The sequence below is a fragment of the Plecotus auritus genome (genome assembly GCF_963455305.1).
Source record: "Plecotus auritus genome assembly, chromosome: 6".
Taxonomy (NCBI): Eukaryota; Metazoa; Chordata; class Mammalia; order Chiroptera; family Vespertilionidae; genus Plecotus; species Plecotus auritus.
In genome coordinates this window covers 150,088,608-150,159,327 of record NC_137773.1, presented here as the reverse complement: position 1 = coordinate 150,159,327, position 70,720 = coordinate 150,088,608, and the positions used below count along the sequence as shown (strand labels likewise).

Here is a 70,720-nt window from a genome sequence, read left to right as displayed (position 1 = left end):
GGGCCTGGCTAACTGCTGGGTCCCCTTCCTGAGAGAGGAAGGCTGGCTTTCAGAGATGTGGGCCCCTGGGGTGGGAGGTTCCAGTTAGGTCAGTGGTCTCCAAATATGGGGTGTGCAAGATGGTCTGTTGGAGGTACAGGAAGAAAACACCAAACTTTTATTTATGTATTTATATTTTTAATCTAAAAATGCGAATGTGGCTTCATGAATATTTGATATCCAGATTGGTGCTGACTCTCCCATGTGGGTTGTATGCCCGATAGCCCTGTGTCAGCAAGCGTGCTTGGTGTCCTAAGAGGGGAATGGGGGAGCCTTGCCAACCCAGCACAGTGACGTGCCCTGGTGGACGGGACTTACGCAGTCTATGACATAGTTTAGCTAAAGTAATCCTCACAGCATGGACAGGTAGGTTTTAAGGGTTCCTTCGAAGAAACCAAGGTTTGAAGGTAACACCTAGAGTTCCTGCACTTTTGAACCAGAGAAGATAAATGAATGAACTGTCGCTTCCACTCCTGTATGAACACTTAGCTGCATTCTGACATAAAAACAGATCTGACAAGACATCAGACTCTCAAACTCAGACCTGTCAAAACTACTTAAAAGTGTATCTATTATCACTTAGGATGGGCCTTACTATAATATCAAAAATAGCCGTGCCTTGTTATCAGCAGTAGTAGCGAGTGAGACAGTTCAACTCTGTGGTATATCAGGGGTGCAAGCAAAGACCTGTTTGGAGGCTGAGGTGCTGATCAAAAGAGCTTGGATTTCGCTGGGGTGTGTGGCTGACAACAGTCCAGTGTCCCTGTCCTGATATTTCTTCAAATTGGCTGTGGGCCAAGGGCCTAAGCTTTGGGTTTGTGAAGATTGTAGCTGATGCTGTTTTAGTGCCAGACATCAGCACTTCGCTCCTTTGGGATTTGGTTCAGATTCCCAAACGTGAACCAAGTTTTGAAATTGGGTGGTTTTCTTTGGTTTTGGTCTGCTTCATGAGTGTCTGATTCCTGTCAAAGAAGAGGAAGAGGAGGAGGAGGAGGAGGAGGAGGAGGAGGAGGAGGAGGAGGAGGAAGAAGAGGGAGAGGAGGAGGAGGAGGAGGAGGAGGAGGAGGAGGAGGAGGAGGCAGCCTTCTGTGGTGTAGCCCTCTACCCTGCTCACTGGAGTGTGTCTACTTTGTGGACTCCTGAGGGTCCACCCTGGTTCACTGCACATTTTCCCATCCTGCACATGCAGGGCCGCCCTCTCAGCCCCCTTCCCTATGTGTTTCCTTTCAGGTGCAAAAGATTTAAAAATCTCATGGGATTTGTCCAAAGCTTGACAGAGGCAGAGGTCATTTAAGTGGACTTACTGAGAACAGACGTAAGGTCATCTGTGTCACTTCTTGCCAAAGTGCCTTCCAAAGACCAAGGGCATCAGGAGTCCTTAGAATAACTTTAAACATGCAGATTCCTGGGCCCCATTTGCAACCTCCTGACTCAGAATCTGTGAGTGGGCCGAGGGAAATGCATTTTAAATAAATCCTTCTCCCACTGCCCACCAACTGGTCATTCTGAAGCACACTCAGAATTTTAAGAAACATTACTCTGTATAATGATACTTTAAAAAACTATTTAAAGAGTTTCTTACCTCAATTTATTTTTTTAACATGGGAAAAGTAAGGCCTGGCAGCCTTCTATTGGTTTGAAGCACAAGGGTGGACTGAGGCTCGGTGGTGGTGGTAGGGGGGAGAGGGGGGGAAGGGGGAGAGAGGGGGGCGGCCATTCACCTAAGTGTGTGAGAGTGTTAGCAGCAGATGGGACCTGGCTCTCCCCATCCAGTCCTTCCCCACATAACTGGACACTCAGGGTTGTGAGTGAGATGATGCTCCACACATCAATGAAGAGGACCCTGGCCTGAAGGAACTCCAGGCGAAGGAGGTGAATTTCTGAGGCAAATTCATCCCTGAAACCAGATCCCACCTGGGCCCAGTAGGAATTAGAATCCCACTCATCTTCAGAGAATGACTTTAAAACTCACAACTTAAAGGCTAGCCAATCCAGCCACATGCCCAGCAAAACCCACAGAGATCCTGTAGCACAGTGGTTCTCAACCTTCCTAATGCCGCGACCCTTTAATACAGTTCCTCATGTTGTGGTGACCCTCCAACCATAAAATTATTTTCGTTGCTATTTCATAACTGTAATTTTGCTACTGTTATGAATCGTAATGTAAATATCTGTGTTTTCCGATGGTCTTAGGCGACCCCTGTGAAAGGGTCGTTCGACCCCCAAAGGGGTCGCGACCCACAGGTTGAGAACTGCTGCGTGTAGCAGAAGATCAGCACAATGGAATGTTGGCCTCAGATACGAAAGAGCACAGGCGGGAATCAGAGCTCCGCCTCCTGCCCCACACCCCCTGGTCAATCACAACTCTTTCAGGGCTTCGCTGGAGAACAGCCCCTTCCACAGGACCCATTGTGCCCACACTCTGTCCCAGGCTGGGCAGGCGCCACTCCCCAGTCCTCCCACTGTCTCTGGGCCTGCCCCTATCTTGTTACTGATCACTCTGCCTTCCTTATACCAGCCAGGTTGGGTGTCTGCCTCCTGGACAGTAAGTCTCTTGGAGGTAGGGCCTGGGTTCAGTAAACGTTTGTAAAATGGACAGGCTCATCCCTGGAGCTTCTCTTGTGTCTAACTTAAGTCATTATCCCCTCAAGCGCCCTGGTACCCCTGAGACAGAACCCTGGCAGCCATTTGATGAAGGTCAGAGCGGTGAGAAACATCTGAATGTCCATTTTCTGTGTCATGGGGAGGAGGCAAACCGGGAGTCAGGGCTGCAACCTCAAACTAGGGCCGCATGGCCTCTTGCCACCTTGTCACTCTGGACCTACCTCCAGATGTGCACACCTGCCAGGCAGGAAGGGACTGCTGTGTTTTCTTCCTCCTAGAGGCTGAGAAACCCAGCAAGCAAGGTGAACCAGCTATCAAACCCCACCTCCAAGCCAGCTCTCCCGACTCCTCACCTTTCCCTGCAGCCAAGGACGTACGGTACGTGGCCAATGAGAGTCTGGCTTCTGCTTTCCCACCTTTCCTGGCAACATTCACAGCCCTTCCTGATGGTGAGCAATGCAAGTTCCAGGCATGCCTTGTTTCATTATTGGCTTCCCAGGTGTCCCTGGAACCACAGGGCAAGTCCTTAACTGCTATGGGCTGATAAACATGCAAATCCCTATATGCAAACTGTGTTAGGCTGCAGCCTCTTTCCCACTGAGACTGACACATGGCAACAAGCTCAGAAAATGGGTGGAAGTCCAGGCCTTCCCAGCACTGTCCCACATTCCTGGTGACCAGGTATCTGGGGAGACAAGCTGCCTGTCCCCTTATTCAACAGCAAGTAAACAGTACACACTCCTCTCCTTCAAGTCCCTAGAGGGTGGGAAGTGACTTACACAGGTACAGCCCAGTCCTGTTAGGGGTTGTCAACATAAGAAATGTCCAAACCTGTAGAGAATTTTTATAAGAGTTTAAGCCAGCCCTAACCGGTTTGGCTCAGTGGATAGAGCGTCAGCCTGTGGACTGAAAGGTCCCAGGTTTGATTCTGGTCAAGGGCATGTACCTTGGCTACGGGCACATCCCCAGTGGGGGGTATGCAGGAGGCAGATGATCGATTTTTCTTTCTCACCAATGTTTCTAACTATCCCTCTCCCTTCCTCTCTGTAAAAGAAATCAATAAAATATATTAAAAAGAAAAAAAGAGTTTGAGCCAAAACTGATGACATATGCTGCGGAACAATTTCTCAAATGCTCTGGAGAATGACAGTTTTGCAATGTTTTGTTTTGTTTTTAAACTTTCTTTTTCAATTATAGTTGACATTCAATATTATGTTATATTAGTTCCAGGTGTACAGCATAGCAGTTAGACAATTATACAAATTTACCAACTGATTCCCCCCAATAATTCAAGTACCCACCTGGCACCATGCATAGTCATTACTATATTATTGGCTATATTCCCTGGGCTGCACTTTACAAATCCCCGTGACATATTTCGTGACTATCAATTTGCATTTCTTAATCCCTGCACCTTTGTCACCCAGCTCTCCAACCGCTCTCCCCTCTGACAACCATCAGTCTGGTCTCTGCATTTATGAATGTTTTCTGCTTCCTTTACAGTGTCTTTTATGCATTTGAGATTAAGGGGGGAAGGAATGGAAGATTACTTGAGGGTGGAGAAAGCAAGGTGGGGATTAGAGTACAGGCTAGTTAAAATTATGTGCTCTCTCGAGGGTGCTTATGACTTATTTCAAAGGTTGTTAGCCTAGTTGCACAAACACAATGGACAGTGCTTGCTTAAAGCAATAATACAAACTTTTACTAAAGAATTTCTGTGCCTGGGGTGTGACTACCACCATGACCTGCCCAGTTAGGAATTTTGGGTCAGATCACCCTGTGAGGTTATTTTCCATAGAACCCCTTTGTTTGTCCACAGGGTAGGAGTAACTTTTTTGCTTCAGTGGTGTTTTGATGTTGGTGCAGTTGTGTGTGTGCATGTGATATGAGGAGTTTCTACACCATCATGGGAAACCTCAGCCCTGTGGCTTTCAACTTCCTTTCTTCTCCTTTTTAAAAAATATGTTTTTATTGGTTTTTAGAAAGAGAGGAAGGGAGAGAGAGAGAGAGAGCGAGAGCGAGAGCGAGAGCGAGAGCGAGAGAGAGAGAGAGAGAGAGAGAGAGAGATGAAACTGGGCAGAAACCTGGCCGTGTGTCCCAACCGGTAATTGAGCCTGCAACCTCTTCAGTGCAGGGGAGGACGCTCCACCAACTAAGCCACAGTAGCCCGGCGGCTTTCAACGTTCTTGACGTCTCAACTCCCATCAGTAGCTGTGATCCTTGCTGTGGGGCAATGGTGCTTTTTCCAGTGGGGACCAAGGAACAGCCCTACTTGGCCCATTTTCTCAATTTTCAACCTAGAGTCACAGGGACTAGGGATGGGCCATATTTCCTTCCCCTAAGCCTCAGTGGAGCAGGGGGAGTCACCCTGATGGCACAGGGTGAGGCCTGAGGCTCCTGCATCCAGGTCTGTGGGGAGGAGATGACACTCAGGGGTGGGGGATTCCTGCAGAGGGATCCGCCTGGGAGCAGGCCCAGTGGTGCAGGAGCCTAGAGAAGGTCAGGGTCGGCTCCCCGGGTACCTGAGGGGAAGCCGGTAGAGAAAGTCACTCTGGGGTTGGGATTTTTACTGTTAGGGGTCTGGAGGCAATTGGTTTTTACCTGATTTGATTGGCACCAAACAACAACAAAAAAACAAAGACAACAGTGGAGTGGGGTTGCTGAGATGGAAGCAACAAAAGGAGTTCTAATATAGTGCCCAGAAGTTTCCGGGAAAAGGAACAAGGGGATTTGGGGATCCAAAAGGCGTGCTGGGTGAGGGCGTGGAGAGCCAGGGAGGAGGCGAGGAGGGCGGACCGTGGGAGCGCAGTGGAGGATGGAGGGCGCCGGCCGCCGGGCCTCCCGCGCCGCCAGGGGGCGCCCTCCCGGGCTCGGGACCTGCCTCCTGGAGGGCGGGCCGGGGCGGGGCCGGGGCTGAGCTCCCGCGGGTCGCGAGGAATGCGGCCTTTGGCTCGTCCCCTGTCCACATTCCGGCGGCCCAGGAATGTGAACAGGGTGTTCACTGCGCGCCCTGAACGCACGAGTTCGGTCCCTCCCGTCAGAGAACGCCGGGCAGCGGCCAGGGCTGGTCCCCTCTGCGCCCCCCCCCCCCCCCCCCGCCAGAGCCCGCTGAGCCTCCGGGTGGAGGTCACAACCCTGAGGGCTGGCAGGCCAGCGGGGCCTCAGGACCAGGCCCGGGCAGGGGCACTTTGAGACCAGGTGTGGCTTAGAAAAGGAGGGTAACCAAAAGCAGTCTGCTGAGGCCCCAAGAAGGCCGACCAAGAGCTGGAAGGGGAGATAGCATCCACGCTCTCCACCACCAGCTTCAGGGGACACGGAGATCAGACCCTGAGATGTGCCCACTTTCAGGGCATATTGTGGATGGCAAGGCCTGGAGAGAAAGGAAGAGCAGACAATCCAGTTTGGGATTAGGTGCTTTCTGACCAGCCAGGTAGGACTGAAAACCCAAGAGTAAGCATTTCGTTCATTTGACAAATACTGGCCGAGCTTCTGTGCCAGTCCCTGAGCTAAATTCTGGGAGCACAGAGGTGAACAAGGCATCCCCTGGCCTTGAGGAGTTGACCTTCTAGAGACTGTTGCTGAAACACCCAGAGAAAGCGAGGAAGCCCACACATGGTGTTGGGGCTCAGAGGAACCACTCCGAGTAGGGTGGGGATCTAGGAGGGATTTTCGGGGGAAGCTGCAAAAGGACCTGAAAGGCCAGTTAGGAAGTTAGTCCAAAAGATGGGTGAAGAGTATTCTAGACACTGAGGGAACCTTGTGTGTGAAGACTGAGGGAAGAGCATGGGGTCCAAGTGTCCCCAAGCAAAGCTTAGGCTTGCCCCCCCCCTCCCCCCGCTCCACCCCTGGCCCCCCAGACCTGCCAGGTGGCCAACTGCATCACAGCAGGGATCATGGTGTCCACCTCAGTCGATTCCATGATCTTGGTTGGTTTATGAAGCCCATTCTGCAGGAGGCACAGGAGCGGGCCTGTGAGGAGGGTAAGGAGGATTGGGACCTGACATAATGCTTTGGAGTACCGTGGAGACTGAGAGGTGAGGCGCATAAGCATCCTCAGTAAACACTGACTGGTCTCAACACTTGGCCTGATTCTCAGACTCTTGTTTTTTTTGAATATTTTTTATTGATTTCAGAGAAGAAAGAAGAGAGAGAGAAACATCAATGATGAGAGAGAATCATCGATCGCTACCTCCTGCACACCCCCCACTGGGGATCGAGCCCGCAACCCGGGCATGTGCCCTTGAACCCTGGACCTTTCAGTCCGCAGGTCGATGCTCTATCCACTGAGCCAAACCAGCTAGGGCGATTCTCAGACTCTTTATCTTCCCCCTTAAAATAGCCATTTCTACCTCTGAAAAGGGCAGCTGTCGAGTCCTACAACCCTGAGGGGGTATTTGGCGGGGGGCGGGGCGGGGGGAGGTGGACACAGTCATGGAACTTCCTGTTGTTTTGACCCTCCCTGGTTGAGGAGGGGAGCATGCTGGAGATGAAAGTGGTGTGATTGGCTATCTTAAGGTCCTGAATGAATGAAGCAAGGAGGGTCAGGGCCAGGAAGGCTGGAATTGGGCAATCATCCAGGAAAGGAGTGATGAAAGCTGATAAGAGCTGAGGAAGGGAGAAGAGAAAACAGTGTTGGGAGATAGACACTGAGGCGGCAGATGAGAGCAATTTTTTTAGCTGTTTGGATGCTAGGTGGGACCTGGGCTCCAAATCCACGGTCAGGTCCTTACCTGGTGTGGGTGGTATGGATCTGATCACAGGAGGCCACTGGGTGTCCTACATGTCCCCACCTGTGTGTCCCAAATGATCCCGAGTGAAGGGACAGGAATGTTTACATCCAGAAATTCCTTGTCTGCCCCCCTGCCAGGAATGCACTGGACCTAAATTCTTCTGAGCAGAGGAAAAGTGCAGGCCTTGGATGTCCTCTCCAGCATTGTTCCTTGGCAAACACAGGAAGATGGGTTTCCTTTAGATTTGTGGTGCTGACAACTGAATCCGGACCCCTTCCTCCCACCCCCCGCCCCCTTTGGGGTGGAGGTTGAAGGGGGAGGCAGAAGACCAGGCAGTGGATGGAAAATAAACACCCCCCCCCCCCCCCCCCCCGCTCCTCTGACTTATTTCATGTTCTTAGAATTTCCTCTCTTGGATTCTGGCTTTGTTAGGTTAAAATTCCACACACTGGTTGGGCTGGGAAAATCCCTGTTGCTGTTGCCGTGGAGAGGCAGCTGTACACTGGGGCACAGGCCCGATGCCCTGGCCTGGGAGCCTGCAGCCTAGTGTCCAAGTAGCTCCTGAGTCAGCCTGTGTGCGGAAGGCTCTCGGGGCTGGGTGTGTGTGCCTCTGCATGAGCATGTCCTAGTCCCACCCTGGGGACGTGGCAGTGTTTTGGTTTCAGCTGCCTGGGCCAGGGCCAGGGCCAGGCCAGGGTAACGATGGCTCCGTTAGGAAGTGGTGGAACCTCCCAAGGCACCTTTAGGCGGGCCTGTGCAGTGCGTGCACTGAGAGGACACCCAGGCCACCAGAAAGCTGTCCCCTGCCCGCCTGACTGGGCTGCCTCCTTTCTTGAGCTCTGTGTGGCAGACGGGGGTAGGGTGCTTTCCTGTACAAGGTGGCTCCCACCTCTTGCCCTTCTCTCCTGACACCCACTTCCCCCAAGAACGATCATTGTAGTATTTCTTTACTTCACCGATTCATTCATTAATTCGTTCATTCGTTCGTTCCTGCACTTATTTGATAAATATTTAGCAAGAACGTACCAGGTGTTGGGCACGGTGCTGGAAATCCAGAGACAAATAAACTGGAAAAAATGGAAACAACCTTAGGATCCTAACAGTTAGTCACATAACGTATGAACTACTCACATGACACAGGACTGTGACGAGGGTGAAAGCAAGTGAGGTACCTGCCTAGGATGAAGAATCTAAGGGGTACCAAGAAATTCTGTAATCAAGGTAAGTAATATTTTAGCAAATAAAAATCACTCCATGATGAACAAAACAGCAAAATTTTAAATAAAGACAGGATCAGTAACAGTTCTCTGTGAGGCCTATTGAGACCCGAGGCAAAGGAAAAATCAGTAACGCTGATCCTATGATCAGAACTGAATACGGCTTTGAGAGAATGTCATCATATAAGCATTAAAATATGTCGTGGACATTTGCTTGTTGACAGAAAGAAACTCATGGCATCTATTTGAGTGAGAAATGAGAGAACACAACCATATATAAAGTAAGTTCCTATTGAAAATATATTTGGGTGTTAGAAACTGTAAGAGCATATGCGGAGATGTAAAAGCTCTTTTCTCTCTCTTACTGCCTTTTTCTTGTTTGTGTTTCCCGATTATTTTAACAGTGAACATGTAATGCTTATATAATTTTATTAAAGTTATTAAAACACACACACACACACACACACACACACACACACAAGAGAAGCGTAGCAGAGCACACTGGGCCGCATGAGCTTTCTGACCTATGAGAGCCCAGAGGACTGTCCAGATCAACCCTTCTCACACTGGCCAGGAGGCAGGGCCAGGATGGCCACCCCCGCTTTAGAAATGAGAAGCCAAGGCTCAGCGAGGTGGAGGCACTAGGAGAAGACTATCTATCTGGCCTTGGCCAGGTGGCCCAGCTGGTTGGAGCATTGGCCCGGACACTAAAAGGTTGCAGGTTTGATTCCCAGAAGGGCAAGTACCTAAATTGTGGGTTTGATCCCAGGTTGGGACATGTTTGGGAGGCAACCGATTGATGTTTATCTCTCACATCGATGTTTCTCTCTCTCTCTCTTTCTCTTTCACACTTTCTCTCTGTAAAATCAATAAACAGATCTCTGGGCTAGGAGAAAAAAAAAAAAAAGAGTAGCCATCTGGGGCTTGGTGGAATGGGCCTGTGCCTGCAGGCCATCCTGCTGGGATCCACATCGCCCAGAGAGCATGGAATGCTGTCTTTTGCTTCCAGCTTCTTGCAAGCTGAACCTTCGAGGTCTCTCTTTTTCATGGCCAGCTGTCCTCCCTTGACTTACTTCTTCCATTTGGTGCTTTTCTCACCTGAGAGCAGAACTGTCGGGGAAAAAAAACCTGCAAGAAATATCTGGGCAGATGTGGCTGGCCCCTGTTTGGGCCCTCGGTGAATGACGAGTGGGCTTCTGAGTGACTGAGAAAGTATTTGCAATGTTGTGTTTTTCTCTCTGGCACAGACACACTCCGCAGACTGGCATGAATCATAAGTCATCCCCTAAAGCCCCCATCTGCCTGGAAATGCCTGGCAGTTCTTCCCGGAGTTCAGAAGCCATCAGCCCTGCATGCCAGCAGACTTAGCTATACCCACCCAGCCACAAACCTTAGCCCCTCCATGGGGAAGACTCCAGGAGAGGGACCCAAGGCAGAGGTGCCACCTCTGGACCTGAGGCAACTGTGGGTTGTGCTTCCACGGCCTCAGAGATGAGACCCTCCTAGGTGCCCTCTCTGTGACTTAGTAGGCCTATGTCTTAAGCATGATGCCTGTGGGGGACAAAATAGAGGCCTTTTCTCTCCTAAGAGATGGGTTTCCAGGTTCCAGATCGCCCTCAGCAGTGTGTGGTCTCTGCTTGTCTACTGAATGCCACAAAGCAAGCGTGCCCTTGGTTCTAAGCATCGGTGTGGCAGATTGCATATCCCAAAGGCAGCCGTGAAAGTATTTCCCTTGCACCTAGCTCTGGCTGGGTAACTGAGTTATGACCAAAGACATGTAAGTAGAATTCTCATGTGGAAATTTCTGTTTAAGTTCCTTTTAAGGGAGGTGGGATGCTCTTCTTGTCCATTTCTTCATCCTGCTGCCAGTAATACAGATGTGATGGCTACAGCACTGGCAGCCTTCTTGGACCATGAAGACTTGAGGTGGGGGAAAGCTTTAGCAAATACCAGAAACCTGGAAGCAATGAAAGAAAAAAATGAACATATTTGACTAGATTAAACTTTTAAACTTTTTATTTTATTTTTTATCCTCACCCGAGGATATGTTGTTGTTTTTAAAAATTGATTTTAGAGAGAGAGAACAAGGAGAGAGAGAGAGAGAGAGAGAGAGAGAGAGAGAGGAACATTGATGTGAGAGACAAACATCTATGGATTGCCTCCTATACCAGCCCTGCCCTGACCTGGGACTGAACCAGAAATCTAGGTATGTGCCCTGATCAGGAATCAAACCCAAGACCTTTTGGTGAACAGGTTGACGCTCCAACCAACTGAGCCACCTGGCCAGGGCAAACTTTTAAAATTTTTGTGGCAAAAGTTATAACACAATGTCAACAAATCAAGAGAATTGGAAACCGTATTTATAAATCTGAACAAAAGGTGCAAAAAAACTTTTATAGATTGACAGGAAAAAGATTATTTAACCAATAGAAATATTGGTGATTTATGGAAGAGCAGTTTCAAAGAGCCAAAAAATATGAAAAATCACTAGAAGTTAGTGAAAAAAATGAAAAGGACTGGTAATACCTATTGCTAGTGGACACACAGAGAAAGGGATAGTCATATACTACATTGTTTATAAAAATGTGCATTTAATAGTCTTTAAAAATCAATCTGGCAACATCAATTAAAATTATTACATAAAATTAAGTATAACATACACATTACATGTGTATATTTTGACCACCAACCCATTCCTTATCATCTGTTCTCAAATATTTGTTCCAAATAATGATAATGATTGTGGCATTTCCATAGTGTCCCAAAATTAGAATTGAATGTCCGGTTACAGGTAAATGGTTGTGCAAGTTATGGTACATCCATATGTAGGAATGCTATAGAGTCATTAGAAAGAATGAAATAGAACTATACTAGTGATAAATTTTCCTTAGATAATGATAAGAAAAGTTGATGAGCCTGGTGGGTGTGGCTCAGTGGGGCTGGTTTCGGAACCCTGCTCTCCACCCTGAGCCTCAATCTGCGGGCCCCTACACGCACAGATGCATCGGCCGTCCTCCCACCGGGTCTCTGTTAGGAGAGGAGGCCATCCTCCCACCGGGTCTCTGTTAGGAGAGGAGCCGAGGAGGCCTGTGGAGTGTGACTCTCGCCCTCCCATACGGTGCTGGGAGGGGAAAGGTGAGCATACGGTGCTGGTGCGGAAACCTGGCTTCCCCACCAATCGGCCCATCGGAGTGCTCGCCACTTAGTCACTCCCATTATCTCCACTCTTCTAGGGAGGAGGCCTCGCCACCATGCCCAGGGCAGCACGTGAGTCAGAGATGAGGCTCCCATCCTACCGGCCCCCACCCTGGAGCCCTGGTTCCCAGGTTGAAGTTCCCAGGCTGCCTGCCACGGAGATGCCCGGGAGCGGGCATTCAGGCTTTAACACGACCCGGCAGCTGGGCCGAGGAAGTCCTCAGTGGTATTTATTTATTTTCAGAGTGAGTAAGACATCCATAGACTCTTCAAAGTTCTTGGATTCAAACACAGTGAAATTGTTTCTCACGTTCCTGTCCCACAGCCAGGCGGTTTCTTTCATTAGAGCCAGTTTCCTTAAAGGGGTGTTTTAATGGGGGGGGGGGGAAAAAAGGCAGATAAAGGCCCACAGTTCCTTATCTGGAACCTTTGGGGGCAGGTGTGTTTGGGAATTCGGAACTCAACGTGCGTACAAAGGTAGCCCTGCAGGGGAACTTCCATTCCGCAGGTGGTTGTTACTGGGTGGTAGTGACAGCAGGGCGAGCACCTGGGGGTGGGGCCACACTCCGCAGCAGAGGCTGTGCTAAACCGCTGCTGCCTTTTCTGTGCTCAGACTTTATCTTTCTTTATCTTTCTTACCTTGAAAGCCCTGTGATGAGACAGCACCCTCTACTCCTGGAACAACAAAGGTAGTGTGTGTATATGTCACACCTCAGCAGGGACTGTGATAACACACGCTAATATTTCCGCACCAAGTAGGGTAAATAAAGCTGTAATCAGCCTTAAGTCAGTTCGGTTAAATTCAGGTTTTGTTACCAAACGTTGTTTGGGAAAAAAAAAAAAAAAAAAAAAAAAAAAAGAAAGAAAAAAAAAATTTAAACTTCTGTTATTGTAGAGATTTTTCAATTTCATAATTGTGGATAAAGGAATGTGGACTTGTGTTTATACTACTCCTTATTTAAAAACTTATGGTAGTATTCTGTACACATTGGATCAGTACTAAAGAGCTTTTTTGTGTGTGTCATTCTATTAGATACAGGCATCGCAATTAATTTAGCCTGTTTATGGACATTTGGATTATTTCCAGTTTTCTCCCCTGTTGCATCAATGCTGTAATGAATAACATTGTAAACTCATTTAACACATATGCAAACATATCTGTAGGGTAAATTCCTAGCAGTGGAATTGCTGGGTCAATTAATAATGATGATAGTTAACATTTGCATGGCATTTACTAAGGGCTGGGCAGTGTGGTAAGTGCTTTACAATAATTAATGTATTTTAATCCTTACATGAATCTCCAGAGGTGGGTACCATTTTACAGAGGAGAAAAACTGAGGCAGGGAGACGTTAGATGACTTGGACAGCTGAGGTTCCGATCCAGGTGCTGAGGTTCCGACCCAGGTGCTGAGGTTCCGATCCAGGTGCTCTGGCTCCAGGCCATTCTCTTAACCATTGCATTCTGTTGCCTTTTGAAGATCTGGGGAATTTGTAACTTAGAGGGACATTGCCAAATTGTCCTCCATACAAGTTTTCCCAGTTGCTGTTCCCACCAGCAGCGTGTGAGTGTGCTTGATTCCCCGCCAACGCTGTGCTGAGTCAAACGTTTTGATCTTTGCCAATCTGATAGGTGAACATGGTATCTCTGTGTAGTCTTAACTTGGGTTTTTTTAAACTATGAGTCAGGTTGAGCATCTTTTCATCTAAGGGCCATCTTATTCCCTTTTCCATAGTCCACTCATTTATATCTTTTGCTCACTTTTCTCTTTGGTTACATCTGTGATTTGTGTTGAGCTTTTCATATTTTAGGAAGACGAGTCCTTGGTGATTCAAGTTACACAGATCTTTCCCCAGGTAGTTGTCCATATTCTAATTTTGCTTGTGGCAAGTTTGGGACATAGTATTGTGAGGAGGTAAGTGAAGAAAAGGCTTGAGGGTTGGGAAGTGGAGGGAGAACTCAGAACAGATTCTGGAGAGAGATACCCTCTGCCGAGTGAGGCAGGAGGGAAGGAAGGTGATGGAGAGAGTGCAGGGGACCCCTTACGATTCAAGCACACCAGGTGTGGCCCATTTGAGCTGAGGGTGGGAGGAGGAAGGGCTCGATGGCAGACACAAAGATTTCTCTCCAAGAAAGGACTGTCTAGCTACAAGGCTGTGGTCAGCTGGTAGTCTACAGCTGTTGGCTCCTGGAGGGTCTACTCAGCTTTGGAACCACATTTATGCTCTTTTTATTTATTTTTTAAAATCCTCACCTGAGGATATTTTTCCCATTGCTTTTCCGAGAGAGTGGAAAGGAAGGAGGGAGGGGGAGAGAGAGCGAGAGAAACATTGATGTGAGAGAGACACATGGGCTTGCAACGGAGGTACATGCCCTTGACGGGGAATCAAACCCACAAGCCTTTGGTGCTCGGGCCAGCGTTCTAACCGCTGAGAAACACTGGCCAGGGCTTTTATGCTCTTCTTGAGGTGGCCTTGGCCAGTGACTGAAACAGGTGGTGGTACAAGTCTGTTTTCTCCCTCCTCTTTCCCAGGTGTTACCTCCTTCCCCCTTAAGTCATCTTGCATTCCTATCTCCATCTTAGCATCAGCTTCCTGGTAAACCCAAGCAGCCCAGACTCCTAAAATCTTTTGGTAAAAATTGACATTCCTCTGTTAAAAATTTTTTATTGAAATATATTTCATGTTGTTTGAGTCTAAAGATTTGCTTCTTTTTTGTTTGTTTGTTTGTTTTTCTATTTGGTGATGGCTATAAATACCCTTTGGCTTGGAAATAAATGGAAAATGTCGCCCTGTGGGTGAAGGCAGCTGAGGCTGGCCCTGCCAAGGGCTGGGGGGATTCTGATCTCAGCTCAAATGCTGGGGGAACAGTGTGGAGTGGCCGGGCTGGGTCTGGGGGTGACCAGCCAGGCAGGCCAGGACCTCTGGAAGGCTCTCTTGCGTAAGGTGTGTGGGAGCCCCTCCAATGCTGGCCCCAGTCCTGAGAACATACCACACAGGGCATGGGGCTCCGATGCAGCCTCCCTGGTAGCACAGGTGCACTGACTGTGCCAGCCCTCATCTGCAGCCTCTCTCTGGCCCAGACGTCTCTCCCAGGGCCTGCTGTTGTGCTGACTGGTCTCCCTCCCTCCCTCCCATCTGCGTTCCAGGCCTTGCATATACTGGCTCTTGTCTTCCTTTCCGGTCTCTCTTTAATCATCGCCATCCTTTACTTCCTCCCACACTCACTGGCCATTCTGAGGACCCAGGAGGCACTGTGTCCCTCTGCATCCATCACAGCTAGTCTCTCCGCCTGGAACACCTCTCCTGTTTTTCTCCATCCCTCAAGGCCTAGCTGATATATCAGCATCTCAGATTTGCCACATTCTAGTTTCCTTAAGAGACTGCAGTAAAACCCTAGCTGGTTGCTCAGTGGTTAGAGCATCAGCCCATGGACCCAAGGGTCGTGGGTTTGATTCCTGGTCAAGGGCGTGCACCTGGGTTGTGGGTTTGCTCCTTGCCTCCCAGTTGGGTTGTGTGCAGGAGGCAACCAGTTGAAGTGTCTCTCTCACATTGATGTTTCTATCTCTTTTTCTGTCTCTCTGTCTCTCTCCCTCTCCCTCTCTCCCTCCCTTTCGCTCACTCTCCCTTCCTCCCTTCCTCCCTCCCCCCTCTCTTCCTCTTCCTTCCACTCTCTCTGAAAAGCAATGGGAAAAATATCCTCAGGTGAGGATTAACAAAAACAAAAAACAAAAAAGAGAGACTGCAGTAAATATTCAAAGTGCTCTTAATTAGTTAACCCCCCTCCCCTGCCCACCACTCCATGGAACTGCTGTGTCTCTGAAGATGTTCAGTGCAGAGATGGGCCACGTGAGGGCTAGGTTAGGTGGATCACACATGCATTCCTGGAAGATAGCCTAACTGGCATTTCTTGGCCATTCTTCCTGCAGCCATTTCCACCCCATTCCCACCACACACACCTCTCTAACCACAATCACGGGTCAACATTAAAAGCACTAATTTGGATCAGGCATTCTTTCCTCTCTCTCACCAAGAATGCCTAAAATGTTGAAATGCAGTAGAATGCAAGTCAGCCCCAAAATAGTTGTTGAACATATCAGATGGGCAAGGGATGGTGGTAGGTGATAGGTTGGTGGGTTACAAGGAAGCATAATATGCAACAGAGTACCTGGCCCCAGGGAAACAGATTGCCCAATTTGTAGACAGCACCAATACTGGTCAACCGAAGGCTATGTGTGGCATGCGACACAAGTCCTAAGTGACAGGGGACTCCAGAGGAAAGTGGTCACTGCAGCAGAGGCAGCCAGGAAGCGCTTCCCTCAGGAGGCAGGGATTGAGATGGGTTTTGAATAAGGTCAGGAATTTGGAGAGACTGGAGAGTGAGGCGGGCCTTAGGGAGAAGGTGGCTCCATGAATCACTCAAGAGGCGCCCTACTTATTTCCTTTGATGAAGCTGGGATGCATCAGATAATTCTTTATAGCACTGGTTCTCAACCCTGGCTGAATATTTTAATTACCTGAAAGCTGGCTCTCACCTCCAAAGAGTTTGATCGAATTGGTCTGCGGTGCAGCCTGGGCGTTGGGAGTTTCAGAAGCTTTCTAGGCGGTGTCTGGGCTGCCAGGGCTGAGCGCCTCTGCTCACAGGAAGTTCAGGCAGCGTGAGAGCTCTCGGCCTGTCAGCCGCAGGCACACACACCTGCTGGGCTCTTCCTATACGTCTAAGGCAGGCCTTTCATTCCCTCCTCTTGGACGGGGGCCTCTCGGGGAGGTGCCTGGCCTCTGGCACATCCCACTCACACACCTGGCATCAGGCTCCCAGGAGGATTTCTCTCTGCCAGTGTCATGTCAAGCAGTCAGAGGGTGGTCACCCAGGCCACAGGCTGCTTGGCTTTCTCTCCGCCACCTGTGCCTCTCTCTGGTGCTTTCCTGAGGCCCTGAAGGAAGCTGTGGCCATCCAGAAGGCCTGTCTCCCAGGACAGCACCGTTTTCAGTGGGCCTTGGGCTGAGCTTCCTGAGGACCTATGGACACACACCAGAGGACTTCTCTCCCTGCTTTTCCTGGCAATGAGCCGGAGCTGAATAAAGCCCAGCTTGTCCTTTGAGGCCACCTCCACTGAATGGTCTCAGGAATGCAGTTCCTCATTTCAGAGAATTCTGTAGGTGTGGCTGTTGGCCACTGGCCAGTGTGCCCAGTGAGGAACACGTTTGTCACAGGTCTGACTCAGGAGGCCACTGCTCCCCCTCCTTTCTGCAGTGCAGTGGCTGAGCCGCTGCAGGAGAGGGTGCCTAGGGGTGACAGCTAGGACTTTCTGACAGGGAGGATTGCTAAACCCTGGGGTTTACAATCAAGGCAAAAGGTGAAATGCCCTGGCCCTGAGGCCTTTTTCTATAGTTAATTATTTTACAATAACTTCATTGATTTTTAAAAAATGATACATATTCTCTATTAAAAGAGAAAAAAAAAGCAGACAGCAGCATACCCAGAAGAAACTGAGGTCCCCGTGGCCCAAGAAAGCCACCCTAATGCACACTTGGTGAGCCTCTCCTGGGGCGACTCTGCTGGCATGGGTGTGTGCTGGGCATGGGTGCTGTGCTGGACACGGGTGCTGTGCCGGGCAGGGGTGCGGAGGACATGACCTTGGCAGGCACTCCCAGTCCTGGGCTTGCATAAGTAACAAGATGACTCTCTCTCCAAATAGCCCCTCTGGAGACTTCCCACCATCCATCCTGCCTTCTTGGAAAGAACGTCTTGCGCGTCCCACACCAGACCCGGCCAAGGACAGAAGATGCCGAGGCAGTGGCTCATCTTCCTTGGGTTGGGGAGGCCTCGGAGCCGAGCAGGGCCGTCATCTCTGTTGCCTCACAGCCCTCCAGCTATGTGAAGAATGCAAACCATTTCCCACGGGACTGGCAACCGCAAAGCGATTCTGAACCCAGCCTCCCCAAATATCTGCTTTGCAAACAGATAAAACAGAGAAGCATCCTGAAAATGTGATCCTCGCCGCTTACCTTAGGCGGTTGTGCATGTCTGCTTGCCTGCCAGGAGTGTTTCTGCTTCTAGAGTCCATCTTAGAACGGTTGTGGTGGTCGGGGGTGGTGGGGTTGGGGTTGGTGCGCCAGCCTGGCATGTGGCTGTGTCCCCCCAGGGGGCCGAGGACACAGAACTCTCTGGAAGGGCCTTTCAAGAGAACAGGGCCCGAGCAATGCCCTGGGCCCTTGGCAGGGGTCTGGCTCCTATCCTAGTGCTGGGATCATTGCTGACCAGCTCTGGCGTCATCTGGGTGCCTGGTCTGGGCATGGAGCTGCCTTCACCAGCAGCAAGAAGGGACCTCAGCCAGCCTTTGGTCTCCCCAGTCTGCACCACCTCCGATTTCATGGCCTGAGGGGATGAGGTCAGGGGCAGGGGCAAGGCCATGCCAGACTTGGCAGCGTGTGTGTATAGAGGGGCAGCAGACGACATGGTTTTCTGAGTAGTTCTCACCTTCCGAGACTCCAGGATGCCTTGCTGCACCACTGCAGGCATGATCAGGCCCCAGTGACCTACATAGCCTTCCCAACGTGGGGCAGGTGGGTGCCCTGACTCATCCCAGGGGAGCCTGACTTGGGAAGGGTGGGGGTGGGGAGGAATTATGCTCCTGAGACGTTGAAACCACCTAAATATTCAGTGATGGCTCAGTAAATCATGTTATGTCCACAGACTGGAATATTATGTAAAAGTGATTATTGTAAAGACTATTTAGCAACATTACAAATGCTTATGATATAGCGCTAGGTGAACAAAAGGAAGACACGTACATATTTTGCACACAAATAAGAGAAGAATGAAAGGGCGCTTTAAAAAATAGTTGCTATGCTATATTGGTGTCATTATGAACCTTATTCTTTTAAAAGAAAGCAATGGCTTTCAAGTCAGGTAGAACTGGACTGGTAGCTAAGTTCTCTTTCTTATTAGAAATAACCTGGCAGGTAGCTTCATGTCTCTGAGACGGGTTCCCAACCTGTGAAATGGGTACAATAATGTCTGCCTCACAAGATTCTTGTAAAGAGAAATCAGATGATGTATTCCCTCCCTTCTCATCTTCCTTTCTTCCTCCTCTCTCTCCCTCTCCATGCATGGTTTTCACTAACACAGTGCAGTAACTCACAGACTGGCCTGCCACCAAGCCATCCTTGGGTCTGTTTAAATCTCTCTCCCTCTCAGGGAAGAGCATTTGCTTGTTTATGCTCCAAGCAGAGCTAGAGCCGTATGTTTGGGTGAGGAGGGGTGCTAACAATTACAGTCCAGGTCACCAAGGGCAGGGGATGCCTGTCTGGTCTTCCCTTTCAGAGCAGCCATGGAGCTGAGCCCCTCATGCCCCAAGCAAAGTCGCAACAGCCATAAAGGTTGAAGCAGGGGTTTGGGGGACCAGCCTGGCTGACACTACACATGGAGCAGACCCTTCTCCCTTCCCAGATGCTGGGCTCAGGCCCCCTCATCTCCAGCAGGATCAATGGTTCCCAAAGCCCGAGGCAGGTGCTCCTGGTGGGCAAAGAGGCGGTTTCCTGTGGCAAGTGGACATACACCAAGGAGACAAGAGAATGAGTGAAGCTTGAGGGCCGCTGCCCCAGCCTCTTGTGCCCATCTTCTATCTCTGATCCAGCCTCCGTCTCTTCTGGTGTGTGCGCCCTGACCCCGTCCTACCATAGCCAGAGAGATCTTCCGAAAAGGAAACCCTTCATTACAAGGCAGTGCCCTTAGGGAGAGGTCTAGAGCTCTCTTGGGCAAGGCCTTCTAGGATGGGCCTCTCCCTGTTTGGCAAGGTTCCCTGGCCTCCTTATCTCTTCCCACTTTATTTATTTATTTATTTTAAAAAATATTCTTATTGATTTCAGAGAGGAAGGGAGAGGGAGAGAGTGATAGAAACATCAATAATGAGAGAGAATCATCGACCGACTGCCTCCTGAACACCCTACACTGGGGATCAAGCCTACAACCCGAGCATGTGCCCTGACTGGGAATTGAACCATAACCTCCTGGTTCATAGGTTGATGCTCAACCACTGAGCCACCCCGGCCAAGCTCCTCTTCCCACTTTAAATTCCTATATCCTGGACTTCCAAAACCAGCTTTCTGGCTGGGCCTCTGAGTTTTGACATGTGCTGTTTCTTCTACCTGTGATGTCCTTTCCCCTTATCTGTCTTAAGGACTCCTAGTCAACCTTCAAAACCTTTTCAAGTGTTTCTTTCTTCTGTGAAATTGTCTTGATTTCTTTGCAGAGGTTTAATCCTGCCTTCCCCTCTATCTTTTTTTTTTAAACTATTTTATTGATTTCAGGGAGGAAGGGAGAAGGAGAGAGAGATAGAAACATCAATGATGAGAGAGAATCATTGATTGGCTGCCTCCTGCACACCCCACACTGGGGTGCCCTGACCGGGAATCAAACTGTGACCTCCTGGTTCATAGGTCGACACTCAACTACTGAGTCACTCAGGCTGGGCTTTTTTTTTTTTTTCCTTCCCTTCTATCTTGAACCCCATTTTATCCTCTGTCACCCAAAACTTCCAGTTTCCTTGAATATCTGCTCGATGAAATGATCTCTGAGGGCCTGCAACATTTAGACCAGGGTCCTGGAACTTGGTATAGTAATATATGACAGGTGCTCAACACTAATGAAAATGCAATCATTATAGCTGTTGTTAGTGAAGTGTCCTCTGTGCATTATCTCACTTAATCCTCACAGCCTCCCCAAGAGAAAGAAATGATTGACACACCCATTTCAGACATGAAGAAACTGAGGCTCAGGGACATAACTCATCTGCTGCACAGCCGATAAATGAAGGAGCCAGGAATCAGACCCAGGCTGCCTGGCTTGGGTGTGAGGCCTTTCGGTAAGCACTTCCTAGTCTCCTGCAGTTCAGAGTTGCCCCTCAGTGGGGTACACTTGGGTCAGGGGACTCCTTCCAGCCACCAGGTATGGCCCCAGATGCAGGCCTGGCTGCAGAGCACAGGTTCCTGGCTGTTCTTTCAAGGTCACAGGGTAGGGATAGTTAGCAAGAGGAAGAGAGAGAATAGAGTTGAGTCAGAGGCCTTGTGGAATTTCTGGCCTTTTGTGAATTCTGGGAAGAGAAAAAAAAAATGGCCTTACTTATTCTAAGTATGTCAGGATAATAAGGGGCTCTTTACTGTTTACACGCAAAAATCCCAGGCAGCCAGCACCTGCAAGCAACAGCCGGGAATCTGAGACCCAGAGGCCCTGAGCTGGGGCCCCGGGCTCCGGAGGGGGCGCGGCTGGCTGAGATGGGGAGCCGCAAGAAGGAAAGGAGTCCTTGCAGCCCCAGCATTTCCTGCAGGAAGAATTTAATCCCCTTCCTGGAATGTGGGTGGACCCCTCCTGTGTGGAAAGGGAAGTGAACTGCTGGCCTCCCTCTTAGCCTCTGACACCCTGCCTCCACTCCTCAGCTCAGCACCCTTTTTCTTCGGGGGCATCCGGCTGTCTGACAGAGCCTCATTCCTCAGCAATCCTCTCACTCGAGGAGAGGCCCTGCCCCCTGGGAGCACTGCAGAAATACACGGGGTTGTGAAAGGCCCTCTGCTTTCAGAATTCCTGCACCCTCCAAGCATAAGGGCCCACTGTGCTCCCCTCAGTGAGCGCAGATCAGGTGGAAGCCAGTGCAGGGAAGAGCCCCAGATAAGAGGAGTGGCCCATGCATGTGGGTGGAGGAGGCAAACAGCACACAGCAACCTGGCCTCTCAGCCTCTGGAAAACTATGTACTTACAGGAGTCTAAGCATCTGAGTTGAAAATGGAGAAGGGCAATTGATTAGCCATCTTCAAGCACTTATACATCCATGAACTTAATCAACACACATTTATTCATTCATTCTGTGTGAGCCCTGGAGCTGGGTATGATGCCAGGGGCTGAGTATTTGGCAGGCATGTCCAGATTTATGTTTCTCACCTGGCAGTGGGTTTGTGTGAGATTCACATACTCAGGCTGGGCCCCACCCAGCCTGGGAACCAGGGCTTTTGGGGAGGGATCTGGATATGAGAACTTTGAAAAACAACCCAAGTGATATGGACATGAATCTCTGGTCCAGTTACAATGACCAGATTGAAAACATATGTGTCCAGAAGTATCCACAGTTCTATCTCTGGGAAGGTATGGGCACAATGTCTGGCTTGGATTCATTCATTCATTCATTCATTCATTCATTCCACTAGTGTTTGGTATTTATTGAGCTCTTGTCAGATGCCATGCCCTAGGCATGAGGCTGCAGACTGACCCTGACCTCCTGGGGCTCTCACAGGTGCCTCTCCCCTGCTCTCAGTGCTCCCCATTTCATTCTCATGAAAGCCAAAGCCCTTAAGTGAGCCAGTGACCAGTGACCTCTTCCCTGTAGTTCCCCAACCTCCTCTCCCACTGCCCTCCCATTTGCTCCCTCTGCTCCAGCCACCTGGCCTCCTGCCTCTTCCTTCCACAGGCTTTCAGGCTAGCTGCCCTGTCTACCAGCGTGCTCCTCCACTTTGCCCACTTTGCTAACTACCGTAGGCTACAACTTGTCTCCACCCCCAGCATCGCTTACCTGCTCTTCTGTTTTCCCTAGCACTATCCCCTTCTAACATTGTTGCCATATTCTTATTTATTATGACAACTCGTAGCCCTGTGCATGAATCTATGTGCCAGTAGCTCTCTGCGGGGCCTGGCCGTTCCACACTTGCTGCCCAGAGGCTCTCCGCGGCCCAGAGGCCCATCTGCGGCTGGGTGTGGAATGCTCACGCTGCCCACTCTCAGTGGCCAACCCCCCCACCCCACTGACCCCCTGGGACTGGGGGACTCCGGTGGGGCTGAGAGGACTGGGCACCGCCATCTTTGTGATGAAGTGATGGTTAATTTGCATATTACCTTTTTATTAGATAGCATCATTTACTGCTGTTGGTCTCTCCCTCTCCTCCCATGGACTCTAAGTGCCCAGAGGGCAGCTTGGTTGCTTTGTCGCTGAGGTAGCCCAGGCATCTAGAATAGTACCTGGCATATAGTGTGTGCTCAGTAAATATTTGTTGAGCGAATTAGCAAATAGTAACACAGATAAGTATAAAATTACTAACGTGGAAGTGCTGATAGAAGAGAATGAGGAAATTTATCTCCAAGCTCCTCCCAACTCTGTAAGTTTACTTTTGTTTTTCCTTGAAACATCTCCCAGTATTTGCAGTTATCCTGTGTGGTCAAGATCATTCCTTTCTGTTTTTGTTATCATTGTGTTTTCCCATGGCCCCGGCCTCAGGGAGGGAAAGTATGTTGAAGACCCAGCCACGTCTGCCCCAGAGCTCTCTGTCACATCCCTGTGAGCGAGGGTAGCAGGTGACCTCTTGGTATCCAGTCAGGTATTTAGCTGCAATGAGTCACTGAGCCTGTTAGGAAAGCTGAGATAATGGGATTTTTATGACAATTGTAAAAATGCCTAACATGCCAGCAGGGAATCAATCTGTGGATTCCGGAGGTTAAGGCTTCTGCCCCTGCATGGAAGCTTAGGGAAAGAGAATTCCACAAAACAGTGCTCCGGAGTGTCAGGTATTTTGTGGGTGTGTCTGTGCATGCACCCACATACCAGGGTGCTTGTGTAAAAGGAACTGACCCCCAGCCCCAGGACCCCAGCATTGAACAGAAAAGCCACCTCTCTGAGGCAGAAGGACAACCACATGGAAGGACTAACTCATCGAAGAAAGAAAGGACGTGTCAGAGCCCTGGAGGCAGCCCTCTCTGCCCAGAGGGCAGAGGGGACACCAGCCTTAGCCCAGCCATCTGCATCCTTAATTGTGCCAAAGATGGGGTGGGGGCAGCAGGTTATCGAAGCCTGATGCTCTCAGTCAGGCCCTATTTTCTATCTCCACTTCCCCTCCTCTGGTGGCTTTTGACATCTGCCTATTGTGAGTGAGACAAGTGTCCAGAATCCTGGTCATGGTGACTGTGAGGGCTGTCTTTGGCCTGGTTGATGTGCCTCCTTCCCAGAAAGCCAGGGATGGGCTCCAGGGAAGCTGGGATGGAGAGCAGACTGGGTCAAGGAGAGAGTGCCATTCTGTGTTGTCTGGAGCAGGGTGGCCGCCACGGGCATTTTTCTGATGTCCAGCCATGATTTGGTGCCCCAAAATCACTGCCTTCCTCTCTTTCTTTCTTCCTTCCTTTCTTTCTTTCTTTCTTTCTTTCTTTCTTTCTTTCTTTCTTTCTTTCTTTCTTTCTTCTTTCTTTCTTTCTTTCTTTCTTTCTTTCTTTCTTTCTTTCTTTCTTTCTTTCTCCCTTTCTTTCATTTTTAATTTTTAGTTTTAAAATATATTTTTATTGATTTCAGAGAGGCAGGGAGAGGGAGAGAAAGATGGAAACATCAATGATATGAGAGAATCATTGATCAGCTGCTTCCTCCATGCCCCACACTGGGGATCAAGCCCAAAACCGGGGCATGTGCCCTGATAGGGAATCGAACCATGACCTCTGGTTCATAGATTGACGCTCAACCACTGAGCCATGCCAGCCGGGCCCACTGCCCTTCTTTAAATGTGCTGGAGGCAGTGCCTGGTGAGTCTAGAGATGGTGGGTGTAGATGGTTCAGCTGAGGAGTTTGCAGTGAGGGGAGGAGCCTGGAAAGAGCCCACTGCAAGGTCCTCAGCTAGGCCAGCATGGGGCTGTGTGCACAGGCTCCAGGGGAGCCATGGAGATGAAGACACCAGGCCAAGGAGGCTGAAGGAAAAGGGCCAATGCAAGAGGTGGCATGGGCTGGGTCAGAGCTGGCCACTCCAGCAGGGGTGAGACAGAAGGTCACAGGCAGTGACTGAGTTCGCATGGTAGGGGGTGGGGTTAGGTCTTGGGACCTCACAAGGAGGGAGGAAGGCTGGGAATCTCTTCTGCTGGAAATGAATCCAGACTGGAATTGTTTGTGGATTGAGCAAATCACCCTGGTCTCAAGCACATTTTACGTTCTGATGACCCAGATCCAAGTCCCAGTCCCTCATGGACAGCCTTCAAAGCTTCCACCACCAGCACCAGCTCCCTCTCCTGGCCTCTCCTGGCCTCAGGCCTGATGGCCCCCATGCTCCCTTTGTACCTTTGCTCTCCTCCCACTCATCCATCACGATAAAATGCCACCTCTTCCTGGAAGCCTTCCCTAAACATGCTGGTCCCTTGGTGACCCGGAATGACTCTTGTTGGGGAGTGTCCCTTCGTGAACCACAAGCACATCTGCACAGGTGAGCCAAGGCAGCCAGCAATGTGCACGGTCTCCACTCTTGTGCAGGTAGCCACTCTCACATGCTCCTCTACCCAGGCTCCTGTAAAATCCACAATGAACCGACTCTACCAAATGCAGGGCCAGCACGAAGGCGAGCACACACAACGCATAAGGCAGGGAGGCTCCCAGCGTCCAGTCTCTGACTCGACTGCCCAGACCAGCAGGCCCGAGTGAGCTCCCACCTCCCCCTGCCAGCTTAATGCACCGCTGAACGGGTCCAGATGTCACATCTTGACTAAGTCACTGAGGATTCCATAGTAACAGCCTCCCAGCAATTCCCTTCTCAGCCTGCAGAGTGCTACAGGGTACTTACTCATCTGATATCAAGGCCCACACTGCTCCAGCACTTTCTGGCTCCAACCCATGGGGAAACTAAGCCACCTCTTTATATCCTCACATTTTAAAATTCTAAGGGAGAATGCTGATTGGCTCAGTGTAAGTCAGTGGCCCATCCTTGGACCGACCACAGTGAAGAGGGTATAAAAGAAGATGGACCCTAGCTGGTTTTGCTCAGTGAATAGCGCATCGGCCTGCGGACTGAAATGTTCTGGGTTCGATTCCGGTAGGGGCACATGCCTAGGTTGTGGGCTTGATCCCCAATGGAGAGCATGCAGAAGGCAGCCAATCAATGATTCTCATCATTGATGTTTCTATCTCTATCTCCCTCTCTCTTCCTCTCTGAAATCAATAAAAATATATTTAAAAAAAGAAGAAGATGGCAATTTCCATTCAAAGCTCATGGTTTGGGCAGACAAAATAACGTTAAACATTGCACGAGGGAATGAATGGATAAATGAATGAGCCAAGAACAACACACATCCTTCAGACGATGGTACAGCTTATGCAGTGTTTGCAAATCATTCTAATGGGCTCTTACAAAAGCTTTATGAGCCCACATTTTACAGATGAGGAAACAGGCTTGAAGTCACATGGTGAATAAGTGCAGCCAGGATTCCACCTCCGTATGGCATATGAGATGTGTGCTTGGGGAGGCTTTCCTCCCACATAAATATGGGCATCTAGACCTCTTCTGGGGAGTCACTGGAGAAAAGGGCAAGTGTTTGCCTGTGAGGGAGGGAAGAGGGACTCTGCCAAAGGTCAACTCCAAGACCATTTCTGCACCAACTCTCTTGTTTGAAAATCTCCTCTTGCCTCAGTCAGCATTGTACATGAGGACATGACTGCTTCTTTGGGGATGTGAGATCATACCATCCTTGCTTTAGGGTTACACTATGATTCACAACAATGATTATCTGAGCTTGCGACTGGAGACATAAGGGAATGGGGGTCATTATCCAGAACTAGGCAAAGATGAGGTGGCCCTTGACCTGGGACTTAAAGGACAAGTGACTGCTCAGTTTTCACCTCCTACTGTTGCCGCGCCCCCCCCCGTCCCCCCCCCCCCCCGCCACACACACACCAGGAAATGCACTGCTGCTTTCTACTGTGCCTTTAACACACAGCACTTTCTTTAGTTCATCGTGGTTAGCTACTACACTTGCTTCTTAATGCCAAGACCTGCATCTGTTCATCTTAGCCTCCCAGAACTTGAAGCCTGTGGTACCGTAGATTGCTTGCAAACAATTAAATATAAGCAACTATAACAAAGTAAACAGAAGACAAGAAAAATTACCCATCACTTCACCTTTATCTTCCAGAAACAGCCACAGCCACCATTGGTTTGTAAATCCTTAGTCTCTTTATTCATTCAGATGTTGATATACATATGTACTGTTTTGTGTCCCATGTTTTTTACTTAGTAATACATCATGGACTTTTTCTGTGCCAATAACTACAAGTCTATTTGCTCAGCAAATATTTTTTGAATACCCACTACGTGTCAAACCTTTTACAGAATTCCAGGATGCAATGATGAAAAGAATGCATTCACAGTCCCTGTTCTTGTGAAGTGTATCGCCCGCCCGGCTGGGGACACAGGCATCAAGATAATAATTACACCGATACTTTCTTGATTTTCTATTTTGAGGCCATTTCAGATTTACAGAGGAGTTGCAAATATGATTTAGAGTTCTCATGTGCCCTTCACCCAGCTTCCCCTGATAGTAACATCTTCCACAACTATGTTACAATTCTGAAAACCCAGAAATCAACATCAGTGCAAGACTGTCCAGTACAGACTCTTTTTTTCTACTTGTATATATATTTTTCTGTTCCAAGTTTTAATCCAGTGTCTCATATTACATTTAGTTGTCATGCTTTCTCAGTTTCCTCCAATATGTGACAGTTCTTCAGTCTTTTACCACCTTGAGACTTTTTAAGAATGCTGGTCAGTTACTCTGTAGAAGGTCCCTTAATTTGGGTTTGTTTGATGTTTTCTCACGATTAGATTGAGGTTATGCATGATCGGAAAGGACGCTCAGAGGTGGCATGCCCTTCTCCGTGCAGGCTATCAGGTGGTACATGACATCTATATGTCTTATTTGAAATGTTAAGCTTGGTCTCTCAGGTAAGGTTAAATCTGCTGGGTTTCTCCACGCTAAAGTTACCACATTCCCCTTTGTCATTAATAAAGATTTGTCTTGGGCCCTGGCCGGTGTGGCTCGGGTGGTTGGGCATCATCCCCTGCACCGAAAGGTTGCCAGTTGGATTCCGGGTCAGGGCACATGCCTGGGTTTCGGGCTTGATCCCCCGTGGGGGGCGTGCAGGGGGAAACCAATCACTCTCACATTGATGTTTCTCTCTCTCCCTCTCTCTCTAAAATACAATAAAATAAAGATTTGTCTTGGGAAGAATATTTTGAAACTATGCAAATATCTCATTTAATATTATCTCATTTAACCCCTAAGTGTAATATCCATGGGTGGGTCTTGCCTATAGAGATCTGGTGTTCTAATGGTGATTTTATATTTCCTCATTCCTTCTATATTTATTAAGTGGAATTCTTTTGTAAGGGAGAGTTGTAAAAAATACTTCTGTGACAACAGTGAAGAGTTTTATGAGTTTGCCATGAGAACATAAAACAGAGTGAGCTCACTCAGCCCGGGGTAGTCAGGGAAGTCTTCCCTGAAGAGATGACATTTAAGATAATTCCTGCAGAATCAAAAGGAATGAGCAAGGCAAAGGGTTGAGCGTTCCAGACACAGGGAATAGCATGAACAAGAGATCTACACCCTGAGCCCATAGAGATTATATGAAACTGCATGATGAACTTTGACCTGGTAGAAACCTTGGCCACTTGCAGGGGCTTCCTCATTTGAAGGAAACATCCAAAGTCTTGCCAGGTGGCAATGAGGGCGGAGAAGCTGGACATCTTGATTTCGTTTTCCATAAAACTTCTCAATCTTTTTTATGATGACAAATAATCCCACTCTTCTTAAAAGCCAAACAAAACCTGTGAGCTATCAGGGTTTTTTGTTTGTTTGTTTTCTTAGTTTTTAGACTTTATTACTTTAGAGCAGTTTCAGGTTCACAGCAAGACTGAGAGGAAGGTACAGAAATTTCCCATGTATGCCCTGCCCCACCCACGCACAGCCTCCCCGCTACCACATCCCCCACCAGAGCGGTACGTTTGTTACAAATGATGAACCTATATTGACACATCATAATCACCTTAAGTCCATAGTTTACATTAGGGATTCACCTTGGTGCTGCACATTCTGTGGGTTTTGACAAATGTCTAATGACATTATCATATCCTACAGAGTAGTTTCATTGCCCTAAAAACCCTCTGTGCTCTGCCTTTTCCCCTCTTGCCTCCCACACCCAGCTGTCAGTTTTTTACTTGTATATGGCTGAATCATAATATACTTATCAATTTCCTGCAGCTGGACCTTGAACTGACTTTCAATTATTCACTGGAATAGACAGTGCTGTAATGAACATCCTTGCACAGACAACCTTGAGATCTTTAGCTGTGAGAGTTTGCTCCGAATTGCGGCTTTTCCAGACCCGGCTCTCCGTCACCCTCCCCACCCACCCCCACATTCCCCTGAGGCCTCAGTTCTGTCCCTACTTTTTCCTACTGTTCTTCTCCCATTTACTTCAAGGTCTGTCAACTCTGGCTGAGGCCACACTGGGATGCATGCTGTCAGGAGAGTCTGCGAGGTGACCCATAGAAGGTGTTCAGCGCTCACCTGAGTCGATGGGGCACAGCTGGCCCCTGTTTTGGGAGTATTTCAGGTCAGAGCCTCTGCTGATCGGCTTCCTGGAAGGGATGGGCCCAAGGCCAGGTGGGCAAGCACTCTGGTTGCTCAAAGGGCAACAAATACATTCTTGCTGGATTCACTGAATTGCTCTGATAGGACTGGTATGGAGGAGATAAGGAGCTAGGCCTGGTGCCAGAATCCAACGAGGAATTCCCACCACATGCAGGGAAAGAACCTGGGATCCATTCTTAGAGCTGGCAGGCAGGGCTCACCACAGTACTCTGGCCAAGCCCAGCTTTTTTCCAATGGTGCTCCCCTGTCCCGCTGCCTTTGTGACTGGGCTGTTTTTACTATGGGAGTCAAAAGGCAGCCTGGCATGAGGTGGGGGCGGGTGGGAGGGAATAGGGGGATGAAAGGAAGGCAGCTTTCCCTGCCCCTAAAGCCTCTACTCAGGGAGACAAGGGAAACGTTCTTTCCTGCTTGGCCTAAAGGAGCCTTCATCTGTGGCCAGGTAGAGGGTGAGGGTGGACCTTGATGGTGGCTTCTGGCGGGGGTGGAGGGGTACCTCATCCTCCCTGTGTCTTGGATCGGTCCAAGTGGGACCTACTGAGGGATTTTAAAAAATATATATTTTTATTCATTTCAGAGAGGAAGGAAGAGGGAGAGATAGAAACATCAATGATGAGAGAGACTCATTGATGGGCTGCCTCCTGCCCCCTCCCCTCTCCCCTCCGGGGATCGAGCCCACAACCCAGCATGTGCCCTGACAGGAAATCGAACCATGACCTCCTGCCTCATCGGTGGATGCTCAACCACTGAGCCATGCCGTCCGGGCTCCACTGAGGGATTTTTAAAGTTATGAACAAAAGGAAGCTACAAGAGAACCTGGATGTCAGTGGACTTCCTTCTAGAATAATTAATAAAATAATAAAATTTACCACAAAAATAATAATGTCCCCATTTCCTTGTACACTTACTCTATGCCCAGCATCATGCTAAGGATGCCTCATACATTGTCTCATTTAATCGCCATGCCAGGCCTGGCCTTAATACAACTTCTGAGCGGTTTTTAAGCTTATCCTGAAACCAGAGCTATTCATCTGAACTGCAGGCCCATCCGTGGGGACAGGCCTGGCTGCCACAGCATCCAGAAATCCCCACTTGGACCACAGCAGACAAGACTTTCTGTCTACTACACAACTACTCATCTTCCAGATTGGAAAGGAAGAAGAGCAACTATCTTTATTTGTAGATGACATAACCTTGTATATAGAGAAATTCTAAGGAATCCACTAAAAAAATGATTAGGATTAGTACAAAAGCTCATCAAGGTGGCAAGACACAAAAATCAAAATACAAAAATCAATTTTAGCAATAAAGAGTCCTAAAAGGAACTCAAGAAAACAGTGATTTTACCTAATAATAGACCAACATGTAAATTGACCGCACCTTCGCTACACCCACAGCCAATCAGAGTGAGTATGCAAATTAGAAGGCCAAAGATGGCGGCTGCCCAGCTGCTCCAGGCGTGGAGTGGCCAGGCCGGGGCAGGACTCCTACTATGAGAGGGAGGGCAGGGGAATGGGTGCGAAGGGATCTACAAGAGCGGAGGGCCACAGCAAAGACAAAGACAGAGATGGCAGACTCTGGCCTGAGTCTGCAGCAAAGATGAAGAAGGCAGACTCTGGCCCGAGCGAAGGCCTGGGTCCCGGGTGCAGGAGGAAAACCGGTGCTGGAAGCCAAGGAAAGGAAGGCCTATTGCACGAATCTCTTCATGCAATGGGCCTCTAGTATTTATACAAAAGTCTCAAAACAATACAATGCATAGGAATAAATTTAACAAAATAAATGCAGCTCAGAGCCACATCCTAGTGGGAACAGTTGGAAAAATGGAGGCACATTAGCTTGACCAGGCCACATTCCTGGGGAGGAGCAGGCAGACCCAGCCAGACCTTCCACCAAACTCATGCCAGTTTGCAAAGCCCAGAACTCCATGACCTTCCGCCTGGCTCTGCCTGCCTTCAGTGTCCTTCACTCCATTTGGTGTCCCTTGGCCTTGGCCATAACAGCCCTGCATTTCAAATTGTGCTGGTGATGGGAACTCAGTGGTATGAGGTCTAAAATGGCCCCTCATTTTGAGAAAGGCAATGAGGCACCTGCAGAAGCCCTGCCTCTGTAGACCTTGGGCACTGGCTGCACCTTGGAATGTAAGTTATCTGTTGCCTCAAGCTTTTGGCAAAAACACAACATTTTTAAAATTAACTTTTTATTTTAGGACAGTTTTAGATTTGCAGAATTATTTTGAAGATAATACAAAGAGTTTCTGTGTACCTTGCGCCCAGTTTTTCCCATTATCAACATCTTAATGAATACGGTACATTTGCCACAAATAAGGAACCAATATTGATACACTGTCATACATCATACTTAATTCAGAGAGCCTCAGTTTTCCCCTAATGCCCTTTTTCTGTTCTAGGACACCATCTAAGATACCATAGCACATTTAGTTGTCTTTCTTGTGATGGTTTAAGATGCAAGTTTTAGCTTCGACATGGGGATATAGAAAGAGTGAGACAGACCTTGACACAAATCCTACTTCTGCCCTTATTTTCTGGGGACCTGGAGTAATTTATTTTAATTCTATCAAACTTATTGGGGTGACATTGATTAACAAAATTATATAGGTTTCAAGTGTACACTTCTATAATACATCATGTGTATATTGCAATGTGTTCACCATTCAAAATTGTCTCCTCTGTCACCATGTATTTGATCCTCTTTGCCGTCTTCTGCCTTCCACCACCTCCCTTTCCCTCTGATAAGCACCATACTGTGTCTGTGTTTATGAGTTTTTGTTTGTCTTATTTATTCAATTGTTGCTTTCTGATTTTATATCCCACATATGCGTGAAATCATATGGTTCTTGACTTCTTTCATCTGACTTATTTTGCTTTACATGGTAGTCTCAAGATCCATCCACATTGTCACCAATGGCAGTATGTCATCTTTCCTTATGACTGAGTAGTATTCCATTGTATACATTTACCACCTCTTCTTTATCCAGTGATCTATCGAGAGACACTCAGTTGTCTCCATGTCTTGGCCACGTGCCTGATGCTGCAATGAACATAGAGGTACATCACATATATTTAAGAATAAATATTTTCAAGTATTTCAGGTAGATACCCAGAAGTGAAATTGCTGGGTCACATGGTAGCTCTAAAACCTCCATACTGTTTTCCATAGTGACTGTACCAATTTACATTCCCCCAGCAGAGTATGAGGATTCCTTTTTCTCCACAACCTCTCCAAACCTTGTTATTTCTTGTCTTACTGATGATAGCTGTCCTAGCGGGTGGGAGGTGGTATCTCATTGTGGCTTGGGTTTGCAATTCCATAATAGCTCGTGAAATTGGACACCTTTTCATGTATCTGTTGGCCATTTGTATGTCTTCTTGGGAGAACTGTCTGGTCAAGTCCTCTCCCCATTTTTTAATTAGATTTTTATTGTTGTTGAGTTATATGAGTTCATTATATGTTTTTATAGTAATACCTTATTGGATGTATTATTTGCAAATATCTTCTCCCATTCAGTTGGTGGAGTAATTTATTGAAACATTCTGAGCCTTAGTTTCCTCATCTGTCAAATGGAGGCAATCCTATCTGACTTACAGGGCTGTATGCTGCAAGATAATACACAAGAAACACCCAGTACAGTGCCAGCACCCAACTGTGCTCAACAATAGTAATATCAGTGATGTGTCCGCTTGTCTCTCCATCCTTCCCATGCTGAGCTCCTGCAAAGCCATTGCTCCCTCCCCGCCCCCCTCTCTATACACCTCACCCATTAAGAGCACTTTCCCCTGACTCATGCACCCCCATGTTGCTGCATAGACCTAATCAAAGGGCTGGATTAAAAGGCAACACCTATTTAATAATTCTGCCCCATGAGCCCTTGGTTTTCCCCAAGTCTTTTCCAGCACTTCTCATCATAATGACCTATTTGTCGGGAATGCACAGGCTGTCTGCTCCTGGCCTTGAGTCAGCACCCAGGAACTCTGATATCCTCTGGCCCAAACCTGACCCCACCTCAGCCTTGTCCTCTGGAAAGCCTGGTGGTGAGGGCACCAGCCTGCTGCTTGCTCCTTTGGGGTTTTTTAGAGAGGGCCACCTGGATGCATGAGTGAACTTTGTCCCAGCTGTTTGTCTGCCACTAACTGCGGATGCTGGGTGTTTGCTCCTACTAGAAACTCTTTTGGAGGGAGAGTGAGCCTATGTGCAGTGAGCATCTGTGTGTTTCCGGGGGCTATGTGTTTGGTGTGAGTGTGGGCCTGCAAGAGTGTGTGTATGTGCACATGTGAATGTATGCACGTGTGTAAAAAATATGCATGCCCATTATAGTGTACCTGAGATTTTTGATGGATGTTTGTGGACAGGTGTGCATGAGACCAAGTCCCTGAGTGCATTTCTGTGTGTTTGATGGGAAGGCATGTGTATATGATGGGTTGTGCATTTGCAAGTATGAAAGTGTGCTCAGTAAGGGAAAGGAATCGCCACATGTTCATGGTGCCTCATAGCCTGTTTTCAAATGCAGAAACAAGTCAGACGGATGGGACCTTCCTTACAGATTTGGCCCTGCACCTACGTGGACACAAGCCTCCTGGGCTAGAAGCACCTCTTCTGATCACATCTGGGGGCAGATGCACTGAGCATAGCAAACAAAGTGTTTTGCCAAGAGAATGACCTTTATTTGGTGTTCTGTGCAACCCTTGTATTAGGCGTAGAGAACTGGCTGGTGAAGGAAGATTGTTCTGAAAGGAGGGAGGAGACCAGATACAAGGATCTCAGTGATTCCAGGGAGGCCCTACCTGGGCTTGAGATGCTGCATGGAGCTCTGAGGGGCTGTGGATCACCGCAGGCCCACCCAGGGGGCAGGAGCCACCCCAGGGAGCTGCAGGCTGTGCAGGATTCAGGGGGGGTCATCCTTGGGTCACCCCAGCACAGGGATCCTCATGTCATCCACCCTTACAAAGCCCCTTCATTTCCTGCCTCCTGCCCCTCAACCCTCAAGAAGACTTCAACCAGCCAAAGTCCAAATTTGTAAAACTCCTTTTATTAAACTTCTATCTGGAATGTACCTTCCTCAGTTATGCATGTGGCTCACTCCTCCACCTCCTTCCAATCTTCGCTCAAATGTCACCTCACTCACCAACCTTTTAAAAGTGCAACTCTTTCCCCAGCCTATCACCTTGCTGTAAATTTCTCATCTCTCTTGTCCTCTTTTGCTTCCCCACAAAAGCTCTTACCACCTTCTCACACAGCGTGGACCAGTGTGTCCACCATGAAAGGACAGGAGCACAGACACTGAGAGTAAACAATTGAAACTATAGCTACGTTAGAATCTACAGCAATGTGACATTGCCAAGAAATCCAAATGCAGATCAGAAAAAAGATGAACTGGCCTTTCAGCAGTGAGGGTTCAAGAACCACTGTTCTAATATACACTACACAATGCATTCAGTTTTCTGTTTGTCTTCCCCCAACCCGCGGCTACCTGAAGGCAAACTCCAAGGACAGGATTTTTGACTGCTTTGTTCCCCTACCATCTCCCCAGCACCCACAATAGTGTCTGGCATCCAGTGGGTGCTTCATGGACAGTTGTTGAAGGAACGAATGTGGAGGAGGGCACACGGTATGGGAAGGCAGCAAACGCTCCCTGTCCCCCATCCCTGCCTGGCTATGAATGAGCACGGTGCTCTGGATCTGAACCCCTGTGAGTTTTGCTTGAGACTCAAGTACCATAAAGCATAGCTGGGAACTGCTGCCCTCCCTCTACCCTGCTCCTGCACCTGGTCTATGCCCGGAGGGAGCCCAGGGCTGGCAGGGCCACGCAGGAGTGGCTCTCTTGGGGGTGGAGGGAGTTTGGCTCCACCAGCCATTCCCACGGTTGGGCTGGCTGGGGCCCACGTGGCCTGCTGTGCCTGGGCCTGCTTCATGGGCCAGCCATCCAGCTGGGCTGGTTCTGGGCTCACACACCAGCCATTCCTCTCCACCTCGACCCAAGCCCTCAGGCTCAGCTTCTCCTTTTCTGACCTCAAGACTACTCACAGAATCTCTTTTGTTCTCTTTTACTGCCAATTAACCCTGGGGGTCTGGCCAAGGAGGAGGGGCATGGGCGCTCTGGCCAGAATACCCTAAGAAGTTACTGTCCTGACAGTTGTGACCCCAGCACAGGTACAAGGTGTAACCTTTGTGTAACTGAAAAGGTGAGTTATAGCTCCTTTCCTGCTCTCTCTCAATCAAGCAGAGCCACAGACCACTGTCTGTTAACGAAGGTTCTCTCCATCTGCAAGTCTCACGTCTCCTCCCTCTCTTGGTCTTGGGGAACATAAAGGAGAGGGGAGGCTGCCAGGAGGAAGTGATGTTCAAACTGAATTTTGATGGATGGGTTTTGAGTTAAAACTGAAAAGAAAGGAGAAAAGAAATGAGAAAGGCATTGCAGAGAAAAGGAATGGCATGCGCAAAGGCCAGGAGCTAATAGAGACCACAGTGCGCTTAGAACCACCCATCTGTTGTTTGTATGGCTGGATGTGCCTGGGAAGGTGATGGAACCCAGAGCCAGAAAAGCAGACGAGGGGCCAGCTCTTGTCAAGAATACTCATTTAGCCAACACTTGTGAGAACTTTATGATAGGAACATAAAGATGCCTTACTCATCATACCTTTAGTACCTGCCACAGTGCTGGGACCATGGCAGGAACTCAATAAACATAGGTAACATGAATGAATGAATGAATGAATGAATGAATGAATGATGACAGGCCACTTACAGAGTCTTGGTGGGCCAGAGAACCCAAACCTTAGAGAAAAGTGTCTGGGAAGGGAAACTGTTTTTCTTTATTTTAAGTTAAAGAAGGTTATTCAGTTTTCAGGGCAAACCTTAGCTGTGGCTTATGCAGTTAGTCACTCTATGGGTGAGATTTTGGCAATTTGGCTGCTGATGCAACATGCTGTGAGAATTTCTACAGTGCATTGTGTTGAGCAAGCAAAGACTGCAGAGGAGACTGGGCAGGGCCTCCTGGGGCTAGAGAAAGAAGGCCAAACTGATGCAAGGAGAGGCAAACCCATGCAGGGAACTGTCCCCAGTGTTGCCCAAGCACACCTGGAATGTGCCCCAGGTAGGAGCCTTTGGACTCGCATGAGGCCTTTATCTGAGGACAGTTCGTGACTTTTGGCCAGCTCGGAATCAAAAGCTGACAGACATTCAGAGGAGAGGAGAATGTGTCCCTGCCACAGTCGCGTGGCGTGGCTCTCCAGGACACCCAGAGAGTCAACTGTGAGATGTCCCCTCCTGACCCCAATCCCCAAACTCTATCTGGGGCTGGAGATTTGCTTGGTGGGTGAGAGCAGGGTGCAGACATGCACTGGCCACAGATCTGGTCCTTGGCTGGTTGGCCAGCCCAGCTGTCCAGGCTCTGTGGTGTTATCTGGCCCCTGGACTCCAGGGCCCCTTGTTGTGGGTGCCTCAGCCTCAGGGGAGAGGGTTTTAATGGGGACCCAGAAGCAGTGATTCCATCTGCCCCAGTTGGAGAAAAAATGCTTTATTGACCTCCAGCTCCAAGCCTCCACCTGGGAGAGACAGGATGGGCCCGAGTCCTGGGCACCTCCCGGAGCTTCATTCCTTTGGGGAGACACAGTGCCCATCCCTAGACGCAGACATACTGTCAGTTAATAAAGCTTATGCCTCGAGCTGCGGGCCTGAACAAGCCCCTTCAGAGACCTAATTTTGTATTTGCCATTTTGCAATCTTTTTCTTAAAGAGGGTTCCCCAAATTATATAAGCTCAGGCCCCACAAAACTGAACCCACCTCTGCCAATGCTCCTTGAGTTTGGAAAACCTTGAGCAGACAGTGGGTGCCTGGGGGTGGGGGGTCAGGGCTCACCCTCCTTCCTGAACCTCTGGCCAGGACCTCTGCCTGGCAGCTTGGGGGCAGATGGTGGAGGGCTCTAGCCCAGAGCAGACAGTGTCCTTACGGGGGCCCAGGGGAGAACTGCTGGGGCTGGTGGGCTGGGCTAGGTGGAAGGAGACTGTCAGCTATAGAAAGGTCAAGGGGCATCTTTGAGGGGCCAACAAGTGTGAATGCACCAGATCAAATAGCACTTATAACTGTGTCTATATGGCTCTCTGGCAGGGCATCTGGTGATCACCCACGATCAGCCACTGGCTTACCATGGATGTTGTGACAAAGTACCACTAAACTGTACATTTTAAAAGGGTGGATTTAAATATTTTTTAAATTCATGTTTAGAGAGAGAGAAGAAAGGAGAGGGAGAGGAAGGGAGAGGGAGAGAGAGGGACAGTGAAGGAGAGAGATCTGTTGCCTCCCACACACCCCCCTACTAGGATCAAATTCACAACCTGGGCATGTGTCATGACCGGGAATTGAACCCATGACCTTTCAGTGCAGGGGATGACACCTAACAACAGAGCCACACCAACCAGGGCTAAAAAGGTGGATTTAATGGTGAGAGAATGATATATCAACGTTTAGAAAAGGACGCTGAGAGCTTGGTTGCTGTGGTGCTTTCCTTGTGTGTTTGATCCGGATGTGGTGGGTTCATAGAGACACTGGTTGGTGCTGGAGTTTCCAGGCGTCCATCACACACAGCAAGGGCTGTTCAGGGACCACTGTATCCTGGCTGGGTCCTCACGGAACTAAGAGTCAGGATTGTGACATTTTGAACAAGCTTCCTGTCCAGCTGGAGTCCCTGGAGGCAGTGGGTAGCCTCAGCCATTTCTGGGAGACTAGGCCCCCATTTGCTGCCCTTATCTTGGCGCTTTTCGCCAAGCCCTCTGAGCTAACAGATGTTTGAGCCAGGGACAGAGTTAATGATTAACCAGGAGGAGAGAGCAAGGAGAGAGCTTGGACACACTCACAGGTAGCCTTCTGGCCTCTGGAGCACTTGGGGCCTCTTCTGAGCCACACCCCCAGCCCTGGTGGAGGCAGGGCAGGCAGGACCGGGCTGTCCCTGGCAGAGAAATTTGGCCTCCAAAGGACTCAGCAGAATCACCTGTGAGACCCAGGGACTGATCCCTCATTGCCCTGGCCCCCTCATCACAAGGGCCCAAGCACAACACTCTCCTACCCAGGGCCCACCCAACCCCACCAGGGCCTAGAGCTCCACCTATTTCTCCACAGGTTCCGGAGCTTTGCTAGGCTAACGTACAAAGTGCTCTGGGAAGTGGTTCCTCAGACCCACCAGTGACCATGTGGCTGCCAGGGCACCAGCCAGAAGATTTGGGCGCCCCTCACATCTTGTACTATGACACACTCAGGAACACATGTGCACAGACGCATAAACACACATATACATGTTGGGCAGGCTGGGTTGGTTTCTTCACTCCCCGGGTCTGTGCCAAGGAAATATTAAAGTGAATCCTGAGAGACTAGCTCTTGCAAAAGGCACAGATGCTTTGGAAGTCCTTGGCCAAAGGTGAGGGTGGGTGGCGCTGTTAGGGCTTCCTGCACCTGGGTCTGAGCTGCCCTCCCAGGGCTCTTTAAGGGGGCAGGTGGAAGTGAACAGGAACTTCTTTGCTAAGCTGGTTTTTAAAACACCACAGGCACTGCCATTTTGTTTGGACACCACAGTGTAGCCGAGGGCTGGTGCGGCCAAAGGAAGCAGAGCGGGAGCAGAGTTCCGCCGTCCAGGCCACCTAGTGCATCCTGGGAGGGCAACCTAGCCACACGGCCAGATCCGATCCAGGGCCTGATAGGAGTAAGGTGGGCATGGATGCTGCCAGGTGAAGACAGCTTGGAGAGGGCTGGGGTGACCAGGGGGTGGAGTTTGTGGCCTCTGATTGTGCTGGGTGGGGAATCCTGCATGGAGAGCTCCCCGTTCCACAGGCCCCATCACCATTTGCAAAGTTGCTAAGAAAAAGTCCTTGGAGGTTTCCAATACTTCTCTCTGACTCCAATGTCTCGTGGGCAGAGAGGCTGGCTCAAGAAGACATATTCTTAGGGTCCTACTAATCACCAACATGGCTGCTGAGTCCCACACCTGCCCTGAGAGTGCTCCGCCCAGAGCTGCACAGTGCTGTTCCCATCAGGTGCCCACAGCCTGCCTGGCTGCTTGCCAGCCCACATCCTAATTGGGAACCTTGGTGTCAACGGGCCCATGGAGGCAGGTACTGTTTCTGATACAACACCTGAGACTGAGTGTTTTCTCTTCTCTGGATTGAAGTGACATGCTTTCCTGAGCTTGAGGCAGGAGTGGTGAAGCCGCAGCAAGGGAGAGAGGCAGTGCTCAAGAACACGCCATGCCACACCCTCTGCCCACGTCCAGGCAGAGGGCAAGCACGGTGCCCAGTCTCTCAGAGGGTCCCAGAGCACTTTCTGTGATGGGTGGGGGTGAAGAGAAGACAGGAGTGTGAGGGGACGAGAAATCCACCTCTGGGCACCCACTCCTACTGTGGTCATCAGTGTGTGGCCACACAAAGCCGGTTGGACAAAGCCACCTGGAGAGGCTGCCCATCTGTCAGACCCCTAAGGCTGAAGTGTTCTCTGTGAAAGTGCAAAGAATGCCAACATCTGGCATGCCTAGTGGTTGAGTGTTGATCCATGAACCAGGAGGTCAGGGTTCGATTCCTGGTCAGGGTACATGTCCAGGTTGCAGGCTTGATCCCCAGGGGGAGGTGTGATTCTCTCTCATCGTTGATGTTTCTCTCTCTCTCCCTTTCCCTTCCTCTCTGAAATCAATAAAAATATATTAAAAAAAAAAAAAAAAAAGCCAACATCCTCACTCCAATTCTCTCCTTAATGCAGCTTCACAAAACTCCAGACACTGATGGATCCTTGAAGAGGTTATACTGTGTACCATCCTAGCCCTGCAAATGAAGATGGATCACCCAGCTGGAAAATGGAAACTGGCACCCTTCACTCCTCAACATGAAGAATGGCAGTGACCCTGAGCCGGCTGTGTATGGATATGTTCTGGCCAACATTAAAGAACCAAGGCACACAGGAGCATGGAAGCGGGGTGTGGGGGTACAGTCCAGGGCTGAGTGGTCAGACACTATGACATGGGTGGCTCCCTCCCAGTCCCCATCCCCTTTGCTTTCCTTCTCTCAGTGCAGTCTCACCTGTACAGACACCACATTTAATTCTTATTTTTTATTAAAATACTGTAATACCCAGTGGAATGCAGCAGCAATCCTGGTACAGGGTGGCATAACAAAACAGCCATGTTTACATTTTAAATATTTATGATAACTTAAACATACAGACACACATCATGGTCTTTGGCAGAAAATGTTCACAGCACAAAAAAATACTTTAAAAGAAATACCAAATATTAATCCAAAATATATTAAGTTGTGTTTTTTTTTTTCCTTTCACAATACTTTTTTAACCTTTTTTTCCTCCTTTTTTTTTTTCTTTTTGTTTTGTAAACAATGCACATGAACCAAATGTATTTTTCAGCTTTAAGAGGACAAGGGGGTTTTAAAAAAAATATGCAATTGTCCAGCAAATGCAAATGTTCAAAAAGGAACCATGGGAATAAAATAACACATACAGAACTTAAAAACAGGAAAGGAAAAAATAAAGATTCAAGAACTAAGATTAAAGACAAATCGCTCCAGGGGCTGAGCTGGGGCAGAGGGGTAGACACTCTTTAAGACCAGAAGTTAAAGTCAGTGCTGCCGGCAGGCTGCCACGTGGATGCTTCGTTCTAATTCCAAGCACTGGCTCTGCTTCCAGGCGCCGGGCACGGGTAGCTAGAGGAGCCAGCCTCACAGGTGCCATTCTGTGATGGGGGCTCCCTTCAAAGAACTGAGTCACATCCTATAGCTCATTGACTAGTTTTCACCAGCATCGCTCCCTCTCTCAATCCTTCCAGGTGGGATCAAAGACTCTGATGAGAACAAGGCAATGTCTCGTTTTCTTCGAGAACTAGGTGCAAGGAAGCCCACCATGGCAGATGTCTGCGTGTGGTGGCTCACTTCATCTGGCTCAGGGTTCATAACCAGACCGACAGGCTATTACAGGGACAGGAGCTGTGGAGCCACTGCAAGAGGCTGGTGATGGCGAGGGTCCCATGGGCATTTAAAACGGCTCAAGATGGGAGGAAAAGACAGCGAAATATTCCGTGGATCAACCGGTATCAAAATCCACGGGCCAAGAACTTGAGAACTGGGAGGCTGGTCAGAAGTTCCAGGAACCGTGGCAGCAGGGATGAGAGCACGGAAGGAGGGACAAGTCCGAAGCAGCACGCTTCAATCTTCTGTTCCACAAGCAAGGGAGTTATGTACAAACTGCCCAGCAGACCCCAGACCACTAATCAGCCCCTGCCCACTCTCAGTGAGGGGGTGATGCCATGGCTTCTGCAGGACTAACACCTTCAAACGGTCCCCCCACAGGAGCAAGTCTTAGTGGTCCCAAGGAGGCAGTGAGTAGCTGAGGAGCAGATGAGGTTGGCTGGGACCACACTTAGCCAGAGGGGAACACCATGGCCAACTCCATTACCGAACCAGCCTACCTATTGTCCATGGGCAGCCATCCTTGGAAGTCAGCCCCTAAACCAATATATCCCCTTCCTTTCCTCCCTGTCAACTGGAGATGCACAGGGTCTCAGCTCTCTTCTAGGCCTTCAGTCGATACCCCAGCAGCAAGGCTTGGGCAGCAGGTAAAGGCTGAAGCCTCATTCTGCATGAGCCTGGGAAGAATGTGGGGCTAAGAAGAGGGTCTTCTGGGGCACAGGTACATCCCTCTCTCCCCGTAGCATCCTTCCTAAGCTCCTGGGACCAGATGGTCAACGGGAATGAGTGCCCAGCTGGGGGAAGTAGGGGAGCAGCAGTTGGAGGGGCTGCTGGAATGGCCGCGAGTGGCAGAGGAGAGCAGGGAACGGTTCTGAATCCCTTCGGCATCCGCTCCTTCAGATCAGTATCTCCACCATGTCTGACAAGTCCTGGACTCTCGATGCAGCAACAGAGTCTACAGAAACAAGAGCACAGGCACACACATTAGCAAGTGTTTCCAGACCACTCTGTTCAACTCTGGTACATTCTGAAGATAGGATCTTTCTTCACCAACTTTTCCCACCTCAGCTCCCAGGGACCCGGGTTCCCATAACTTGGCCAACCAGGCACAATGCTCTGCTCCCTCTCAGCTCTCCACCCAGACTCCCAACCTCCTGCGTGGAAGACACATTTGTTTATAACTTTGAACTCCTTGGAGGGCCCTGAGGGAGGCAGGCTGCTGCATTCTTTTCATGCCTGTGGTTTTCTGAGCCGTGAGGCACAAGCAAATATGCAAAGGCTAATGTGAAAGGGAGCAAAAAATTTAAATGGCATCTTCTCAACTTTCTCCTTCCTGGACTCTTTCGAAACGAAGTCTTCCAACTCCGGAGTGCCATCGGGATAATTAGCCAATCTCTACGGTCTTGGATATTTAGATCGGCAATTAAATGTGTAAGGAAGACTAGGAAAGAGGAGATAAAGTGTCTCCCATGGGGTGGCTTTCTTTCTGAACCCTGGATCTGTCTATAATCAGGGTTTTCTGTTCCTCTATTCATGCACCCAACCAGCCCTCAAGTCCACACTGAGGTGGGCATATGCCCTGCTGGCCAGGCACTGTGCAGGGCCTCCCTGGAGTGGAGGCAATGAACATAAGGGGTCTGGGAAGGAGTGTGGTACTGAATGCAGTTCGCACCCCAATGTGTCCTCAGCCTTGCTAGGCACAGCAGTCAGGAAGTGGGGACTTACCCAGTGAGGCTGTCCTCTGGCCACTGCTGCACCCCAGCAGGCTGTCGGGCTCCAGTCCCAGGCAGGCTGGGGTGCTGTCCGGGAGGCCGTCAGTCTGGGTGCTGCCATCTCTGCTCCCGTGTTTGGCATGGGCAGGAAGGGGAGCTGTGGCCACTGGCTCCTCCACAGGAGCCCTGTCTGCTGGAAAGGTAGAGGGTGATAGTTATTGCCTCGTCCACAAGATGTGGCCCCCATGAAGAAGGAAACCCCAGGTTAACTGCACCTATGGTGAGCAAAAGGTGCTGCAGGTTGCTCTTGGTTGGCAAGACCTTCAATTAGGACCAAATATTTCTGTTTCCAAATGGGAATAACTCTAAGGCTAGATTGGTTTCCAAAGGTTTTGAGTGATAGAACCCTTCTTTGTAGATTAAATCTTAATATCAACAGGGATTCTAGAATTTATAGGGCTTCTGCTTAGAAGGAGTGAGTGTAGGGGGCTTGCCTCAAAGGTGCATTTGCACAGAGAGCTTTATTTTTACTTAGATGCTAAGTGGCTGGGCACAAAGGGTGACGGAATGTATGGAGAGGGGGGCTGTAGCACCCCACTTCACACTGGCGAAGACAGCTGTGGGAGACAGGATCGTTGGAGTCAGAGTATAAGCTGGCTCCCAGGTAAGGGGTCAGGAAGCCCTGGTTCCTCTGAGCTTCAGTTCTGGGAGGAAAGGCCTAAGAACCACCTACCCTTCTACCTATGCGACCCACCAGCCCCTGCTCACCTGCAGCCAACCAGGCAGGGCCATCCATTTGCCGCTCACTAGAGGAGAGCACCTGCCAGCCCTGGGTCGCTGTTGCTGCAGCCGCGAAGACAGATGGCACGGACTTGGCGGGCCGCAGGGAGCCCTGGGGGGCCTTGCTGGGGTCTTTCCTGGAGCGCTGCTGCAGGACCTTGATCACCGCATCCTTCTCCAGGATCTGGGCATGGAGCACCTTTAACCTGAGGGGAGAGGTCATGCCCACATCGTTAGACCCACAGACCCAGCAGCCCCCACCTTTCCCACCTGGTAAACGTTGGAGGGAAAGCCCTCCCTACAGCCAGGCTGGACCCAAGGGCCCTTGCAGCAGGGCCAGGAGGGGGCCTTCGGAAAGGTCATCAGAGCTCCGGATTTCAACGCTCTGAAAACCACCCCTTCCTAGACCAGCAAAGGCAGGTCATCAGGGGCGGGTTCTGGACTCATCTGATGAGAGCAACGGCACAACCCTCACCCTGGGGTGCAACCCCAGAGCTGAGACCATCAAATGGGCTCAGTCGATGTGCTTGTGCCTCTGAGTCAAACACAGAACAAATGAAATCGAGGGGCCTCTGGCATTATTTTTGGAGAGAAAATGCTGGTGATGGCGAGGGTCCCAAGGGACTCAGAACCGTTCCCTGCTCTCCTCTGCCACTCGCGGCCATTCCAGCTACCCCCAAGCCAGGGACCCAGTCCACATTCCTTCGGAGTGGGACATGGTGTGGCCTCAATTGGAAAGTCTCTGATTTACATGGTGGAAGGGGAGCAGGTAGAGGTCCTGAGCCTTGCGGCATCCAGCATCTCCACAGCCAGGGTGTCTCCTGGGCAGGTCCAGGGCTCAGTTGCTATCTCTGGGAAAGGACATGCATACAATGCCTGGTGTGCCCAACTCACAGGGCCAGCTCAGAAGTAGGAGGGCCTGCTGAGCCATGTGGGGAGAGGGGACTGTTCATCAGAAATTAAGGACTGGACACTGCTACCTCCCACCCCACCTCGGGGGCCCTGGCCTGGCCTGCAATGCCGAACCTGCTTTCCATCTCCTGATGCCTGTGGCCGCCGGCAAGGAGGCCCTCATTGAAGCTGCTGCTGGGTGAGGGCTGGGGAGAGTGTCGGATGAGAGTGGTGTCGCGCTGGGCAGCGGCTGTGGCAGCTGCGTCCATGGCAAACTGCCTCATGGCACATTCCTCCAAATACTTCTGCTCCCACTTGGTCATGTCAGCCTCCAGCGCCAGGATCTGCTCCTCCTTCTCCCGCAGTTGCTCTGATAGTCGCAGGGCACTCAGTTCTGGGGACCCACCACTGCCACCACCACTGGGGGTGCCGACCTGTCTCTGCAAAGCAAGGAGTACTGTGGTCAAGGATGGAGGCTGGGGTGTGCCGGCCACTGGAGCTCACCCCCAAAGGACTCTGGCTTATGCCTTTGCTCATTCAGCCATTTGCAGCACACTCTTCTCCCATCCCGCGTCCACCCAGAGACAAAGGAGGTGGCAAGGTCCCCACATCCCTGCCCCAAATCCTGTGGCCAAGGGTGTGAGAAAGACCAGGTCTGCCTCTGCACAGGTGACCACACACATTATCCTCTAAACGGGGAAAGGAGTGCTCTTCATAACGACCCTGGGTAACGGGTGTAAACTAGGACAGCACTGGCCATCCCAGAAGGCTTGGTCATCCTACCTCTGTGGGAAGCGTAAGGCTGGGAGTGAAGACAGAACTCTATCTGGTTCGTAAATACCAGAGTTATTTACACCGTCCAAAGTGAGGGCAAAGATTTAGGATCTGGGTGCCCTTGATCTTGGGGAGACACCTAAGAGCGGCTGGTCTTCTATATCAAAGATCCGGAACCACTTTTTCTAGAGACCAAGAACACCAACCCCTGCTGCTCCTGAGGACAGAAGCCCAAGTCTTGAGTCCCCAAGATCGGCACATGGCCGAGTGGCAGAGCCTCTGCTGGGACTGGAGGTTTCGAGGAGCCTTGCAGCCAGGGTAGAGCAGAGATCACCCTTGCTTCCCAAGGGGGCCTCGCCTGCTCTGTGCAGGGGTTCCCAGGGACTTTGAAACTGTCCTCCCCAGGGGCTGCCCTAGCGCTGCCACCTCCACAGGGCTCCCAGCTCACCTGCTGTGCACGCAGGGCCTTGAGTTCCTGCTCCAGGCGCGTGCGCAGACGTAGTTCCAGCTGCTCCCGCTTCTCACATGCAACCTGCAGCTGCCCGAGTGCCTGTTGCAGCCGCTCCACCTTCTCCACGTAGGCCTGCTTCTTGCGCAGCTCCTCCTCAGCTCGCGCCGCCCGGCCCTGGGCATTGCTCAGAGCCTGCTCCAGCAGCTCGGCGCGCCGCCTCTGGTCCTCGATGGCACCACGCAGCAGTGCTATCTCTCGTTCCAACTTCTCCTGCTCCTGCTGCTGCTCATAGCCTGCAGGGAGAGAGGGGGGCTCGGTCAGTGACAGCGGCCACCCTGGCTGGCCCTACTGGGCGCCCACTGAGGGCCAGGCTCCATGCTAACTGCTGGGTGAGCACACTTGCATCTTATCCACTCAACAACCCTAAGAGTTGGGTACCATTATTAACCCAATTATGGGTGAGGAAACGGGGGCTCAGGTTAAGTTAGGAGTCAATGGCCATGCAGGACCAGGGCCCTTGCAGTTGTCTCTCTAGGTTACATGGTCTCTCTGCTGGGATATGGCCCTGCCAAGGGACAGCCTCAAACACTGTCCACTTGTATCAGATGTCATGGTTTCTAAAATACATTCACAATTTCCCTTGAGCCTCAAAAGGACAGGAGAGATTGGCCAGACAGGAACTGTGATGCCCATTTACAGATGAGAAAACAGAGGCTTAGGTGGACTGTGACATGGACATCACTCAAGTGGGAGGATGAAGGAACAGGGACGAGCACCACCATTAGCTACCCTACAAGCTAGGCACCTACACTTCCTATTCTGCTGAAGCCTCCAGTAACAGCCCCTTCGAGGTAGGATTTGTGACCTCCAACTTACAGGGGAGGAAACAGAAGAAGCGAAGGGTGCTGCCAGATGGGAACACACAAGTCAGCCCGACTCCCAAAACTAGGCTGCTTTTGGCTTTGGTATAAAACTCTGCACCCACGGCCTCCCAAAGTGGACTCCAGGGCTCATTCTACAGACCCAGCATCCATTTCCCCCACCCCGCTCAGCCCCATTACTTTCCATGGCCTGGGGACACCACTGAGATATGGGCAACCAGGCTCATAAAGAAATGCAAACTTTGGAGCACAACGAAAATGACGATGGCCCAAAGATTTGTGTCTGAGGTTCCAGCTATCCTGACTTTTACATCATCTTGTTCACTGTCCAGGAGAGCTCAGTTCACCGACGGCTCCATCATCTGGGCCAAGCAAGACCTGAGCCAGACCACGGAATCCTTCAGCCGATGCTCTAGGCTTAAACCCACCTCCCAGGCTTGCCTCCCCCAGGCAAGCATGTCCACAGCCTGCCTTGCTGGAGGGCAGAAGGGGGTTTGGGCCCGGGGCCTGCCTGCTGCACTCAGAGGCACTGGAGTAGCACTATCACAGCACAGTGGAATTTTCGGCTGTAACGAGGCTGCCCCATACTGCGCCAGTCAGTGCAGTAGCCACTTGGCATGTGCGGCCAGTGAGCACTTGAAATGGAGCTGGTTGGAGGGAGAAACTAAATTGTTCATTTTATTTAATTTTAATCTTTGGGTCACGTGTGGCTAAGTACTATTGTAAAGGACAGTACGGGTTCTGGGACAGAAGACTGGACACTTGGGATCTGGGCAGACAGAAAGGAGGATTCAATTACTTGGGGCCCTGGGAGAGAAGGGAGGTCACAGATGACTCAGGTCAGCTCTAGTTCCCTCTGGATTTCTGAAGGCTGGGCCCAAGGCCGGCCTCATTCCTTGGTGTGGAGGGAAAAGATGGGGAAGCTCAACATTATTGAAAATTGAGTTGTTCCTATTGGCCCCCCTTCACATTCAGTGAGTGGGTGGAGCGGGTAGGCAAGGCCAGCAGACTGAAAGTTTGGACCTAGAGACAATGACCCTCTCCTGTGTGGGTTCGACAGCTTACAGAGTTTGCAGGAGGCCTGTATCTCATCCCAGTCATATAACTGTCCTCCTGTCTTCAAGAACTGCCAAGGGGGATAGAGCTAGGAGAACCAGGCAGCAGGGCTCTCGGCCAGACCCCCAGAAAGGGCAGAGCACAACCAGTGCAGGTAGAGCTGGGGTCTGTAGAGCTGGGGTCTGTGCGGCCTGCCTGGTAGGAGAGGCAGTGGCACTGGCGATAGGGATCACACTTCCCTACTAGTGGGGGGTGGAGGAGAGGCTGAAGTCAACCAGAGACATTCTCCCTGAGAGTTCTGTGTTTCCCCATGGCTATTAAGGAGCAAGGAAGAGTTGTTTAGGTTTCCTCAGCCTTTGGGGGAGGAGTGGGAAGTCTTAGCCTTCTGCTTCCAGTAGCTTCCTGCCGCCTAGCACAATCTCTAGGGCCCTAGCAGGGGTTGGGAGTTCTCAGGCCTTGGCCATCCCCAGCCACCAGGATAAAACCATGGGCCTGCCTGTCTGGGAGGGAATTTTCTGGGTGGAGGAAGCCTGTGGGGGGGTCGGGGGAGGAGGCCGGGGGAGGGGAGGCAGAACAAGCTGTGGAGGCAGCGGGGGGGATGCCCTTTCGCCTTGAGAAATAGAGCCCCTCCCACCCCCCACCTGCACACTCCAATCTGCCTTTGTGTCCACTCTCTCCTCCCAAAGCAGCAGCGGGCAGGGAAGGGCCAGGTGAAGGGGGCAGGGCTGTGCCGCAAGGAAGCAGGGGGGGGGGGGGGGGACGGCCCAGAGTAGAACAGCCAGCGGCTCTGGAATGCCAGGCATCCAGGTCACCCGGCTGCGAGATTACTGGCTCCAGCGAGGAGCCAAGAACAGCCTGGCGCTCGCTCCCCAGGGAGCGGAAATGCCTCCAGGCCGGTTCCCCCACGCCCCTCCTCTGCCGGCTCCCAGAAACTCGCAGTGACTTCCTTTGTTTGGCAGATCCAAGGTCCAGAAGTGGGCCTTCCTACCAGACACCCCTATTCTGCCACCTCCCAGCAACTCGTCTTCTCCAGACCCCCAAGGGCTGCGGCCTCCCCTTACTCCCTCACCACCCATCACCTCCCTCCTAGAGACACAAGCCATTGCCACCTCGCCCCACCCCGCCAGTACAGCCCAGCCTACCTCCTGCCCCACCCCACCTCCTTCAGTGCTGTGTTCACCCATTCCAGGCCCTGAACTCTCCTTGAGGAAGAAGGAGGTGCTGCCAGTCAGAGCTCATTCCTCCAGCGGCTCCACCATTTCTGGTCACCCCCTACTAGCCGTGCCAACCACAGTAGGCTTCCTGAAGGTTCCTTCCTCAAGGCCACCCTCACCCAGACACCAGACACCCCCATTCCTCTTCTCTGCACCCCCCCCCAAATATCACTATAAAACAAAGTAGGATCATACAGTAGGAGCTCAATAAATGCCTCTTTGATTGCTACAGCTCCCTGCTGCTGAGCTTAGTGCTTCCTCTGCCCCCACCCCCACCCCCACCCCCATGCACCTCTCCTTGAACCTTCCAGCTCTTTCTTCACCTGTGGCCCACTCTCCATCCCTGCCATTCCCACAGAGCCTCTCCTTCTGGCCACTGGGGACCCCCTAGTCACTGGTCTCCAGGGCCAGGGTACCCTGTTCCCTTGAATCTGTGGCTCCTTTACTCTGTTCCTTCCTCAAGCTTAGCCACTTTCTCCTCACCTCCCTGCCACAGCACCTTCCTGGGCCCGTTCTCACCCGCTGCTCCACGCCTGCCAGGTGCTTGCTTAGCACAGTGCAGCTGATTAACCATGAAAGACTGAATGGAATAGCCAATAATAACTCATCTCTTCAAGGCGGCTTCGACCAACCCCTTGAGAGAAGCCTCCCAGCCCCTTTTGTAGACTGCACCTGTTGGTTAAGCTCCAGGAACCCATTTTTGCTGTCTTCAGGTGCTACCATGCTCAGCAGCTTCTCACCTGCACACTGGGCATCCCCAACCCTTCTGTTGCCTGAAACTTTGGGGAAACTCAGACTCTTCCTCTCTTTCCTCTCACCATCTCCAGGGAGATCCTGCCTCCTCCACTGCCCACTACACCTCTTCTTCCAAAGGACACTGCCCTGATGGTCAGCACCACAGTTCGCCAGCTGTCCCTCCTTGTATCCACTGATCTCCCCAATAAATAGAGAACCAAATATTATTCTTCTTTGGAAGGCAACCCTTCCCCCAAGTCCAGTACAGTGCTCGGTGCATAGTAGGCATTCAGTAAACCTGTGCTCAAAGGACTGTTTGACAAGGGGAAGATCCAGTCTTTACTGTCCAGAGGGGCTTCCATGGTCCCACCACCCATCCATCTGGCCAGGCTTCTGAGTGGGACCCCTACTCACTCTGAGCAAGCAGCTTGGCCACCATGTCCTGACTGCCGGCCTGGGCCTCCTGCGTCTTGCTCGCCAGGCGACGGTTTGCAGATTCCAATCTCTCTGTTTGAAATAAAGGAAAGATGCTTGAGTATCCAATGACGCTGCCTACCCAGGTGTCCCCTGGAATCCTATCTATGGGGCTGCATCCTTCAGGGTAAGGATGGACTCATAGGGGAGCCCCTGGACCAGTTCAGGGCCTGGGAGGAGGGAGCAGCTAAGGCCACATCAATGAGAGTTCCACAAGGGGTTCCAAGGTCCAGAACTCAGAACAAGCATCTCCACCAAGGTGGCCCCCAAGGGGTCTCAACCTGGCCCTCTTTGAGTCAATTTACACTCCTTTTTGCAGAGGACAGATCCAGCTGGGTGACTGGCTCTCACCTCTAAGATCCCGGTTGAAGTCCTGCAGCCTTCTCATCTCACTGTCCATCTTATTCCGCATGGTCTTCTCCAAGGCCTCCCGCTTGGAAGAGGCTCTCGTCAGGCTCTCGTGGGCCTCAGAGAGCCGCTGGACTTCGCTTTCCAGCTGCAAGAGGCAGACAGCAGAGCTGAATGGGAGAGCTCCTGGGGTGTGTGTGGCTTCAAAGTCCCCTCCCACAGGCCCAGGCTGATCTGCTCTCCATCAGAGGAAGGTGAGAGGAGAGGATAAAAAAAAAGAGCAAAAAATCCAGGTGGCGATAGTGGGAGGATCAGAAGCTTGTAGCCTTGGGCCGTGGGACCAGCAAGCCAGGGTCCTGTCAACCTTCCTAAGGTCCAGATGCCTAATGAACCCAGGACTAAGTACCTCCAGGGTGATTAAACACAGCTTTTCAATCTGAGCCCAGTGGGCCAGCAGTGTGCACAAAAAGATTCCAGCCATGTTCTGAGGTTGAACCTATTTTAGACACCACAGGACAGCCACGGGAGGTTTGAGGCCACCTGCTAAAGTTGAACACACAGCAGTAGACTTCATTCACTAAAGAATGGGGCACTGGCTCCCCGTCTGAGTCACCTCTGCCCGGAGTATTTGCTCCTCTGACCATCCACTGCAGAGGGCCATCACCATCCACTGTAGAGGGCCAGCCCGGCCCAGCTGCCCCTCCCACTTGGCTGCTGGCAGGTTCCACACGTGCTCCTAGTTGGCCTGTGATTCCAATAAGTCGCTCGTTTTTTTCCAAGAGGAGGGGCTTTCTCTTTGGCCAGGATTGGCCTAGAACAGACTTGCTGTTGTGTGGGGGACACAAAGGGCTCTCTGTGGGAGGTGTCCGCGGGACAGGAAGGGTGCGAGTGTGCAGGGAGCTGGTGAATGAGCTCTTTCTAATCACCCCTGGCCAGCAACTGCTCATGCTCCAGACCTGCTCTGCTGGCCTCGTGGCTGCTCCCCAGCTGTCTGGAGTCATGAGGGATTAGGGGGTGGGGGGCAGAGGGACGGGTAGAAAGCCCAGCCAGACAAACTTTCAGACTCCACTGCCTCCCCTTTGACTGCCCACTCTCCAGTCAGCCGTCGGGTCCCTTCCTCCCCCTGCCCCTGAGGCCCCAGCAGGGCCTACCTTCTCCATTCGGCCAGCCTTCTCCGCTGAGCTCTCCAGCTCTCTTTGTAGTCTCTCATTGTCCCTCTGTAGCCTGGCATTCTCCCTCAGCACAGCCTCCATCTGGGCCAGTTGGGCACTGCCCGACGTGGCCGAGGAGGCCTGGGTGCTTGCTGGCCCCTCCACCCCAGGTGGACTGAGGGACCCTAGTGGGCCATGGCCAAGAGCAGCTGGGTGTGGGGGTGGAAGGTGCTCCTGGGGTTGCTGCAGGTACTGGTACTGCTGCTGCTGGAGGAATACAGGAGGCACCTGGGCCTGCAGGATCCTGGGGAACAGAAAAGATGATGCTCAGAGACTGCACAGACCTCCCCCAGAGCAGCCCTGCGTCGGCCCAGCCCTCCTGGGCACACTGGAAAGACAAGTCCACTCAGCCTCCCCACAGTGGGAAAGGCCTTTTCCACAAGGTGTCTGCCTAAGACCCTCAAGGGCCAGGAGAGCAGGGCTAGAGGGGATTCGGGCCAGAAGGCTTGTTTCTCTCCCAGCTTCACTGTGGCCAGGGCCGTAGGGATTAGCCTGGGCAGTCCTGGGCTTCCTAAACAATCTCCTGGGCTTCCTAAAGATGCCTGCTTAAAGAAGGCATCTTTAAAAATATACACTGGAACCTTCTAATCAAAGGCAGGCTTTTTTTGGGTCTGGAGGCCACATCCATCCTGACTGAGCACACTGCCTTCCAGGCCCCTGCACCACTTGGTGGCTGAGCCCCAGCAGCTACCTGTGCGTCTGTTATGAGCTTCTGTCAGGCGTGACATTAGCACCTGCCAGCGGGGCACACACGTTTCTCCCTCCCAGTTCGGGTCCCTTGCAGAAACATTTTTAGAAGACTGTGACTAAGGTTAGAGTGGCAAGACAGAGGTCAGAATGAGTCTGAGCTCCAGTCTGACAAAGTAGGCATTTAAATCCCCAAGGTGCCAGCATGGCTCTGCTAAATCCTGAGGGTAGGCTTCTCTGGCTTCAAGGGGGTTCGCCAGGGACATACAGGCCTGGCAGAGTGCTGGGCCTAAGGCAGGTGCTACCATAACGGTGGCCCATCCTCTACCTCTCCTAGTGGGGACCGCAACTTACTTTCTGTTTAAAGAGTAAGTGTGACCCAAACACTGCATTTTCTTAGCTGGAGGGGCTGCCTCTGGACTACCACCATAGCCTGCGTTTAGGGACAATGCTTGACTGGCTTCTAGCACCGGTGTATCACAAGCCTCAGGGTCTTGTGTTGAGGGAGGGAGCAAAGAGCAAGGGGCCTGTGACTCCAAGTGTAAAACAACAGACTCAGTTTTACCAGGAATTGTCCAAGTCCCAGAAACCCCACGAAAAATTTAATTCCACTTCTGGGTCCATCATCTCAGCACTCATGCCCACCCTCCCCTCATCCCTTCCCCTGCAGCCTTGCTCCCTTGTTCTTCTCAGGACCCTAGGCCAGTGGTCGGCAAACTCATTAGTCAACAGAGCCAAATATCAACAGTACAACGATTGAAATTTCTTTTGAGAGCCAAATTTTTTAAACTTAAACTTCTTCTAACGCCACTTCTTCAAAATAGACTCGCCCAGGCCATGGTATTTTGTGGAAGAGCCACACTCAAGGGGCCAAAGAACCGCATGTGGCTCGCGAGCCGCGGTTTGCCGACCACTGCCCTAAGCTAAAAGACCCTGCCTTCAGTTCCCAACACACAGTCCTCATCTGATCGGCTAAGGCAGAGCTTCCAGTGAGCACTGAACAGAGGGTCCCACTGAAATGCTCAGCCCCCTTGCACTGCCTAATGCGGCCTTCTTGGGGTTGCTTCAAGGAACTTGCTCCCCCTGCACCGGGCCTGGCAGACACAACTGGCATTCTTTGGGGATGACTTAGCTCCCAGAAAGAATAGAGTCCCCTTTCCCTTCACACTTGCTCTCCCTTCCCTGCCCCCTCCCTCTCTTTTTTTGTTCTCCTGCAAACAGTCTACTTCCTTTCCACGGTATTATCTTTTCCTGACAGGGTCCAATAAGGCTGGTCCCAAAGAAGAAACCACGACTCAGCTTCCGAAACTTTCCCCAACCCAGCCCTGAGAAGGGAGATAAGGTAGGGGGCCTGGGAGGTAAAGGCTGGGGAGAACCCACAAGGCTCTCTGGTTCCTCCAATACCAACATCCTCGCGTCACTCATTTCTCAAGAGCAAGGAAAGGCCAAATGGTGGGAAAGTGGGTGACTAAATGAAGAATCAGCACGCATGGAGAAGCAGACTTGGACCTTGAGTCTTCAGAGGAACGGAGCGTGCAGATCCTCAGGCCCCCTGGAAAGGGGGATCCTGGACCCCCGTGGGGTGATTCAGGGTGTGTGAAATGAAGAGTGTGTCAACTTCATTTCTAGGAACCCATATTTCTGCAACCTCTCTGGGCTCCCTGCCTCCATGCTTGTCCCTTAGCCACCACTCTCTATAGGCAGCCAGAGAGGCATTTTTAAAAAGGTAAGCCCATCACATCCTCCAAAGGCTTTCCTTTACTTAGAATGAAACTCCAAGTCCCCCAGCAGCCTCTCAGAGCCTCCTCAGAAAGGGGCTCATCTGGACCCTGAATCCTCTCCCCCTCCAGGCTGCAGACACATGGATCACAGGGATAAACATGAAAGGAAATGGACAGTAGAGACTGGGCAACTCTGCCCTGGTGCAGAATGGGGAGAGGTCTCTAAGGAGGCCATTTGGTTCTTCCTGCCTCCAGTTAGGCACGCCTCCCAATACTCAGAGAAAGCACTGTCCACTTGTTAAAAATCTCCAGAGAAGGAGGTCCCCTTCTTCCCACTTAACTTAGAAAGAGTTTGGCAATGATTCCCAATCCTGCCTTTAGCAAGTTCTTTGTGAAACCTAACCTTTAACCCCCTGCTGTAACTCATACCCCCTGGGAACTCTAGTTAGTTGACTGCTATAGGTAGTTAGACATGGTGTCCATGTCCGAATCAAAGCAAGGGATGTCACTAAGTTCTCTCTGACCTTGGCTAAGTCCCTCTCTGGGCATTAGCTCCTCAGTCTTGGGAAGGAGCTGTGACACAAGGGGCTCTGGAGGCTCTCTATCCTGGGAGAACGACACTGACAGGAAGTCAAGAGCTAGAAAGGGCAAGGTGGGCAGTTACCTGACTTCAGCATGCTGGAGGTGTGGGCTGCCGCGGGTGCGGTACCGCGGGTCGGTGACAGCAGTGGTCTCGTGAGCTAGCACAACGTGTGGGTATTGAGGTGGAGGTCCACGGGGCTCCGGGCCCTCGGCATGGGGGCCCCTGGGTGGGGGGCCCTGCTGATTGCGGGCCAGCTGCGGGAAGCTGTGGGAGGAGCTCATGTGGCTAGGGGCCCGGGCACCGTTCCTCTCCAGGGACAGCTGCAGGAGCCGTTCGCTCAAGGAGCGCACATGGCCATGCCTCAGCTCTCGCAGGGCCTCATCTTGCCTCCGATTGCCTCCAGGGCCCCCTCGGGGATCTTGGTCACCAACATGTGGCCGGGGCCCTGCCTGCTGGGCCGCATAGTACTGCAAATGGGCTTTCGCCTCCTCGTAGGTGGGCAGCTCCTCACCCTTGCTGGGCTGTGGGCACAGCCGGTAGAGGCTATTCTCTGCCAGGTGGGTCTCACCGCCCTGGTGCTCCTGGCCCTGGGGCTCCTGCCTTGTGGCCTGCTGCACCTGGCTGTCCTCGGGTGCCAAAATCTCCAGGGAGGCTTGGGGGCTCCCTGTGCCCCCAGCTCCAGCCCCACCCCGCAGGGCCTGCTGCTGGATGGCCAGCAGCGTGCGTGTCTCAGTCAGATTGCCATAGCGCAGCTGCTCCTGGATGAGGCGGTGCAGGACTGTTCCAGAGGAGTCTTCCAGCGTCCTCATGCTTCCTTAGCTTGCACACACCCACCCAGACAATGGCCAGAGGCACGTGGCCCCAGGGCACCTGGGAAGAAAGAAAGAAGAACAATGAGTGGGGGCACATGGGAAAGGGACGAACTTTCCATTAGGTCCAAGTATAATGGTAAAGAGCAAGGCCTAGAATTCCACACAAGCCTGAGTTCAACCGCCAGTGCTGCCCCTGATTAATGCAAGTTATCTAACCTCTGAGCCTATTTCTCCATCAGAAAAACGGAAAGAATAACGCTTGCTGCATGAAGTTGCAAATTAAAAGAGGCAATGGCTGTTGAGTTCTGGTGCACTATAATCTTTGGCAAAGGAATGCCATTATAACTATATTCATGGGGACTTACTATGCCTTAGAGAAAGACACCAGTACCTAGAAGGTAATCAACCAGAAACCATAGCCTCCTGCAGTCAGCCACCCATCAAAGAGCCTGATGAGAGATTCCAGGACAGGCCTACGTCAAACCAAACCACTTAACTGTCCAGTCCAGGGGTGCACAGGGCCCCACTTTATTGGCAGGTGATAAAGAATGATTCCAATCCAGTAGAAGCCCTGGGCAAACAGCCCCCAGCACCCTCTAGAATGAGGCACACCGGAGCTTCAGCTAACTGACCACCCTTTACCCTGCGGAGCCCTCCCTGTCACGGGACGACCTTGGCATCCACTCTGCAAGGTAAATAGAAAGAAGGAGAAATGATTCTGGATTGGTGAATAAGGGATGAAAGAAGACACACTATAATAGGGCAATGGTTCTGTGAGATGAGGCAAAAAGTGCGACCCACCAAGGTTTGTGGATCAGTCACAGAGCCTGTGTGTGTTGACAGGATCTGTATGGGTACTCCAGGGAAAAAGAAAGAATGGACAATGTCTTTGAGTTTACAATTACCATCAGCCGCCGTCACCACCACACACACTACTACTACTACTACTACTACTACTACTACTTGGAAAAGCCCCCATGGTCCTCTAGCCACATAGCAGATGGGCACTCAGCATCTGGACATCAGTAACACCCAGTTGAGCCAAATGGAGAAGTAAGGGAAGGGGGTGGTGGTCTTGGTTGCAGGGACCTGGAGCTGGAGGCTGGGGGCTGTGAGTGCAGGGAGATTACGTCCTGAGGAAGGTGTTCCCTTTGGAGCTTGGGCTCCCAGTGGCTCATGCCTGGAAGGCGGCCTTCCTACCAGGCTTCCTTTCCACAGCCTCCTCCAACACAAACCTCCAAACTGGGATTCAGGGAAAGCCAAACAAAACCCACACCTCCACAGGTCCTGTGTGCATGGGAGGAGGGGAATGGGAGGAATGTGGCCCTTCCTCTGCCACAAACTAGAGCCAGTGGCTGCTGCATTGGGCTTGGCAGGTTGTCAGAGCAGCCATTCCTAGTCCACTCCCTCCTCCCTGGCTGCCCACAGCTGAGGAGCAAGAGATAAGTCTGGAGGACATCTCTGTCCCCATCCTTCCTGGCACCCAAGCATGCCTTCCGCTCCCCCTACACACTCCTGGAGTGGAGATGCAAGACTTCAGGGCTACCAGAGGCAACACAAACAAGAATCAGTTCGCCCTAGAGCAACGATTTTCAACCGCTGTGCTGCAAAGAGGCACACTGGTGTGCCACAGGAATTTTTAAAACATGCAATACCTGACTATTTAGTCAGGGGCACTGACCTCTTTTCCCTTAGATTGCCAAATTAAAAAAAAGACAACAGCCAATGCAACAATAGCCCTCCAGTGAGAATGAATAAAAATTATATCTATTTTTTGTCAGATCGGCAAAAAAAAAATATTTTTTTGGTGTGCCGCAGAATTTTAGTAATTAATTTATGTGTGCCAATAAATGAAAAAGGTTGAACAAGGGCCTAGACTTTCACCCGCCAGGCATTTCCTAAGTCCCTCACAGTCCGCCTGACAGGGGCCAGATTCCCGACCTCCTTCCCCCAACAATGTGCCTGGGAGCAGGGAACACCTCCTCCAGGCCTCTCATCCCGTGTTTGTGCTCGTCAAGACCCTCAGGTGCACACATCTTTTTAGCTGAGCCGTTACTAAAATCTTCGTCCCCCCACCCCACCTCCGCGGTTCTCGCCGGCTGCAATAGCGCGCCGGGGTCTCTGAAACCCCTCCTTTCTAAGCAAGCACGCACCTCCGGCCTTTGCGTGGGCTCACGCTCGCCTAAGAAAAGAGTGAGGGTCTCTCCAACCGCACCGCAGCCAGAGAGCCCGCCCTACCCGCACTCCCAGACGACTACAAGCACTCGGGGGGCTGTCCGTGCGCCTAGAGCCAGCGGGCGAAGGTAGCCGGTGGCCCAGGGAGGTCTTTTAAGTGTCGCGGGCCCGCCTCCTTCCCTCCCTCGCCAGCCCTCTTTGTTTTCCGAATGCTCCAGCGCTGACGTCACCGGGCTGGACGGCAGGCTGCATTCTTTCTAAGTGAGAGCCAAATCGTGGCTCCAAAGAGGATTTTCCAAGGAAGACAAAGAGGAATTCTTGGGCTAGCTGGGGCCAAAGGCACCTGTAACCCCCACCTAATCAAATCAGCCCCAGGGCCCTAAGACTTAAATTCGAAACGGCGCCTCTAGTTCTGTTCCGCGCCCCTTGCCTTGACCCGCGACCAAAACACGAACCCCGCTCTCCCCAGAGGCTGCCCCGTTCCCCAGCTCCAGGGGACCCGCGCGCCTTCGAGAACTCCCCCACTTCGGGCGCACAGTGCGGCAACCTGGGGGCGGGAGGCCCTTGCCCACCTTTGTCACTGCCTAAAAAGGGCTCCCTTGCGCCCTAAGGATGCTGGGTCCGCCGGGCTCCTGCTCTCGGAAAAGACCGAGCCGCGCCAGGGCACGGGATTCGACTGGGGCGCGTCCCTGCTGGCCCCGTGCGCTGCCTGAAGCGCCGATCGGCCTTCCTTACCGCTGAGGCCCGCGGGTGCTCAGCGCCGTCAGACCCGACGACCTAGCCCGGCTCTTCTCGGCTCAGCTCGGCAGCGGAGGTGTGCACTCGGCGGTGGCGCCGGTGCTCTGGCCGCTCGGGCCCCAGCGCGCAGCCTCAGGGTCGGCCCGCGCTGGAGGCGGCTGCTATGCCAGGAATGTGAGAGTTTCAGGTTCCCCCTAGGGATCAAAGCGAACCACAAATAACCTCTCAGCGCGCCGCCCTCCTCCGCCCTCCGCCTCCTCCCGCTCCCTCCTCCCGGCCCCCACTGTCCTCCGGGGAGGCGGCGCTGCGGGCCTGGCGCGGGGCTGGCCCCCAAGCCCTGTTCTTGGGCTGCTCTGGACTCTCCAGGACGCACTGCGCCCCTCCCCGTCCCGCTCCCGCCTCCCCTTTTCCGCTCCGATATGCTTTGCCTTCGGAACTGCTAGGGACAAATTAATCCAACTCAGTCCAATACCTTCCCCAACCCCGTCCCCGCCTTCCTATCACCCCTTCATCCCACGGGTGGGATGACACAGGGATGTACATCGCGTGTCCCTGAAGGATTCTAGGTGTCGTTGCGGGAGAGGACTGGGCAAGGGGGGCGGAGGGCTCATTGTGTGTGTGTGTGTGTGTGTGTGTGTGTGTGTGTGTGTACATACAGGGGGGAGGAGGGCTGTAAAGTCACATCTGCCTGGTTGAACCGTGCACCCTTGGGAAGAGAAGACTTTGCTTCCTGCCTGGAGCCTTTTCCTAACCCCCACTGCTTTCACCGCTCGCGGCGACCTTTGAATTGCACTTTTATTGTTTGCAAACACCTTTGCCAGCTCCTTTAGGATCTGTCTCCGCAGGAAGTGTGAATCTGGGTTGGAAAATGTACCAGTTAACGTGATCCACCGAACCAATTGAATCACCTGCCGCCAGGTCCAACGCTAACCGAAGAAGGCAGAAATGGGCAACTCTTTAGGCAGAGCGCCGGGTGTGCCACCACCCGCTCTTCTCCTAGTCATCCCACTCCCAGTCATCCTGCCAGGGAATTCTGTTACCATCCTTGTGTTATAAATGACACCAAGTCTCTGAGAGGTTAATTAGACTGCCCCGGGTCACACAGGGAGTAAGTGATGAAGCCAGGTAACCACTGGGCTGCTTAGTTTCTCATTCTCAAAACCCTTCCATGGCCGCCATAATCCAGGCTCCCTAGAGGGACAGGCCAGGCTCTCCACCTCTCCCCATCTGCCCTCTCTCTAGTCCAGTGTCTTCTTCATTTCCCCCTATACCCCTGCCAGCCACCAACACCCCCCCCCCCATGTCCACTTCTGTTTCTCCTCTGGGTGCAATTCTCTCCTCTGCCTTTAGGACCCTTCCTCCCTCACCCATCTTCCTACCAAGCGGGTCCATTTGTGCTGATGGAAACCCTTTCTTCAGAAAGCCTGCCCTGACACACCCTCCCCACCTGCCTTTCCCTTCCCCCACAGCTCTGTTTGGCATTCCTGAGCCCTAACCACACTGGGCCTCCTAACACATATTGGAGTGGGGGAGGGTGTCTGTCAGTGCTGTCCACCAGGAGAACCAGGGCTAACTTCCACAGGTGTCTGGGTCATCTCTTCCCCTCACCATGAAGTTTGCAATTCCAAGATCTGCTGGAGGGGGGCCAGGAACAAGAAAACTTTGTAAGTTTAAAGAGCTATTTACTGTCCAGGGACATTGTTAATTTTTAATAAAACCCTCCCAAAATATTTGTGTGTGTGTGTGTGATTTACTTGGAAGCCAAATATTGCATTTGGCTTACCTCTGCAAACAGTGATCAGCTCTGAGGCAAATGAGAAAATAAGTCATTTGTGCCAAGCTGAGGGATATTTGGCTACCCAAGGACCACCTCACAAAGAGCAACTATGGCCAATATGCCCCTGTCTCAACTAGATACACTAGGTAGAAATTTGAGAAATGAAAAGGAAGAGAGAAGAGGTCCCCAGGTGGCCTTACCCTGTGGACAGTATTCTTCTTGGAAACACTTGGTGGAGGTGTGAGAGTGGGTGTGGACATGTGCACTCTGGGGTTGCAAAATCAGAGGAAAGGTCACATGGTACAGTTTTTGTCTTTGGGGCATTGGGGGACACCTGACAAAACGCTTGGCAAACATTCTTGAGATGGTTGCAGAAAGGGGTGGGCCCAAAGGAGCTAGAGTCAAGGAGGTACATCTTGCAGTGGGAAAGTATGCTGCAGACATAAACCAGCCCTCGTGACTACTCACCTCCATGTCCCAGAGCAACAGAAAGGGGAGAGGGACCCCTAAACCTGAATGGGAAATTTACACACAGTTTTATTTTCTCCTCTTCTCTGCAAAGATGGAGGGCAGGGCCTTCCAGGCAGGGCAGGGCCAGAGGCCTCAGTGGAGCTGGTGAGCTGGCAGCCACACCTGGCTCTGCAGGGTGATTGGGTGAGAGGGTCACCACAGCTCAGATGTGCCAGAGGCAGGTGTGCACAGGTGGGCCCTGGGCAGGCCGGCCTGCTAGCACATACATCTTCTTTGCTTACAGCAGAGGAAGAGAGGCTTGCCTAGTGAGCCAGTGCTTTCTTCTTCCCAGCTTTGTCCCTCTCTGCCTTTCCCTCTTATCCCCTTCTCCCTGCAGGTAATGACTCTTCCCAGATGTCAGTGTGACTGGCTGGGCCTGGAATCCTGCCCAGGAAAGATGCAGAGGTGACCCAATTCTCAGAGTAAACCAGGCTTGATGCTTTTGCTCTGGAGAGTGCAGCTCCCAGGGGTGTGACTGCACCATAGGTGTGTACAGGCCTTAGCAAGGGATCTAGGCACCCACACCCTCGTCCCTCTTTAGCCTGGGCCTGGGCTGTGACCCACTGCACCCAACAGGAATATGAAGGTGAGTTCTGAGCTAGACCTAGCAGCCCCCTCCCATGGAGCTGGGAAAGGAGTGATCTCCTATTTCCCAAATGGTTAATTGGTGGAGGAGGGGGCTCCAGGGCCCAGATGGCAACATCAAAGGAAGACCCTGCTAGTTGTGAAATTCTCCCTTCCAGCCTCTCCTGGACACTTCCTTTGACAGGTTATGGGGGACAGAAAGCTCACCAGGATCTGGAACAGGTAGCAAATTCCCAGCAAAAGCCTGGGCATTTGAGATGGAAGTTCCAGGGCTTCAGTTTTAAGAGCCAAGTGAGGGCCCTTATTCTCTTTCTCTGTCTGTAAGACCCCGTGACCCCGTGTCCAATAATCACCTCCTTTTAAGCCCAGCCCTAGGAAATCCTATCCCAGGTTTCCACCCCCAGATCCTCTCCTTCCACCACTACCACCTCCTTTCACTCCATCAGGCACAGGCTGCCTCACAGGGTCTGTGTCTTTGGGGGATTCATTACTCCAGAGTTGAAGCATTTTTGAAATTAGGCCCTACAATGGTTGAGGTAAGAGTGTGTTCTAAAAATTCAAGGAGTTTTGACTTTCCAAACTGCACGTACCCCTTTGGTCCCTGGCCTTCCTCTGTGCCCTTGGCTTCAGATGTTCCTACAGGCCCAGGGGTGGGATGATTCCTGCAGGTGGTGAGGTCCCACACTGGGGAGGGAGTTCTGGACACTGCTCTGGGGTCTGTAACTGCCCTGAACCTCCAAGATCCCCAGTCCTGCATATGTCTAGGAATAGTGTCTGATGGATATTGGTGACTAAATTGACAATCTATAGGAGTGTCAATCCTATAGATTCATCTCTGGGCAGCCATTAGGCAGGGGATGAGGAACTAAGAATTGGCACATCCGAGGCAGTGAAGAAGGGAAGATCGCTTTGCAGTATCAATGTGACTCATGCCTTCTCTGCACAGCTCCCTTGTACAGAGAACTGACTTGGTGGACATGCCACTGCTGCTTGGAGAGACCCTCTGCTCTTGGCAAGAGGCTGCAGGGAATATGAGAAGGCCTGAGTTTGCAGGGTTCCTTGTAGAAAAGAACCCAGGGTTTTGTGGCTGCTGGAGCAGGGCCAGTGTGATAAAAGACTGCCCCCTAGCGAACCTAATCCCACTGCTGGGTCAGCTCCCAGGGCTCCCAAAGTGGATCTTGGGTCTCTGAGAAGAGTGGTGGAGGGATGTTTGGGACAGGGTTTTATCCAGGGGACAATTGTCTACCAAACCCCTCCAAGAACGGACTAATGGCTACAGTTGTGTTTCTGGCTTTCCTCCCACTTCAGCCTCTCTTGGACTTTCACGTGGTCTTTAAAGAGATGCATATGATCTTTAACACAAACAACCTTAAATCATTGACACTAGGAAATACCTTGCACTTACTCACCTATTCACCCTTCCATGCATCTCTTCTGTCTTATATTGCATGTATTCGTTAAAAAAATATTTCCTGAGCATGCACTTGGAACTGGGCCCTATGAATCCAAGGGAGTTTCCATCCTTGCGGAGTTCACAAGTCACTGGGTACAGAGAAGAAAGAAGCAAGTTCACTATACAGCAGGGATTTTCATATTGGAGGATGAGAGTATGGGCGCAGGGAGGCAGTCATGGCAGGCTTCCTGGACGTGATGCTTCTCAAGCTGAATGCTAAGGCCAAGATGGACTGCAAGGTGTCTTCCCAGGCTGGCATCTGGAGAACCTACACTGGAAGCACAGACCCCCTCCCCCCACCCCATTCACCAGTACAGAAGCAGGAACTGTTGAGCCATTCGTGGGTGGTTACTGACCTCCAGTCCCCATATGTCCTTCTACAGGAGTAATTGTGGGAGGGATTACAGAGGGACATTTTGTGAAGTACATATGCTAAAACATCAAATAGTGTACTTTAAATAAGAGAAGTTTTTATAAGTCAATTATACCTCACTAAAAAGAAGATTTAAAGCGTCAAACAGTACAACAATGTAAAAAGCAGTGTCCTATTCCACTCTTCTCCCCACAAAGTTCCATTCACAAGAGACAACCACTTTCAAGTCTTTTGCATGTTCTGTTATTGACACCTAAGTTTCTGAAAAACAGTCTTCTATTTCATGGTGTTTCTGCTTTAGATAGTATCATCCTATTCCCTACTATGAAGTAGTAGGATAGAGCTCTCTTACACACCAAAGACACTTATACACATGTACTAGTACTTCTCTTCATCCAGCCTCTTGATATGGCTACATGGCATTTTTTTTTGCATAAATTGCTATTCAATGTTTATATGGTTGTGAGTATGTAAATATTGTTAATAGCTGAATCACATACTTTGCCATGATTATACACTTTCTTCCTTATACAACTTTTATTTTTATTGGTGTTAAATGTTTGCCTCATTTTTTCATTTTCCTGGCATGCTGTATATTTAGCATCAGCTTGTGCCCAAATGGACTCTAAAATTCAACTCAATGAATGTAGACCCATTAGTGTTTAAGCAGGTCCATTTTAGTCTTGGTGGCATCCCTCCTGGGGAGTTGGGACAGGTTACTCTCTGGTCCCATCAAAGAGCTTTCATCTTGAGCTCTCCCTTCATGTCCATGAAGGCCCTTCCCCAACTTCTCTTCTGTTTGAGTTACTGTCTCCCAGACTCCTTGTCTTCATCTTCTAGTAGCTTCTTAAGAATGGATATGTAGGAGGCAAATTTAAAAAATAATTGTGTCTTTAAAATCTCTTAATTCTACTCTTGTACACTATTAATAGTTGTCTGGGTATAACATTTTAGATTAGAAATAATTTTCCCTCCATATTTTGAAAGAGTTGCTTCATTGTCTTCTTGCTTTTAATGTTGCCCGTTGGGGAAAAAGATGTGATTCTGATTGATGATCCCTGGATATAAACTATTTCCTCTCTCTCTGGAAGCTTTTAGGATTTTCTCTGCATGTCAGACGCCCTGAAATTTCTGAGTGATGTGCGTTGATATGTTTCTGTCCTTTGTTTTGGACTCTTGGTGGACCCTTCCATTTGGCACCTCATATCTCTAAGTGCTAGAGAATTTTCTCATATGATTTTGAGATTATTTTCTCCAATTCAACTGTTCTCTTTGTTGGAACTCCAATTATTTGGATATTAGAACTCCCAAAATGATTCTCTAATTTTTAAGTAATTTTTTACTATTATCTTTCATTTTGGGGGGAAATTTCTACCCCGTTATATTTCAACCCTTCTATATTTTTGCTAACATTTTTAATTTTCAAGAGCTGTTTTTTATTTAATATTTCCTTTCATAACACAATCTTCTTGTTTCATGAATTATCTTCTCTTATCCCTTTGGGAGATGTAATTATAATGAAAATTGTTTTCTTATTTCAATCTCCACATTATCTCTATTTCCTTGGAGCTCCTTTTCTGTTGTTGTTGTTGTTTGTTTTGCTCTCTGTTTTTCGTAGTTAAGGCTTCCCTCAAATGACTTTGGTTCTTGACTCTCTAGTCCTACTTAAGAGGGAGGCATTTCGAAGCTGAGGAAAGCCCCACGTGGGTGCAGAGCTAATTTCCTGGTGGGTCTCACAGTAAAAGGATAGGATAGGGTTCTGGTTCTGATGTTGGAGTCCGGAAGCCTGGCTGCCAGTGTGTTCAAACAGAAGGGGGTTGGGGGGTGCGCTCTGCCTGACCCACCACTACCATCATTACATTCAGATGGTAACTCTCCAGCTTGGCAGAGGGGTGGGGGGAAGGGTGTGATAAGGAATAAGGTGCTGATCTTCTTTTCATGTGGTGAAGGGGGGATCTCAGAGGGTGCTCTTTTTCATAAGGTTTACAACCAACTCACCTGGCTCCACTTGCTACGATTGTCTGAGGCTCTGCCAAGCTTGCTTCTTCCCCTCCCCAGACATTCAGCACTGGGGAGAAAGTTATAACCTTGTCTGTCTGCTCTCTGTTTTCCAGAATTTTATTGACATCACTTCCCTGCTCTCTTCTCTCCTGCCTTCTTTCATTGATGAGTTAGGCTTTTTCCTTTTATCTCTTTCCTACCCAGTAGGCAGGTTGGGGTGGAGCCAGGGTGAAGGCTTTGTTCTCTCCTCCTCCTTTAGCCAGACTCAGCCTCCTTTAGTTTTTCTCACTGAGGTGGCTCATTCCAGACCTTGTCAAGACTGGTGTGGGCACTTGGACAGGAAGCTGGCAAAGTCAGGGTTGTTCAGCTGGTTCTACAACTTCAGGGCTTGCTTTCTCTGCAGTGGGCTGGGCTCCCATACATCCGCCAAGGATAAGGCCGGGGTGGGGATGCTTCTGTGCTGGTATTACTGTGGATGACACATGGTGCTTGGGACTCCAGGACTCCGGGGCTGCAGTAATGACCTTGGAAAGGAAGACTGGAGGCTTGGGTTTTAGAGTCCCAGGGGCTGAGCCCACAGTTGTAGGAGGTGCAAGACACCTTCTTCAGAAACCACCTTGTCTTCACAAAACCTGGGTATCCAGGGACACTGGCTTTGGCTTCAGGTCTCACCTCTTTCCTCTTCACCCATTCATAGGAGAGAGTGGAGGGGAGAACACTGTCTCTCCCAGGCCCACCTTTTGCTGCCTTCTGAGGGCAGAGCATCTGTCCTTTTAGCCCCGTTGGAAAGGTTCTGCTATTTGACTGGGCAGGGCCTGGAGAGTCAGTTGGGAGACATGATCATGTGCGGATCGTGCTCTCAGGTGTGTCCTGTAGCATGCTCCACGGTACCTGTGCTCAAATGTGCCAGGGAGACTCCATAAACGGGGTTCCTATCTTAGAGATCCACAATAGCATCAACCTGTGAAGAATCTGAAAAGTCCGGCAGGAAGGAAGCCATACATTTTGTTTAAGGCACCCGCAGAAGTGAGTGTCCCAGGCTCCTTTGATCTTTCTGCTTCTGCATCCATTGGCCACAGCTTCTAGGCTCAGCCTTCTGCTTGTAAGTTGATCACTGCCATTCCCACTATCAAGTCAGCCTTCCAAGTAGTAAGAGGGTTACAACCCAAGGGGAGCTGGGCAAAAGGGTGGATGCCCTCTCGGTCAATGTTCCTATTAAAATATCCAATCTGATAACCTTTGATTTTTATTGGAACATTTAGCCCATTTATATTTAATGAAATTGCTAATATATTTAGGTTTAAATCCACCTAAATCTCACTATTTGTCTATTTGTTTCACTTACTTTATGTTCCTTTTTTCCCCCTCCTTTCCTGCTTTCTAAGTACTTTTTATTATTCCATTCCATTTCCCTTATTAATTATACATTACTTTATTATTTTTTAGTGGTCACCTTAAATTTGCAAGATATAACCTTGACATTAAAGTTTAATGTAAATTTATACTTTTGCCACTTCCAGGACAATGGTAAAGATTTTAGAACATGTTAACTCCATTTAATCCCTTCCCATCTTTTGTGTTCTTATTGTCATGTATGTTAATTCCATATGTACTTTAAGCTTTACAAGACATTATTACTATTTTCTTATACATTATCAATATTCATGTAGTCTACTCATCTATTTACCCTTTTCATTGCTCTCTATTCCTTCCTTCCTTCATCTCCATGCTTCCACTTAGGGTCATCTTTCTCTTCCAGCAGATGATAATAGCTCTCCATTTTTATTGAATGGAAAATGTCTTTATTTTCTCCTTCCTCCCTGTGTGTGCAGAAGCAGAGCATACTTGGCTGCCAAGGTCAGGCCCATATTGAGCCGGGCTGTCCTTCTGGACCTCACCCGCTAGATGGAAAGTTCACAGCCTCTTTCCTGGGTGTGAGAGGCATCAAGTAAAGTCAGTGTTTGACAGAAGTCAGAGGCACTTATTCAACTCTGACTTGGGCCAAAGGATCAGATCTGGCTCTGGTCCAATTTCAAAAGGAAAGCTACTCTTGGCACATCCTCTCACAATCCTTCTTCTCCACTGGGCAGCTACGGTGTCCAGGCCTCAATGTCCAGCCTCACTCTGGGCAGGGGGTGAGGGGAAGGAGAATCTCTGAGTCCGTCCAAATCTCCAGGTTTGCACACAGTAGAATAACTTTATCGGGCCTCCTTCCTTCACAGAGCAATTCAAAAAACATTTTGTAAACTGCTCTCCCCTTGAACTCCTCAGATAAGTGTTAGCCCTGTAAGGATGGAAGTGAGTGGTCATCAGTGCCCACGTACCAACCAATTTTCAGCTGTCAGAGCCGCAGTAGCAGGATTTTTTTTTTTACCCTGAGAGGGTCTGGCCCAATGTGAATTGGTGGCCTTGAGGAACCCAGTGTGAATCAGGCAGTTCCAGTCTTCTCCAGATGGCATGCCTCTGGCCTGGGATCCCAGCTGCCCAATCCCTACATCCTATACTTTGCAGCAAGCAGGAGAGCCACACCACGGCAGAGGGCAAGATGAAGGGACATTGGGCAACTTCCTTCCTCCTCCCCAAATCACAGAAGCCCCACCTGGCAAGGTGAGTAACTGCCTACATCGAGGACACAGGAAATAAACAAAACAGAAACAAGCTTACCTCTGTCTGGACTCCGAGCTCTCTCTGGGAGCAGGAGGAAAGTTGGAATGCATTTCTGGTGGGCTGCCTGCATTTAGTTATTTTTCTACAGGCCAAAGAGAGAACCTGGGAGCCTTTCCTTCTCTAAATTTTATTTTACTGAGCAAAACAAAAACTCATTCTGGACTGTTTCCTCTGTCCGGAACACTCTTCCCCTAGATAGCCGATGGTTCATCCTCTTCTTTGCAGGTCTCTGCTCAAATTCCACCTTCTCGGGAGGCCTTTCCAAACACCCCATGTAAAGTTACAACCACTGTCAACCCCACCTCACCACCCACCCAAGCCGCGGCAATTCCCCATTCCCTTCACTGCTTTATTTTTCTCTGTCACCACACTTTATTTATCATCTGCCTCCCTTCACTAGACTGTCAGCTCCATGAGGGCAATTATATGTGTATGTTTTATCCTCTGCAGTGTCCCAGAGCCAAGAACAGCGCCTGGCACACAGTTGGTGTATGAGTTATTTATTGCTTCATAACAAATTGTACCTAAAATATAGTGCCTTAAAGCAGCATTTAGTTGGGTGCAGCTTGTCTGGGTCCTCTGGCTCAGCATACTTCAAAGTGTTGGCTGCAGCTGCAGCCTCATCCGAATACTCAAATGGGGAGGATCTGCTTCAAGCTCACGTGGTTGTTGGCAGGATTCAGTGTCTCACGGGCTATTGGACTGAGGGGCTCAGTGCCTCACTGGCTGGCTGTTGGCCAGAATCTGCCCTCTGTTTCTTGCCACATGGGCTTCTCCACAGGGCAGCTTACCACTTGGCAGCTGACCTCATCAGAGTGAGTAAACAAGAGGAAACACAGAGAGAGTGTGAGCAAGAAGAATGCTATCGTCTTTTAGAAACTAATGTTGGATGTAATGTCCATCACTTTTACTGTATTCTCTTCATTAGAAGCAAGGTAATAGGGTCAGTACACACGTAGGGGGAGGGGATTGCACAAGTATGCATTAGTACCAGGACACCGGGCCTTTGGGAGTCATTTTGGAAACTGCCAGCCACATCGGCCTTTCAATTAGTGTTTGTTGAATGGGTGAATGAATGAGTTTATCCAAACTATTTATCCAAATAGAGGGGGAGGATACACCCAGGTAGGGGCATACTGCTTGTTAAGACATGTTTTCCTCATTACCCTGGAAAGCCAGGAGACATGGGCATCAAAGAGTTTGCCACTTTCCACTGTCACATGCTTCATTTTCAAGATGGGTTAATTTCTACTCTGACTCTATCCTCCTTGCTCACTCGAAAACACATGTGTGCCTATGACATATACATGGGAGGATAATTCATTCTTTGGAGAAATGAAGAAACTGTTGAGCTTACATATGGTCTCAGAGGTTAGTGAATTGCTGTTAGAGGAAAGGCTTGGGGAATTTGTTAATTTTGGGAAAAGCACATTTTTTCCCACTTGCACAATTCAAATAAGGCTGAGCCTCCCATACTGGAATTTTCCAAACCATTTCAATTTCTCAGATAGAGAGGAGGAAATTTGGGCAAATGCTTATTTGTAAGGAAGAAATGAGCTATATAGGTGGTATATGTACCTTTTGTATGCTCAGCATGAGAGCTTGCGTCTCAGGGACACAGAAGAAGTTAAAGACACAGGAGGAACACCCAAGGCAGCTGGAGGGGCCAGATGCACAACAGGGAGAGAGCAGTGAAACAGACACAACATTGCCTCAGTTATGAGGCTCAGATGTGGTGTGATGCTGGAGATCAAGAAAAGGGGATTCATAGGGCTGCCATGGGCAGGGAGGGGCTGGAAATAGGTAGGTTAGAGCTTTACTTTTTTTTAAAAAGGGAAACTTAGATTTTATTAAGTCCATTTATGCCCTGTGATTTTCATTGCTATTTATTTTTTTTAAAATATAGTTTTACTGATTTAAGAGAGGAAGAGAGAGGGAAAGAGAGGTAGGAACATTAATGATGAGAGAGAATCATCGATGGGCTGCCTCCTGCAAGCCCCACACTGGGGGCGGGGGTGGGGGGTGGGGAGAAGGTCAAGCCCGCAACTCAGGCATGTGCCCTCCTGGTTCATAGGTTGACGCTCAACCACTGAGCCATGCCAGTTGGCTAGAGCTTCGCTTTTGAGTATGAAAAGTATTTGAATAGGAGGAGGGCATTCTAGGTGAGGAGCAGCATAGGAGAAAGGGCACAGAAATGGATATTTGTGCCGCATGATTACGGGCAGAGAAAAAGGCCTGAATAAATAAATGGAAGGTAGGGGTAATGGCTCAGAAGAGAATGAGAGGCTGAAGGGCAGGACCTTTGTAAGTTTAGGAGGGACCGAACTCCTAAGCACGGTTAGTTCTTGCAAAAGAGAGGTGGAAAGTACTCAATTCTTGGGGTCGTTTACTCATCACTGGGCCCAAAGATGAGCAGCCCCAGCAACAGCCTGTGATGGGCCGCGGTGAGGCGGCTGCCAAGAAGCCTGCCTCCTGTCGGGGAGATGCTGCCGAACAGATGAGTGGGTCTTGGATACAGCTGCCAGGGGACCAACAAAGTTCACCCTGATTCTTTGTGGTCTGTTAAGATGAGGGGGGGAAACCATCACAGGAGAGAAGAGGGCAGGGTCACACTAGAACTTCTATGCGACGCCATCCCCTTCCACTCCCAGTCCTGCCCACAACCCCATCCTTTCCCCTGTCCCCAGTCTCTATTTTTCTCCACTACACCAACAGCCTCCTGACCCATGGTGTGCTTATTTATTTGTCTTGCACATGGTCTGTTTCCTCCACTGGCACGTAAGCTCCTTAGGGCAAGGGTGGGGGATTCCCAGAGATTCCAAGAGGGCCTGGCACATAGTACTCGTAAATGCTTATTATCTGTTGACTGGAAGGAGCGAATCACACAAGTGAGGCCTTGGTACGAAGTGACAAAGTCTACTAATCGAGAGT

General features: G+C 50.5%; 1 protein-coding gene across 5 annotated transcripts; it reads right to left on the bottom strand.

Moving 5' to 3' along the window:
- Positions 1-40,295: 40,295 nt before the first annotated feature.
- Positions 40,296-58,680, bottom strand: AMOTL2 (angiomotin like 2). 5 transcript variants are annotated; one of them, XM_080672588.1, is made up of 10 exons: positions 58,421-58,680; positions 54,780-55,568; positions 51,648-51,951; positions 50,500-50,644; positions 50,089-50,181; positions 45,786-46,081; positions 44,699-45,003; positions 43,661-43,878; positions 42,906-43,085; positions 40,296-42,135 (listed from the first exon to the last, which is right to left on the bottom strand). In XM_080672588.1, exons 2-10 carry the CDS (start codon positions 55,505-55,507, stop codon positions 42,077-42,079), a joined length of 2,328 nt encoding a protein of 775 aa, XP_080528714.1. In that variant the 5' UTR covers positions 55,508-55,568; positions 58,421-58,680; the 3' UTR covers positions 40,296-42,076. The 5 variants fall into 5 exon arrangements, with proteins under 5 accessions (XP_080528714.1, XP_080528715.1, XP_080528716.1 ...); XM_080672589.1 differs by lacking the exon at positions 58,421-58,680 and adding an exon at positions 58,258-58,379; XM_080672590.1 differs by lacking the exon at positions 58,421-58,680 and adding an exon at positions 57,664-57,793.
- Between the last annotated feature and the right edge of the window lie 12,040 nt (positions 58,681-70,720).

Coding starts and splice junctions, on each gene's coding strand:
- AMOTL2 (XM_080672588.1), bottom strand. CDS start 55,507: ATGAGGACGCTGGAAGACTCCTCTGGAACAGTCCTGCACCGCCTCATC. Junction 50,645..51,647: donor AGGCTGGCCGAATGGAGAAG/GTAGGCCCTGCT, acceptor TGCCTCTTGCAG/CTGGAAAGCGAAGTCCAGCG. Junction 46,082..50,088: donor GGCCAAGCTGCTTGCTCAGA/GTGAGTAGGGGT, acceptor CTCTCCCTGCAG/GCTATGAGCAGCAGCAGGAG.